This window comes from Arvicola amphibius, chromosome 3, assembly GCF_903992535.2.
Source record: "Arvicola amphibius chromosome 3, mArvAmp1.2, whole genome shotgun sequence".
Lineage (NCBI taxonomy): Eukaryota > Metazoa > Chordata > Mammalia > Rodentia > Cricetidae > Arvicola > Arvicola amphibius.
The window spans coordinates 83,341,159-83,405,171 of record NC_052049.1 but is presented as its reverse complement, the minus strand read 5'-3'; the positions used below and the strand labels follow the sequence as shown (position 1 = coordinate 83,405,171).

Genomic DNA, 64,013 nt, shown 5'->3' with positions numbered 1-64,013 from the left:
TCTGAGTCCACCCTTTAAAAATAACAGTAGTTCTACGTTCTGAACAACTTATGCTCCTGAGGATCAAGAGATAAGAAAGCAAGACTCGAAACTGCCGGGAGGACAGTGATTCCCAGCAACCTCACAGTTCCCAGAGTGCACGCTCCAGTCACCAGGCAGATGCAAAATGAGGTGAGAATATTCTTCACTGTAAGTAATGAAAGAAGACGGGATCAGTTTTGCCAATTTTATTGAACCAATAAAATTCCTACTAATAACAATGAAATAAATTCTGCAGGTATAAACGTGATACAGTTTAACAAAACCCATTGTTCTGTACCTATAAATAGATTTTCAAAATGTCATAAAAAGTGCAGTTATGAATTGTTAACAGGTTAATACACAGTTCCTTTATTTCAGATGTGTTTGTCTTGATTCACTAACTGTTCCTTCTTTATCTGTTCAAATAATATTACCCATCCCTCAAAAAACAAAACCAACAACAGCAGAACGAGAAGAGGAGCGTTAAAGCACAAGGGTATCACACACAAGCTGGCCCGTTTGGGTCAGCTCTAGTCAGAACTGTCAAGTCAGCAACATAAGAACAAAAATCAAGCCTACTTATCCATAGAAGCTCTCCTGGGTTCTGTCATCGCCAGAACTGTCAATGCATGTGGAGGGCATTATCGGTAACCACCATCGTCTGCATCTATGCAGGGTCTGTTCTGCAGGAAGAGGGTGAAGTGGCTGTTGAGAAAGCTTGCTATTTTCAGAGTTGAAACTATGAAGAGGATGCTGCCACTTGACAGTGAATTTGTAGATCCTAAACTGCAAACTGCATCAATAAAAAATTGGAGAGAAGCTTATCCTAACTTAAAACCATATAGAGTAAGAGACTGGTGTGTGTGTGTGTGTGTGTGTGTGTGTGTGTGTGTCTTCAAGATCATGTTCATCCACCTTACATGAGTCCAAAGTCACGTGCTTCATAAGAAAAATTACAGCAACAAAGCACAGGACTACGAAGGTGAAACATCACAGCTTCTGATTACATCGAATATAAAGTACCAAGGGACGCCAGGGTAGCTCTGTATTAATACTGATGAATTATGAACTAGAGCAGGTGCTTCACAGCATGCTACATACATCACTCACACCTTAAGGAGAAGATGTCTACGTGGAAAGTCATGAACTTGGCATCTGACTTGTGCGATTCAGCCACAGTCTTCATGTATACATTCGTTATGCAGCTGGCCTGCACAATCAGGATTCAGAAGAATTTTCAAGTTCAACTCCTATTTCATAGTTAAAAGCTACATCCAGTTCTCCCATGAGAGGAACACTTCTTTCAGGTTTGAAGGAGGTAAGCCAAGTGGCGAGGCCATGTTTCTAGGGTGGCCCGACAGGGTTCTGGTTTTCCTTGCCAAGACTCAACGGGTAAGGAGATGCCAAGCGGCCTGGCACTTGTTTTCCCATCCATTTTGTTTTGGGTTGAAGGAGTAAATGTGACGAGATAGAGGAAGAAAATAAATCCTAATTTCTCTCTCTGCAGAGACAGCCAATATAAAAGCAATGTCTGCACTGGCTGTGGAATAGGGATCACTTTCCTTGGTGGACAGGGTACCATTTAACTCGGCATCTATTTTGGGAAACCAGGGAGATTCAGAAAAGAGATGCCTCTGCTTTGAAAAGGCAAATCTTTGGCCACTCATCTGATACATTTCCTTCATCCTACCTTTTGTTCTATCAGACTCAGGAGAGCCCAGTTAAAGTTTGTAAAGATCAATTAAGAAATCAGGTTTCTTCTGGATATAATGTGTACATTTAACTCAGCAATACCCATGAGCAACATTTTAACACTAAAGACCACAGACTCTCTCAACATTCTTTCCATAAACGATACATTCATTTTAAGAGGTTACTTGGAGTAAGAAATACACAGCTTTAGCAAAATTTTACATACCAAAATTATATTTTTGATATTTCAATTTTTAATGTTTGGGGTCCTGTGAACTATAAAGTGGGGTGCTCGTTCTATGGGCTACTTTGTGGCACAGGCTGGATCACCTCAAGGGTTTCCACATGCATTCAGAAGCAGACGCTCCCTTACCCTTCCAGTTCTGTACTACATGGAAGTGCAGTCCTAATTTAGTTAAAGCTAAACAAACACTTCTTGACATATCATTTTAAGTCACCAGGTCATTGCCTAAGTGCCTCCTTTACTCTTGGGTCCTTAAACACATTAATCGGGCATTGCATGTGGGTGCTCATGCCTGGGATGGGAACATCTGAAGACCATCAGAGATCTGATCTACAGCCCAAACAGGGTAGTTCACCTTTCGGTTAGACAGTCATCTATGTGTGAAACATGTGTCTCCTCTTAGGAGCCTGGCTGTGGGGGAAGCAGCAACACTACCACCTCTGCTCCTTAATGACGCTATCTGGACTCACACAAAGAGCAGCGGCAGGAGCAAGCCTCAAGCCAACACACTTCCTTCTTATCTCACCCAGGGAAGAATGGGGTTAGAAGCTTAGTTAATTGAGTGAAATGCTCATGTACTCAGTTTTGTGGGTTTTTTTTTTTTTTAATCTACATTACACAGCAAATAGGCTATTATGATCCACTTTGTCTGCCAGGGATTTCCTGTCCCATTGAAGACTTACAGGTTACTCTGGACTGTTGGAGAATTTTAACTGCATTTAAGCAACGGGGACTATTACCGGTATTTACCCTCTAATACAGACCAAGTTAGGCTAGTAATCCAATCACTTTGAATTCTTGCTAAATGTTAAATTCTGCATGGTAGAAATAGATTAATTTCTTTATCATGTATAAATATAAAGGTTCCTACTTTGATAGAAGGCAAACGTTTTGTGATTTATTTAAAATATGGAGTAGTATTACTGAACAACAGAGAATGAACCCATGAGAAGGCTGGGTGCTCTGAATTTATAGGCTCTTTGGGGCTGAGGTAGAGGAGAGCAAGGTATCTTGGCAGCTGGGAAGAGGATATGAACAGCAGTGGGTAGACAGAACACACTGGATGCTGTATATATCTGCTAAGGTGTCCAAGGCGGATGGTGGAGAGAGTGGAAGGGGGTTGGGGGAAAGCCATATTCTTCATGATGGGGAAGACATCCTCAGAAAGACGTAGTGGTGACGCTCAGCAGGTGGCTGGTGATGTTCGACTGTGACAGGCTTGGGGATGGTGGATGAGGCACTTTAAGGAAGAGAAAAGCAGGAAAGGGTGGATGGAGGCTGGTGAGAGTTTCTACCTATACAGCTGGTGCCTGTGCCAAGGACAGCCAGAATCTCAGCTCTGTGTTCCAACTGTTCCTGTAAAATGTTTTCTTCCTCACAGGACTCAGCCTTGGTGCACACTTCCACTCCAGACCCACTTCATACCGGCCTTTTCCGGTCTTGGCCTTCCCTAAGCAGGTGCTGTTGGTGGCCAAGTTCTCAGTGCCATAAGATGCAGATGTGTGGGGTTCACACTGTGAACTGACAGGATACACTTACATTATGGCCTGCTTTGGGGGAAGACTGAGTCTGCATCTGAGTCTCCAGAGGCACAGGGACAGTAGGGACCAGTGCAGGGTGATGGCCACCTTGAATTGGTTCTAACCACACCCCCTTCAGACCTTTCTGCTTGCTGGTGAGGCACCTCTAAGAAAGCATATGCACTGCATATGTGGATCATCTTGCATGTCTTTTATCCCATGCAAAACGGTCTGTTTCGCAGAGAATGAGACACAACACAAAGTTAAAAGCCTCATTTGCCCATTGCAGCACATACCACCTGCACAGTCCACTGGATGTGTTCTTTGTCCTGGCTTACAGTTTAAAGGAGCCTTGCCATCATACAGGCACAGACTTGCCACCGGAAGTGTTGACTATTTTAAGAAGTAATCCATAACTGTTTGCTGGTAAATTCACTTTGGTGCGGCATAAAATTCTATGATTTTGGATTAGCAAAGCTTTCTGAGGTGGGAGAGAAAGTAATTCCCTGGATGATATCCGTTAGATCTTAGAATTATGTAAATTTTTAATAGATACAACACAAACAAAATAGGGTTCTTGTTCAAATTTTATATGACCTTTATATAAATCTTGAGTTTTCTCTTTTAAAAATAGCCCTGTACAGCTGTGCTATATTGGGTTTAAAACTGGTTCAAAAGCCCAAGGCTACACCCTGGATTCCATTTTAGCTACCCCTGATTTACAGAGCACCCTAAGGCAGGGGGTGGGGTGGGGACAACAAATAATTCATTGGAATGAGACAAGATACTTATTTTAAAAAGTAGTCCATCTCCAAAAGCCATTTTCCATCAGAGTAGCATGAATCTGCCTGAGGAAGCCACGTCAGAGGCAGCCCCAGGGCACTTGGGCCATTCCCACAGTCCAGTGGGTTAAAGAGCAGGCCCACTTTCATGTGTGAGGGTGTGCACATATTTCTATCTTCTTTTTAATTTTTGAGACAAGGTATCACAATATAGCCCGGGCTGATCCCCAAGCCACCACCCCCTTGTTCATCTTCCACGTACTGGGATTACAGGTATGTGCCACCAAGCCTGATTTCCTTGATGTTTCTGACAGTGATCTGAAAAGCTGAAAATTAGCAGATGCTAGCAAATGTGAGATTCCGAACTGAACGGAATATTCCAGCATGCCCAGCATGGGTATCAGGCTGATTTTAACACCAGAAGCAAGGAGTTGAGGACTTACTTCACAACCAGACGTGTTCTCCACACACACACTCGCACGCTTATGTTTGGCACAATGTGAGCCCTGGGTGCAGCTCAGCTTATCACAGGCTCTGTTATTACACCGATTGAGTCAGATAGCTCCTTTGAAAAATATCACATTTCAGTATAAAAAGCTACACTATAAATTACTACATTGTAAATTCAATACTCTGAAAAAAATGCCACCCTGGAAAACCGCATCAGAATTTCAAGTTTGCAGTAGATAAAGCGGTTGACAGCCCACTCTTACAGCAACATCTGCACCAGGAATGTGGAGTGCATGCTGTAGCGTGGAGGTGGGGCCACCTTCACAAACCAACATTTTGAGGCTGGTTCACTGAGGCTCATAAATACATTGCTGTGTTTTTATTCACGGTTCCAAGTCAACTTATTTTCCTGATTATTGATTGGTCTGTTGAACTAAAAGGAAGTTTTGCTAGAAGAGAAATCTATTAAAGGCACTAATATTTCCATAGTCCAATCTCTACTTACATTTCTGGGGCAATACAAAAACAAAAGCAAAAAGTAAGTGGCCACTTTACTTAACCCTTTTCTTCCCTTTTGGTCTAAAGATTATTCAGAGTTCTGTGAGAATTCCTCCTCTTGGTCAATACAGGAAAACTATTTTCATCCTGTCATTCAGTTCATCTGAACAAAAGAATGAGGCTAGGAAGTGAAACTGTTTTCTAGCATGCGAAAAAACGCAATAATAAACTCTATCCTAAATGTGAAAGCCTTAAAGCTGGGAAAGCTCACGGGCATTTATGCCACTGCCTGTGTTTGCCATTCTTCTAAGTACTGTTCTTGTGGTTCATACACATCTAAAGAAGGAATGAACACAGTCCACACAACAAACACGATACAGAACCCTGGCACAAGCTCTCTGAGCAATCTCTAAAGGAGCCACCCTGTCTTCAAATCTTAGTGACTTTTTCCTCACATGGAGGATGTTAAGCAAGATCCTGGAGTCTAAAAATGAAGAACTACCCATGCTACAGGTCTACAGCCATCATTGCTCTCCTCCCCGGGACACAACGCTAAGTAAAAGGAGCTAACATCCCAGAAAAGGACAGCAGGCAGAAGGACAGCCTAAGGAACGTTGGCCCACAGTTCTGTCATAAGAGAAAAAGTAACCCACACAACAGGGAGAGCCTTAGTGAGCGCTCTGTGGGAGCTTCATGGATGACTCACTAGAGATAGCTATGTTTTAGGTTAGCATGTATGTGTAAAATGCAAGTCACCTTTCACCAAGTGAAGGCGCTTACCCGTGCAGTGTGTCCTCTGGTGCTATAGCAGCTCTCTAGGCACGTCACTGGTCAGTAACATAACACAGATTAAAGCTAGAAACACATAGGGTTGTGCTCTCTGAAGACAGTCTAATCAAACAACACAAACTGATGCAAAAATGTGACTTTTTGGCTGCCCTTTTTCTCCCCATGACAGTGTGTGTGTGTGTGTGTGTGTGTGTGTGTGTGTGTGTGTGTGTGTAGCTAGTTGTCCAAACAGATTTTTCTGGGGGAATGAATGAATGCTTTGGCTCAGTGAAATCACAGTTCACCCTCAGCAAGGTAAAACTGGAAAACACCTAGCACAGTAAAGACATCTGAAGGTCATTTCTTCGTGGCTCTGTTTGAAAGGACACTTCTGTAGTGACATGATAGGGAAGCCGGGTCGATTTTTAAAGACACTGCACTGTTTTGTTGTTGCTCGATCACATTAAAGCACAGAAACACATTTTTTCCTTTGAATAACAGATTACTTAACGTATTATAAGATGAGACTCATGTAAAATAATTTCCAAAGCTGTAACATTGAAAAATAGGGGTGTATTAACTAACCTTCCTTAACTCTCAGCAAAGGAGCATGTGCAAAGAAACATTTGGTCAGTGTTGTGTGCTGGGATTTGTGTGCGAGCTGTAAGCAGCACTGCAGGCACCAGCTACTAGAGGTGACGGAGGACCACGGTGCAGGACTCAAGGAACTGTGCCTAAGTCCACTGCCACACAGACAGCCATGTGGGAAAATGAGGCCTCTGCTTTAGAAGACAAAGAAAGTAGCTAAATTTGGCATTTCAGTAGCATGCTATAGAATTCATCATTATTAATTTCACATTAAATTATGGACAATGTCTGTATCACATTTCACGTTATTGTCAATAGCAGTGTAAGAAAAAAAAATCAGATAAACCAAAACAGAACAGTGCCTGATCATCTCCTGGGGCACAAGTTGTGTTCCAGGAGCAGCTTGGTTCAATAGCACAAGCCTTCCCAGACTCAGGACACACATGGGCAGTTTCCGGTAGAGGACACCATTCTTTGCCGGATGTTGATAGCGGAGAAAGAACTGCTTGAGCAGATTGCAAGCACTTTTCCTTATGCTCTTTAAGTAAAGACAAGTGATACACATACACATGAACTCCAGAGCACTGAGTGAAGCCTTAGCAAACCAGGTCATGATTTATGTCAGATCCCAAATCCAGCTCTAAGCAATGTGAAGTAGTGCTCGTCAGGGTTACTTTTGCAACTGTTAGCAATGTTAAGCATAGAGAAATATAAAACACACCATTGCACATTACAGCCAGAAAAAAATAAAAACAAACAAACAAAACAAACAACTCCCCCCCCCCCAATCAAACCCTAACAACAATAACAAAACAGAAACAGAAACAATAAACCTCGACAGCTACACTTTGACACTAGGAAACTGAGTAACTGCTGAGGCTGCGTCACAAACAAGTTCTGCTAGGAGTCCTGTGTGAGAGGCCCTGACACACGCTGACGCCAGGGGCGGGGCTTCAGGTCAGGTGCCGAGTTATGGCACGCAGAGCATAAAGCAGCTCAGCTTGCATCCGGGCTTCCATCAGCAGCAGATTCACATGGACCTGGAAACCAAATGGCACTGGCTCAGTGACTGTACAACACAGGAGAAGAATGCAGAAAGGTTTCCAGGTACCACATTTGCATAGGTTCTATGTATTCGGACACCACACACAGGCCTGGGTATGCACATATATATGATGAACACTCAAACTTGCTGTTGTGGATAGTAAATGTAAACTTAAAATAAAATTAAAAACACATTCCTAGCATTTAAAATTTTAAATTAAGAATTAAGGTTAAAAATACACTTCCAGGTTTAACTTTAAGCCCTGAGTGAAGCTGAAGCTCACCTCGGTTTGTGTGACTATCTGATCTCACCAGATGCCCACCATCTGCAAACACTGTAAAATCTCAGGGCTCCTCTCTGGGGAAAACCTCGCAGCTGAAAGGCTGATGTAAAACCTCTACACTTTCTAAATTGATTACAAGGAAATGCTCTAATGTTGAGTTACTCCATACCTTCCTATCATCTGAGCATGGCTGCTCTAGCATTGAGTTACTCCCCATCTTTCTATCATTTAAACATGACGTTGGGCATACTCTCCTGATGACAATATATAATTTCTAGAAAGGGAGGAAATCTATTGCAGATATAAAAAGAGCATAAGGATTCATCAAGGCTGAAGATGAAGTGAGTAATATGACTAACCTTAAGACTTCAAAAATTATTAAAAGTGGAGCCATAACACACTTTGCCAAGGCCATACAGATCATTGGGAACCGTTAGGACCCCAGAATGAGTTTTTCACATTCAGCTTGAACACAGTAGTATAAAGGAGACAGATTCAATGCTTTAAAGGCCTAGGACCTAAAGTCAGATCTGATGCTATACTGTTGGTAAAGATTCTTAATTCTTACTAGGTTCTAATCTAAATAATAATTCATATTACTCCCTCCACAGATATTCTTTTTTTTTTGTTTTGTTTTTTTTTGTTTGTTTTTGTTTTTGTTTTTCGAGACAGGGTTTCTCTGCAGCTTTGGAGCCTGTCCTGGAACTAGCTCTTGTAGACCAGGCTGGTCTCGAACTCACAGAGATCCGCCTGCCTCTGCCTCCCGAGTGCTGGGATTAAAGGCGTGCGCCACCACCGCCCGGCCTCCACAGATATTCTTATGTAAAAATATATTTGGCTCACATGTCCTTCACTATAATGGCAAAATACTAAATTACAATGAGGATCTTTGGTTTGAACAGTAACCTGGTAGCTACTAAGAATTTCTAAACAGCAGTGCCTTCCATGCTGCGTACAAGTCTACCCAGTACTGCTTCTTAGTGTTTTTTTTTTAATAGAATGGTAGACTTATTGGTATTTAGGTCCAATCTTTCAAAGGCTGATGCTAAAATGTTGGCTACTTTTTTATGTCAACTTGACAGAAGTTAGGTTCATCTGGGAAAAAGGAATCTTGAGAAAATGCCTTCATAGGATTGGCCTGTGGGTAAGTCTGTAGGGCATCTTGGTTGATAATAGATGTGGGATGGTCCAGCTCACTGTGGGTGGTGCCACCCTTGGGCAGGTCCTGCTCTGACCTGTGTGACCTCAGAGCTGTAAAGCTAAGATAAACCTTCTTCCCAAAGATGTTTTCCATCATGTGTTATCACAGCAATAGAATATCACTGACTCAGATGTACACCTTCTTAGATTAAGAGCACACATCTAAAATTTAGTCAACAGTCAACATATTTTATATTAATACAACATGAAAAAAATAGCTAGCTCAATTTACCACCCTCCTTGTTTCGTGATTGAAACTGTCATGCTGAACCTAATGTCCTTGAGGTCTGCTTGGTGATGACACTGACCTTCTCTGAGTGTGTGAACTGCCGCCAGTAGCTGTCATACATGCGCTTTGTGGTTCTCTCAGGGTAGCAGGTCACCGTCTTGATGTAAACCTTCAGGCTCCGTTCAAGTAACTGGTTAACTTCCCCATAATCATAGTCATCATACCTGTGAGTGACAGTACTGTGATGTGAAACCCAAGCCTCACTGCTCAGGCCTTGCTATTCAATGATATCATAAGCAAAGTCCATTAAGTAAGTCATAGGGAGTATTTACTGAATGTCTGCGTGTCACACACCCTTCTCATTACTGAGATTCTGTAGTGAACAAGAGGGAAAAACATCTACCCCTAATGTCACAGAGCTTAAACTCTATTAATATGTAAAGAGAAAACACTACAAAGCAAACATACAATTTGAAGGTGGTGGTAACTACATAAAGAAAAAATGGACCGGATTGTGGTGGTACACACAATTAATTCCAGCACTCCAGAGGCAGAGCCAGGCAGATCTCTGAGTTCATGGTCAGCCTGGCCTACAGAGTCAGTTCAAGGACATCTAGGACTACAGAGAGAAACCCTGTCTTGAAACACTAAAGAGGCCAAAAAAAAAAAAAAAATGGAAAGAAGAATGGATATACAGCATTGGAGTATTGGACTGTAATTTTCAGCGGGGCAGGCAGGTGAGAAAACAGTAGAAGGTATTGAATGAGTAAGAGTAAGGCCAGCCAGTAAAGGCTGGTCAGGTGTTCTCAGTCAGAGGGTGAAACCCTGAGTCAGGCAACACTTCAGACCGATGGAGCAGAAAAGTCTTAAAACCAAAATCCTAAATAGTCCTAAATCCAAAGTTATGTGAAAAAGAGATCATGTTTAGGGTTGAGCATTTTTTAACTTTCTCTTTTGCAAGGATGGAGATCAAAGCCTGGCCTTGTACAGGCAGAGCAGATTAGGAATACTGACCCGGTAGTGCTCTTTATTAGTCGATTTTTCGGGAATTTTGTGGTGTTTTGGTTAAAACTATAGAGAAGACTGCTTAACAAACTGAAACTGAATCCCAGTTTCAATCGGTAATGCTTTTCTTTTGGGATGTGCTTGCTCATGACTGCCTAACTTCTCTTTGCAAATCTATGTCATAAGGAAGTCTACAGAGCCCAGCTCAAGCAGCTCTCCCGAGTAGACCTCTCCATCTCCTTCCCTCCAGGTCTTATCATCCTCTCCAGCTACTTCTTCAGTTTAAAGGCTGTTAATTAACTTGTGACCCAACCACCTCACCTTGGTGCTTTTGGGAGCAGCCCAGCATTGGGAGTACAGAGTGCCCTAATTATAATTCCTTCATAAGGCAAGCCACAGTAACCATACAGACCTGAATTTGTTATTGCTATCTGAATAGACACTTTTTTCTCCTCACACTGACCTATCAGGAAGGATTCTCAAACCTGCATCTCATTCTTTTTACTCTCCTGCCTTAGTAAATAAAGTCTTACTGCTCTGCTTGCGCCATCATCAAGATTCACAACACACTTTTTATTTATCTGTAATTTACTTACATGTTCATGTACATGTGTAGTACATGTGTGGAAGCCAGAGGCCAAGCCTTAGTACTAGTCTTCAGATGCTGTCCACCTTAGTTTTTGAGACAGGATCTCTTACTAGGACCTGCAGCTTGCCAATCAGGCAAGGCTGGCTAATCAGTGAGGCCTCGGGACCTGTCCCCACCTTCCGAGGGCTGGGATTCAAGTAGGCATTTAAGTAAGTGCTAGGGATTGAATCCAGGTCTTAATGCTCATATTTATGGCAAGTTTTACCAACCAAGTCATCTCCCTAAGTTCCAAACACTTTAAATGAAGAAAATAAACTCTGAGATGAAATTAATTTTTAATTTTTAAATCAGGTAGCATTCCCCCCTAGAAAGATGTACTTCCAAACAGGCTAAAAATAAAACAAATGCTTGAATTTCCACTCAGAAATGTGTAAGACTGTCTGCACAGTGAACACACCTGATTCCAAACATACAGTGAACGTAGTTGAACAACGCCCTGCGCAGTGTGGTTGTGTCCACATCCTCATGGGTGGCCATCGTGTTGTAGGTGAGATTGTAGACCATTCGGAACTTCTCATCCAGGAGGTGTCCGATGTCAGAGTAAAGCCTGTTTACCAGCGAGAAGCCGTGATTTTCCCAGGTGTAGTCCTGGATGCAGAAAAAGTGTCCACTTACAAAATGGGCATTCTCTGTTAAACCATGTAGTTTTTTAAATTTTTAAAATAAATAAAACTGTTGAAGAAAGTTAGTGTGGGGTATTTCTGACTCAGTTCTAGGATGGCAGCTTTACCAAGCATGCTTCTGGTCAGGCTGTGGAGTGCAGAGACAGGGTATTGTCTCATAGGGTCTAGGGCTTGGCATGTTTATGATGAACTCTGGCTTCCTCCTCTGGACAGGCAGTCTGTACCCTATACTTTATCTGAAAGGACCCAGAAGTTCTTGGCTATTGCTATGTCATCAAATTTACTCAGGCATAAAGGAGTCTGAATTTATCTCCTGTCCCCACAGAGTCCCATTGTACTGTGGGAGGACTGGTGTAGTCAAATTTCAAAATGCCTTATTATAAATGTCATAGTTACACAAATATGTAACTATCCTCCATAATGCAGGCAACTAAACTAAGCAAACTGTTTTCTAGTGACTTCCTAAGGTGAATATGTTGAAATAATTACCATCCTATGGTAACATCAGATAGACTGGGTTGAAGATCCTGTCAAAATGCCTATTGGCCACTTTAGAAGACACTTTATTTACATTTCAACAGTTATCCCTTGGAAGGGCAGAACTCTCTAGTTTCTCTACGTTAAAAGCTCTGTGTATGCCGGGCGGTGGTGGCGCACGCCTTTAATCCCAGCACTCGGGAGGCAGAGGCAGGCGGATCTCTGTGAGTTCGAGACCAGCCTGGTCTACAAGAGCTAGCTCCAGGACAGGCTCTAAAGCTGCAGAGAAACCCTGTCTCAAAAAACAAAAAAAACAAAAAACAAACAAACAAAAAAAAAAGCTCTGTGTACCTGGGCTCGGAATGTTGGCAAATGCTCTTCTCCTCGCCTGGCGAAGTCCTCATACCCAAAACCTGGGTCTTCAATGTATCGTGAAACATCAGCTGTTATGATCATGTCATCTTCGAAATCTAAGGGACAATAAAGGAATTCAGGATACAGAGCTAAGATAATGAGCCTGAACCCCAGTTCTCTCCATTTTTTAGGTTTTCAAAAGTGACAGTGTTGACTACTTGACATATAGCACATAAAATATTGGTTAGTGAAGTTCTAAGTACAATTTCCTTACCAAATATTGGGTAATAAGATTTAATTATAGTACTGCACGGTGAACACCGTCCCCCAAGCCTGAGCATGAACATGGGAGCAGAACACTCCCATGGCGCTGAAGCTGTGGTCAGGGCCATGTCCCAGAGCGCAGGGACACCAGGGAGGCAACACTGCCATCCACAATAGGTTCAGCATTCTCGCTGGTGAAAACCCACTACTGAGAAACTGTAAAGGCTTAGTGCATATTATTTTAAGCTGAAAACAATTTTCTTCCAACTCACTGTGTTTTAGATTAGTGTCTTTGTAATTACTCCACCCCCTTCATGATTTCAAGTATTTAACAGTTAATAAACAAACTTTTTTCTTTATTCCATAAATGAACACATCGTTCTCAAAATAAAAAAGTAGTTTCTATGCGATGAATAAGTTTTTTTGTAAGTAATTTATGTTAAGTTAGTTTGGTCTTTAATAAAAAACTAATTCTCATCTGGGTAAATTTTTAGGAGTTTGAGAAAATCATACAAATTCTTCTGAAAGACTATACATGAAAATTCTAATAAGAAAAAGTCTCCTTTTTATCTTTAAGTTGGGGCCATTGACTCATTTCAGGATGCATGAGAACAGCAGAGATCAGATTCCCAGACTACATAACGTTGAACACATGGCATTGAATTCTCACCGTTCACTACTCAGGCCAAGAGGAAGCTGACACCTGCTGAGCACTTCCTGCATGGCAGGTGATGCCACAATCCCAACAGCCACATTTTTCCTTAATTCATTATATTAAAAAGAAAAATCCACTTAAGAAATAACTATTCGTCAGTTCTGATCTGAAGCTTTTCTTATCTTTTCTTCTTTCTCCACTTTCTCCAGTGCTAGGCCTTGTGTATACGGGGTGGGGGTTGGGGCAAATACTCCACCCAGGATCTCTGTCCCCAGTGCCATCTAAAGCTTTTAAGCAGTTTTCCTCTACGATGAAAGCCCTGTATGATGGCTTATGTGTCATACAAACTCATAACTCTGATTCGCCTACAGTCCAGGCTCCATTCAGAGAATCTAAGCACAGCAATGGTTCTCACAGCACCAGCTCTTGACTCAAAGAAGTCACGCTTCTCTTTCCCACCATCACACCATGCACAATGACAAACCCAACCAGGAGTATCTGTGGCACTGAGCTGCCAGCTGCCCTAGCCCCTGGGCCACTGGATTCATTTGCAAATGCTAACACTGGATTGGTCTGTCGCAGGACTCCCTTTGTCTTTGATACTAGTCATTGTTCTGCTCATGTTAAACATTCTAATTTTAAATTACAATTTAAACATTCTAATTTCAAAATAGTTAACTAACCATATCAAAGTGGGCCCCAGGAAAAACCTTATAACTTAGAATTAGCAGCAGACAAGAGCTGTTTTCTAAGCAATCTGTCCTTATAAAAGGATGTATGAAGGTACCTTGACTGTTTACAGTTTATTCCACTTGGGTCTTAAGTGTTCTTCCAATGTCCACATGGGACAGGCTGGACCTGTAGGAGGTGGAGCCTCCTGTGAGGCGTTTAGGTGGTTAGGGTTCCCTCAAAAGTAACTGTAGGTCTTCCTGGATTTGTGTTACCACAGATCCAAGGCAATGGGACCAGCCAATCACAGGCTGATGTCTAATAGTCCAGCCAATCACAGGCTGATGCCTAATCCAGCAGCTCTGCACTAGCTGGACTGACCATTTTAGTATTTGTAAGAGTCACAAAGGACTGACTGTAAGAGTCACTATTCTTTCTAGATTTACCTTAAAGGTTTAAAAATACTACTCAGGTGATCAACAGCCTGAAATTATTTCGAATTTTACCTAAACAAATATTTAAGTGTGTTCTAAAAGGAAACAGCATTTTATACACACACACACACACACACACACACACACACACACACACACACACAATTTTCTTGGTTTTTTTGTTTGTTTTTGTTTTGCTTTTTTGAGACAGGGTCTCTCTATTACATCTGTCTGTATACAGCTTTCAGTCAATAGATAGGTAGTCAGCAGTGTGAGACAGAAGACACTCCACTGTAGTAATGCAGTGATTCTCTCATAAAGGTAATATGAATATAATAAACATGCATCTTCTTCAGAATTAAAGACTCTTATAGTCCTTCCTTACATGGAACCTGGGAATTTTGTCATATTAATACTTTCTTAAATAGGAAAAAATTAATTTCTACTTTCATTCTAAAATTGATAAATATTTATTTGTATGTATGTGTATGTATCTGAAACTCAATTATCCACTGTACAGGATCATTTTGGCAAATTTGGTATTGAAATGGTTAATGATAAAATAACACAATGGAATGACTGATATATGATATGGTCTTATTTATTTAAATCAGAATGCAGGAACTGGAGTGATGGATAAGCTGTTAAGAGTACTTGTTTCCTCTCTGAGGACCTGGGTTCAATTCCCGGCACCCATATGGCAGCTTACAACCACCTGAAACTCCAGTTCCAGATGATCCAATGTCCTCTTCTGACCTCCTCTGGTACCAGACACACATACACACATTGCATATATATAATACAGACAAAACTCTGACATACATAAAATAAATCTAAAAAATATTTTAAATAAGAACATAATTTTTAAAATAGGTTCAAGATTTTCTTTTAGCTTAAAATGCTAATAGGTTCAAAATTTTTTAGTTAAAAGTTATTTTCAAGTAGTCTGTGTAAGGGTTCAAGAAGTCTACTTGGAGCCAGGTGTGGTGGCATACACCTTTAAGCCCAGCACTCCAAATACAGGTTCCTGAGTTCAAGGTTAGCTTGGTCTGTAGAGTGAATTCAGGGCCATACAGAGAAAGCCTGTCTTGAAAAGAAAAAAAAAAGGAGAAGAAATCTACTTGCAACCTAAAAGATATTTCTGTTATTTCAAAACAACATAAAGAAGCAAAGTATTTATATCTTACAAGCTCCGGAAGAAATAGAAATATTAGAGTACATAGATATTAACTCTAATAGCACTGTCTGTCTTTTCAAACAGCGCTCTACCAGCAAGGCTCCCTACTGCAGTATTAGCACACCATCAACGTTCCCCCGCTGCAGTATTAACACACCAGCAACGTTCCCCCACTGCAGTATTAACACACCAGCAACGTTCCCCCACTGCAGTATTAACACACCAGCAACGTTCCCCCACTGCAGTATTAACACACCAGCAACGTTCCCCCACTGCAGTATTAACACACCAGCAACGTTCCCCCACTGCAGTATTAACACACCAGCAACGTTCCCCCACTGCAGTATTAACACACCAGCAACGTTCCCCCACTGCAGTATTAACACACCAGCAACGTTCCCCCACTGCAGTATTAACACACCAGCAACGTTCCCCCACTGCAGTATTAACACACCAGCAACGTTCCCCCACTGCAGTATTAACACACCAGCAACGTTCCCCCACTGCAGTATTAACACACCAGCAACGTTCCCCCACTGCAGTATTAACACACCATCAACGTTCCCCCATTGCAGTATTAACACACCAGCAACGTTCCCCCACTGCAGTATTAACACACCAGCAACGTTCCCCCACTGCAGTATTAACACACCAGCAACGTTCCCCCACTGCAGTATTAACACACCAGCAACGTTCCCCCACTGCAGTATTAACACACCAGCAACGTTCCCCCACTGCAGTATTAAAACACCATCAATGTTCCCCCGCTGCAGTATTAGCACACCATCAATGTTCCCCCGCTGCAGTATTAACACACCAGCAACGTTCCCCCGCTGCAGTATTAACACACCCACTGCATTACTCTCCTTTTCCCCCCCACTTCTTTTCTCTGTATTTTTCATTTCTTTGTTAATGTCTGGAATTTAGTTAACTGCAATGCATGCACCCAATTCATTTCTTAGTTTCTGACTCAAGCTCCCTGTGAGACACTGATAATGTCACACTGTGCTCAAGCTTAAGGCTCCCTCCTGATCTCTTCTCTGCTCTTGTGTGCTGTGCAAAGGTGTTTGGTCTGCAGGCATGGCTGAGGGTGGACTGGATCAGGGGACTGAAAGGTGGCTCTCATTTAAGAACACTGGCTACTCTTGATGAGGAGCTTGGTTTGAACCCCAGCACTGACATGTGGGTCACAACCATCAAAACTCCAGTTCCAGGGGATCGGCAACCTCCATGGGCACCAGGCACGCATGTGACATACATATATACATGTGGGGAAAACACACACATGTAAAGTAAATCTAAAATTTTAAATGATCAAGAAAAAGACAAAAGGCACACTGTTCCTCCTGCAGTACTTCTGAGTTGACACACACATCACAGCAGCACAATTCTCCGAGCTCAGACGACACCTTTGAGGGCTCACCTTTGTGTTTATCGTCCGTGCTGCTGAGGTAATAGTTACTATATATTGCTCTATACCTTTGAAGACGGAATTGGAAAGTTCCTTACTATTCCAAAATTCCTTAAGAGTATAAGAAAACTCAGTTTTACATTTCTTTATATAACTGTGTATGTGTGTAGGTGTATGCAGGCCATGAAGGATGTTTGGAGGTTAGAAGATAGCCTAGCCTACAGGAGTCTTTCACCATGAGGACTGTCGGGTTTGGTGGCAAGTACTGCTGAGCCATCTTGCTGGTCTCAGCAACTAACTTGCTTTGAATATGTATCTAGGACAGAATCAGGACAACAGCCCTACATATCTGCCTTAGGATTAGTGATAGCCATGTGCTGTGTAGCAACACTTTATTTAGTCAAAGACTAAATGCATATATGAAGGTGGTTCCTCAAGATGACGCTGGATCTAGAAAATTCCTACGGCCTATGACACTACAGCTAACACACTGCAGCCTCAGGCATTTCACACTTGAGGTGACAATGCTATGAACAGACTGGTGCCCTGCTAGTCACACAGCAGATGCCATCATATAACACAAAATAGAGCCATAGATTTATGTATTTGCTATCTGTGCTTCTGACATTATTGTTGAACACAGCACTTTCACTTATCAAACATGTACTGTTGAATATCATGCCACGTTCTGCTGGCAATAGCTGTACACTCTTCATGTTTAGAAGGAGTACCATCTAAGTGTGTGAAAGTGCACTCCATAGTGTCTGCATAACTGCAGGTTTCTCAGAATGCACCCCACTGTTGCTGAAGCAGGCATGCATGGAGTGACTCATCTTTATGCGGCTGTATGGAAAATACTACAACTAGCCAAGAACAAGAACACACCTGAGTTAGGAAATGAATGGAAAGTCTCTCCAGGGACCACAAAGAGACTTTCTTTCGTTTCTTTCTCAAAACGCGTGGTCATTTCTTCCTGAGTCGTCTCTCCATCTTCCCTGTCTTCCTGAAGCCTTTTCATCCTTTCCATTAAGGCTTCTAGCTCACCCAGTGAGTCCACAATCTGGAAGAACAAGACAATGTTGGTGCTATGGCACTACAAACTGCTCCAGGAAGCTCCTCCTTCTCCAACTCTACTACAGCATGCACACAGGACAGTTATTTAGGCTGCAGCAGAGATGCTAGCCAAATGATATGAACTTTTAATTGACAGGAATATTTTAAATATGGCTAGGGTAGGCAAGTATATAGAGATAGAAGGCAGATGAGTGACTGCCATGAGCTATGCATGGGAGAAGAGGATGTGTATGTGTGATGCTACTGGCTATGGAGCTGCTTTTTACACTGCAGTAACATCCTAAAATTTATTGTTGCCAAACTCTGCGATCATCCTTACAACTATTTGGTTGTACCCTTTTAATGGGAAAATTGAGTGATATGTAATTGACATTTCATTGAAACTATTTAAAAAATAACTTGAGTTTTTCACTAACTCCACAGCAATTATATGACATACTCAAATATTTTCAGATGTTTGAGTCTGCTTCAGTTATAAATAACAAAAAAATTATAGGTGTGTGTGTGTGTGTGTGTGTCGAAATACAGAATTCTAGTGTTTGCAGTCTCAAAATTTCTCCTTTCTGCCTTCTAAGATCTATTTTCCTTTGTTTTCCAGCATCTTACAGACAGATGTTGTGCATAGGTCTGACTTTAAAGGCCTGTGATACTGACTGTATCAATGCTCAGTTTTTGTTATTCTAACATCACTTTCCTTAAGGTGCCAAGAAAGGTGTAGGAAATCCAAAGAAGGGTACATACATCTTGTATACCAAGAAATTGAGGCCAAGAAGTCACCTGGGCAGTGAAGACATTCAGAAGGACATTTAAGAAGAGAAAAATAGTTTAATGATAAATTTCAGTATGGTTTTCCACTGAAATGTGAACTCTGTAAACAAGGGTATATGTTTAAAGAAGAAAGCTTAGAGTCTTCTTGGTTACAGTGTCTTCAGAGTAATAACAGCTTAAAAGTTCAGGTGTGGGTGGGCAAAGGTATTATATAATAAAGACCTAAAGTTAAAAATAATAGTCAAAACTTTAGGTACTGATGAAACTTTTACAATGCTAACAGCATCTTTCAAGTAGGTAATATCCTCTCTGGTCACAGTGAGCTCTCTCTGGATGATATCAGCAAGAAGTTTCCAAAAAAAGTGATGTGGGACTCCCCTGCCACTGGTTGATGGGGAGGCTGCTTTGGCCTATGGCAGGGTGGAGTGGAGCTAGGTGGGAGGACCAGAGATGTGGAGGGAAGTGGGCAGAGTCACGGAGAAGCCATGTAGCTGCTGAAGGAGAAAGATGTTGCTGCCAGACTTTCCAATAAGCCACAGCCTCATTGAGACACAAAGATTAATAGAAATGGGCTCATTTAACATGTAGGAGTTAGTTAAGGAGAAGCCTGAGCTGATATGCCAGTGTTGTAGCAAATACAGTTTCTGTGTGACTACTCAGGTCCGGGTGTCTGGGAAATGAACAAGCAGGTTCCAGCTACAGAGAAGCAGTTGAGTACAAACCCCAAAGTTGTTGCCCGCCAGGGATGCATTCTCGATGCTGTTGTCATTAGCCAGGTCACACACACAGAAGCTGTTCACTGAGATTAGTCTGAAACTGTTGGAGATTCCCGGCTCTCTCTCTGGGTTGATGCCACTACCAAAAACAAAGCTGGCCAGAGCATGATAGTGAGCCAGGAGGACCACGGCGTGCACTAGCTCAGGCAGGGACCAATTGTTTTCTCCAGTTTTGACAAGTTTCTGAAATGAGAATGTGAGCCAAGGTCAACATGAAAACCAGAGGAAGCGACAGTCTCACACGCTCACTTGTAGTCATGTTAACTAAAACTCCTTTTAGAATGTTTCACACATTAGATAGGCCTTTGATCACATGATGTCATGTGTGAACTACCAAAGCCTCGCAACATGTGGTGGCATCGCCTATAATAAATACTGTACTGCAGCACTTTAAAAACATTAATATGATGTTAAGATAATCAAGAAACATTAAAGCTGGAAGGGACTTTGACATTTTCTACCAAAGCCATTCATTTTCAGGCATTTTAGATACTCTGTCCCAAAGTCATGTGAAGATCCGGTTTAACAGGATAGCTGTTGATTTCCCTCCAGACAGCATTTGGTAGAGATGTCCACCTCCCCATTCCACAGCACAGGACAGAAAGTGACTGTACACTGAAGTAAGAACTTATGACATGTCAGTACACTTTTTCATATGCTATTTCATTTGGCCTCTATTTACAGCCACAATTAAACCCATTAAAAACAACAATACCAAGTAATGTCCAATATTGGCTACCAACCTGACTGTGTCTGCAGACAACTATAAGCCAGTCACTAACACTTCAGTGAATAATTTTCCTGGTTAGATTTCTTGAAGGCCCACTCTAAAAGAGGACCAGGTCCCGAACTGGATAAAAGTAGAGGAAAGCTAGCTGAGCAGTTCAAATACATGCATGCATTCTCTCTCTGCTCCTGACATGTGGATGTGCATGCTGCTTCAAGCTCCTATCTTCGCTTCCCTGCAATGATTAACGGACTGCAACTTGGAATTGTAATTTATAATAAATCCTTTCTCTCATAGGTGGCTTTTTGCAGGATTAACTCCTAAGGGTGAATTTCACCAATACACTCCAGAGACTACTTTCCATCAGTTCAATATTCATTCACACAGGCAATGCTGTTCTTTTCTCTATTAAAAAAAAATCATCTTTATATGACTACAGCCTTAGACATATATTTTTCTGCTTTTCAAATCTGACATTTTGACATGTTCATTTTTCACGAGTCTACACTGTTACACTATTTTTAAAACACAGGTAAAATTGTAATGCACCTAACGATTTCATTTCTGAATTGATGTCAGATTATTCTTTTGTTTTTTTCTTCAGTTACCTGCTACAATGAATAGCTTCTTTATGCTCCAGCTCCTATCAAGCCTTGAAGTGGTCCTCACCGTCCACTTGTCTTTGAAATGTTGGCTTGTCCTGCCTGTGCCCAGTCTTCTTTCCTTAGTCCGTTCACCTCGACTGTCACTTACGTCCTCCCTAGCTAATGTCCATACTATCAATTCTCTGATGTACTAACACACTATGAATCAGAACAGACCTAGAACCGTGCTATGCTCCACAGAGTTCAAAAGTTACCAAAATCTAATATTAAAAAATAGAAACAGAGTACTTGCTTTAAAAACCAGACAGTGGTTTAAAAGGCATTTCAATGTATTAGCACATTACATGTGTATTTGTAAGCAAGTGTCTGAGAGGAAGATAAGGCTTCTCCTGCACTGAACTCTGCTGGGCAGCACGGTGTCTGAGGAAGTAACTAAGTGTCTGAGACAGAGATGTCTATTTCTTATCTGGCCAGTAATTCCCACACCAGCTAGAAGTCACTTTTGATTTACAAAAACCATTTCTTTATGAGTCTTAAATTATAAAATGTTAAAACTACTGAAAGATTTAGAACTCAGAGATCTTTCAACTTCATGGAATTTACTAACTAAAGGGCACATATCACTGATAATACAGTCAGAAGCAGGACATCCTTGATGCTAGTGGATGTGGATCTATTATTATCTCCTGGACAATGGGAGCCAACTTTTCTCAGTCAGACACGGAAGCACAAGTTCAGGCCAATGAGCAACGCTTATGGAGGATCAATTTTCATTTGCATTTAAGTGAAACCCACTGAATTTCTGACTCTTTTCTATAAGTAATACAGCATCTCTTGTTTCTCAAGTTATTAATATTTAGGTGTTTAGAATTAAGTCCTTATACATACACACATGTATAATGAAAAAAAGGCTATGAATAAACTCTCAAACTTCAAGCGTAACTCAGAACCTGTATAGAAACACACAATACCTGAATGTGCTCTTTTGTGATCAGCCAGGGCCGGTGTGCCAGCAACTTGTTAATTTCATTAAGATTTCTCAGTCGTTGTGGTACATATTCTAAGCCATTGAGCCACTCAGCAATCCCTCCAGTCTTTAAAAATTCATCCACATGCATGTTTATCAGGTAGGAACACTGGTGTCTGGCTGCAGCCTAAAGCACAGAAACAAGCTTCCTGAGAACAGTTGTGAGCAGGTCTTTCCACAGTGAGTAATTCAGATGGAGCCAATACAGTTTTTACTCAGTAGCTCTTTTCTCACAAAATCTTCCCTCATAACTGTTTACCACACTGTTGTTGCAGATTCTTGAATTGATACATGAGGCAGATATGCAGTTTTCAAAGCAAATACTTGTCACATGAAGTCAACGACTTCCTCCTGAGTTTTGTGGACACAGAGCAGCAGCTACACTAGCTATTTTCAGGAAACACACAGGCACGGGGCAAGTCTGCTATGGGGAAGATACAGTACGTTCCATGTAAAGTTCAGGAGCTTCTAGGAATGTGTATCCTAATCAGGAATCTGGCTTATATGAGGACTTCCCTCGTCCTCCCGTAGGATGAATGAAGCAGTCACATCTGACCTCAGGGACGGGCCTAGACACTGCCATCATGGATCCTCTCTTTATGTAGTCAGTGTCAGCTGAGTGCTGTCAATGGGACACTCATGTGAAGGACGGATGCTGCTCGTAAAAACTCTATTTTATTCTTTTCAGTCTCTGTATCTCAGCTCTGTCTTAGGGAGTGAGCATTCTCGGTCTGCTTTCAGCCTTGCTGTCATTGAAAACTTGTGTTAAAGTTACAGTTCATCAAGTTCATGTCAGAGAGCACAGAATGCTGCTTTTTTGTCACCTCAGTGACGCTCACCTGGACAGGGCATCTCTGCTGGCTGCTGCCGTTGTCTTTTCACAACAGCAGCATGGGCTCATGCCCAACTCTTCCCCACTGGCTGGCTAAGTAGAGCACAGCTCTCCTCCTACTGCTCTAGGACCCTGCCCCGGCTCTCGACTTGCAGATAACATTGACTCATTAGCCACTAATTAGCACACTTAGAAGTGCTGCAATCCACTCAGTAAGTCTTCTCTTATACAGATCTGTCACTAGTGGCAACTAGAACTTTTCTCCTACCCCACACCAACGATCATCTTCATGTATAAGGTAACTAAGGAAAATGCCTGCAATCAGCTTATGCAGAAAAAGACCCCAAGAATAACAGCAAAACTGGACCCAGAATCCATCTTTAATCATAAGAAACTAAACATGAAAATAATTCCACTGAAGGTTAAACAAGAAACATATTAAGTGACTTAAAGCAACTCTGAATGTATTCAAGGGATATGGTATTCAAAAAGCCAGAGGCTTCTTCAGTTATGCCCCATGTAACTATACTCAGCTTCACATGCATGCACATACAAACATACATATATGCACACTCACATACAAACATATACATACAGACCCCTCAATGGATACACACACAACCATATATGTAAGCACTCACACACACATCCTATACATACAATCTCTCACACACACTCATATACACATTAACCCACACCCCCACAAACATTCACACGCACGCGCACACACACATTCCACACATTCACATACAGTCTCTTAACAGGCATACTCACTCACACCTCTCCCCCAAACACATACCTTAGAAGGGACACAGAATATGTGGAACCTAGTTAATGACAATAGGGAGTAGCGGGAAGTAAGCACCTACCATGATGGCAATGTAGTGCCTGTCTGGGAGGGGAAGGGGGCCATCCATGCGCAGCATGTAGAACTGGCTCCGCAGGAAAGATTCCAGGTACTGAGTGTGCAAGCTCATCACCTGTGTGATGTTGTCTAGGCGACCAGACGTAGAGTACTCTTCCACGAGAAAGTTTGTCCGTTCGTCCACTGTGTTTGCTTGGACAACCTATTAACCAAGCAGAGACTGCTGTGACTACTGTGATGTAAAGAGAGCTTTGCTTTCTGCGGACTCTGCCTCTACTGGAGAAATACATATTCATTTGATGCTAACAGACCCTGAAATTATGCAGCTGCTCATACTAGAAACAGAAATTTAAAAAGAGAAAGCACCATTCAGTTTTGGCTTTGGTGCCACAATTTATTGAACAACAAATGGTAAGTTATCAAACATTAAACACGCAGCTATAAAGCTGAGGGAAGAAGCCTCCATCTGTCTTTGCAGGCAAGCAGACAGACTCCAGAGCCCATTGCCTGGCCACTGTCACACAAATGTAGCAAGGCAAATCCAGCAGCGTTTGGTTACATGTATTTGCAGCCTACTCTCATCAACTGACAAAGAAAATTACTTGCATTATTTTGAACAAATATCTGATCCTTTGTTGTTTTTGCTAGTCCACATTTTTAACATCTTTATGAAATCTTTTTTAGAGATACAGGAACATATAATGACTTGAGGAAAAATATTAGTTGAAAATTAATACGGACACTAGATTCCATCATTGCTAGTTTAAGCCTAACGTAGTAATTACTAAAAACGAGGCATGAAAATAGAACTTACATCCTCCATCTAGGGACCAGAGAACTTTCTCAAAATAGATGATAATATACAGCCATATATGCCATGCCAGGTTGGTGTCACACACCCAATTGGCTGTGGCAGTGTGAAGAGCTTGTTAATCTTGTGAAAAGATGCAGCTCTCTGAGAATGGATGGACACCAAGGTGACCCCACCACTGGCTAAGTTCCCATTTGTATTTTTGAACTATACTTTTAGATGTAAGATGAACATGCTTCTCAGTTTTAGAGATAAGGAAGCAGATTCTGAATGTAACTCAATGTTGTGCATCTAGTTCATAGAAAAGGGTTTGACTAGGTCTGTGAAGTCCAAAGTGATGGCCCTTAAAGACTCACTGCTCTCTTCAGAGCTGGCTTCACAGTTCCTTTTACCCCTGGGGGAGTGCACATTATACAAAGGAAGTGTTTGTGGATAAATACTTAAATGGAGTATACCTAAAAGTGAAGCTGTGAAGAAATGCTAGTTACACTGGCATAAATACAAAAGGCAACTTCACCTCAGCTCGTTATGGAACCCCGGGTACTCTCATTTGCTGTTTCCCTGTTGGGTAAACTAGAGGGACTGAGCTAATAGTTAAGAAATAATAGCCTCCAAACCTAAATATAAATAGGGCTAGAATATTCTATTTTTGATTAGCTTTCTCTGTAAGTTTCTGAGTTCTCACAGGGTGTTTACAATATATCACTAGATTCATATGCTGCTCCACATCCTAAGAATGCTCCGGGAGGTAGTGCACATGCATCAGGCCACCATCTCACAGTGCAGCCCTGGGCTGTGCATGCAGCCACATGCACAGCAGCGCTTCTTGTACAGAAGCTGCCCCCTCTGAGAGCTAGAGATGCAGGACGGTCACTTTACTTTTTGATTCATTGAGAAGGTCATTGAAGCAGGAACAGGAAGTGAAGTAAAGGCACCACCCTAGACATCCACAGACAAGGACAGCAGTACACACCAGGGAACAGCAGCTAGGAGACAATTGCACCCATGTCCTTACAGTGGTTCTCAGCCTGATGACAGCCAAAAGGCATCACCAAGACCCGACCTCACTGTCACCACCCACAAAACAGGTGCGGACCTTCCTCTGCGCACTGCTAGCCTCTCTGCCGTGCACTTTACCAATCTTGTCACCAAAGATCACAGTTGTTAGAGAGTTTGTGGCATCCTGTCAATCAATCTTATAAATGAGAAAAAAGAGTAACTACCAGTAATGAAGTCATTGTCTGTCTTTTAAAGGTACATTTCATTTCAAAATATCTTTCTATCCCAATTACATGATATAAGTACTGTGAAATGCTGGTTTTTTTAAACATGAAAACTTTGATTTTTCTTAGTGAATCTGAAAAAAAACAACAACACATTTTCCTGACATGAATAACACATTAAAGAGCAAAACACATCTACTTTTGCATGAAAATATGGATGCAGTTTTAGTGAGTTTCAGACTAGATAATGTATTAAACACAAAAGAACTTACTTCCTTCTCTGGAATAAAGGCACTTGGTCCTCTTGTTAGGGGTTGAGACACTCTGATTCTTTTATCCTGTTTGTAAAAGAAAAGTTCAATGTGTTATGATAACTTTCCCAGAAAATTTGATTGGTAGGCAATGACAGCCAATGCACTACAATAAATGAGTAAGTCAATAGAATTACATAACCCGGAAGAAGTTTGGGGTCAGGTCAAAGAAAATCCAGAGCAGCACTGGTTGTGTAGATGTGAGATAAAAGGACAGACTTCTACCACAGTGCTGGGGAGACTCAGTCATCAGAGATCATTTTACAACTAAAAGCTATTAACCCCTAGAATAAATTCATACCTCTCCTTACACCGCTACAGTACGACATTGTTGAGGAATATTATTATTTTTGTTCTCACTTAAGTCTCTTTATGATTTATCATGAAGATTCTAATGAGTTTGCTCCCTTCTCCACGAGCAAGCCTGGGTGCAGAGAACAAAGAGGTCTCTTGAATTCCTTATCTACAACACTTGGGGAAATGGCCATGTGATTGTCTACGATAAAGGTAACACTCTGAGTTAAGAACCAGCCCTCTGAAGTCACCACATAAAACTATGGGTAACAGCATAAAGGTTACAAAGTCTGAGCAGGAATAATAAAGAATACAGGCCTTGTGCCTATTAGAAAAGTTTATTGAGCTTTCAATGCCATGAACCCTCCTGAGGAAACTCAATGCTAAGAAAGTAATGTAGGTGGCTCCTTACCAGAAAGTAACAGAACCTCTTCTAAATGAGCCTACAGTAAGAGCCAGACAAATGGGTAGATACCTGGGTATAAATGCCCTGTCCAAACCCAATTAAGGCTAATTAGCATACATTAACAACTTCTCGGGACTATACAGTAGAGTTACATGAACATGATGCAATCAGAGAGCCAGGAGAAACAAAATGTCACTCAAATGCAGATGCAAGAGGAAAGAAAAGGAAAGCCCTGGGTGGGTATCAACAGAGAAACCAGTGGTGTTGCTATGGATTTCTGGAAAAAAGTAAAGCTTAAACAAGGTCATTTATATTCATTCTCTCCCTTCCTCCCTCCCCTTGTTAGGGGGTAACTTTAGTCTTTTTGTTCCTTACAAATAAAAGAGCTTACCAAACACAAATAGTTATTTAAATCCTTTAAGTCCCTTACTTCATTAAGAAGCAGTTTTAAAACAAATTGGCAAAAGTAGGCAGTTGGGTATTCAACAGTGATTTCTTTGAGAGCCTAATTGGATATTGTGATGGGCTGGGGAGAGGAGCAAGAAAACAGACTTAGCCCCAACCCTTCTGAGCGTTGCACACACTCTCCATCAACCGTCAGTGTTCTAGCAAAATGTATACGTCACATGACAACTGTAAGCTGCTTAAGTTTCCAAACAAGCGACACATCTAGAGCACAAAGCAATGCCATAATTCCCAGGCGATTGCTCAAGGACATGGAGGATGGCACATGAACTGGATTAACTCAGAATTTCTCATACTGGTATTTCTGTCTACACTGACTATAATCTAATTTGTCTAAAAAAGAATCCAAAATAGAAGATATATATTCCCCTAGCTCCCTCTGCAAATGACGACAGATAAAATGTCAAGACATTGTGGTAGTGACACCTGTTTGAGACTAGCCTAGGTTATATAGCCATCTTGTCTCTAGAAACACAAAACCCAATGCAGCCCACTGTCTGTAGACCTTCATGAACTATAATGGGGAAAGCAACGTCCTGGATAACTAGCCATTTCTAATAAATAAAGCACCCAAGAAGCTGATATAAGGGAGAAAACCAAGGTTAAAGAGAAAAAATTGTAAGTATGGTGATAAATGAACACTGTAAAATAAGAAAATACACAGAATTCAGAGAAATATAGGGTACAAAAAATACACATACCCTTACATGTAAGTATCTAAGGGGTTTCTGGAGACAGCATGAGGTTATACTGTATTTATAAAAATCATGAGTTAATACATTAATCAACCTAATTCACCTTTAAATTTCTAAACTTTTACTTTGCTTACAAAAATACTTTCTGCAACATACAACATTTAAATATAACCTGTGTTTTTATTGTAAGGTAACTACAGGATCCTGCATGCAACTCAATACAGTATCATTTTTAACCTACTACTAAGAAGGCAGACATACATGCAGCTAAATACACCATTTGTCTCACACTGACAGGCGCACACCGCGGCTGAGACGGGAGAGAGTGTTAGCAGCCATCATCTACCTCACTGTTCCAGCTACATGCAGGGTGTGCACTTCACTCCTGAGTAATGCTGGCACAAACATCCTTATAGAAGAGTCCTGTGACATAGGACATAAGATCTGGCATAGTTTCTGCTGCAAGATGAAATTCCTGGGGTTTCGACTATAATTAACCTTAAAAGAGTTACATACTGCTACAGAAAACAAAGATGCCCATTTTTATCCCCTGAGAAAATGTCCACGTAACACACTCATTTCAAAAGTAGAAATGTTCTTGGGTCCTTTCATTGTATGCTTATTTGAGTACCAACTTCATAAACAAAGATGAGGATCAGATCTGTGTTTGCAATGTCACTCTGGGGGTGCCACCGCATCTGGGCCATAGAGAGGAAATTAGTAGAGGTCTGGAGAGAGCCCATGAGAGAGGTGGTGTAGCCTTACCTGAAGGCACTGTCTTTTCAATAAATTGAATGGAGAGCTTCATGGTAGCAGTATTTTCTTAGGTGGGCTCTGTTTGCTAGAAGCAAGCAGAGGCACGATTCCTTTAAGAGAAGGCTTCCTGACTCAGTGGTAACAGCAAAAACTGCATGGTTCCTTTAAGAAGGCTTCCCGGTTTATGCTAGCTACACAAACAGCTCTGGTTCATTCAGGAAGCTGAGTACTTGAATGGGATTTGTGGGCAATGTACCCCTAAAAAACTGACTGCCAAGGAGAAAACTGATTGCTACATTTTAAGATGCTAATATATTTAAATGATTAAATGTAATGTTTTTATTTATCTTTTCTTCAGTTTGTGTCATTAGAAAATGCAAAACTCGGGCTGGAGAGATGGCTCAGTGGTTAAGAGCATTGCTTGCTCTTCCAAAGGTCCTGAGTTCAATTCCCAGCAACCACGTGGTGGCTCACAGACATCTGTAATGAGGTCTGGCGCCCTCTTCTGGCCTGCAGGCATACACGCAGACAAGAATAATGTATACATAATAAATAAATAAATATTTTTTAAAAAAGAAAATGCAAAGCTATGCACATACACCTACTCATGTACAGCTGCTCCTGCAATTACTGAAGACGCAAGCAGTGCGTTTCAGTTGTTTTCTGTCCTCGCACTAATCACAGGTGCTCTGTTTTAGCAGGGTCACTGAAGAAAGGTTAGGGCTGGACCACAGCCACAATGTAGATGCTTCTGTTTGGAAACCTTGGTAGAAGATTTCAGCTATATGACGTCTGCACGGATACTAATGACATTGTATATTTCAAAAGGAATGGTCATGGATAAAGAAACACAGAGAAACTGCTTTAGATGACTTAGTGGTTAAAGTACTTGGCACAAAAGTGTCATTCCCTACTTTGAGTGTGTAACTGCTCTTACTATTTTGGGAAGAAAAATATTTAGACTTTTAAAAAGTCACACCCCTCCCAGGCTTGATTAAAATATGTATTTGCATTTATAATACTATAATGTCTAAGATCTATAGCCACTTAGTGAGAAAGATCTGGAACAAGGACAGCAACAGCACAAGGATCTTTTATACATGCTCCCACTCCTCTTATTCTGAGCTAGTATTTCAGGGACGTGCAGAGCATCAGGAGCTGGCCTGTGCACTGTGCTGTGTGGAAGTTCACAAACACCATAAAGAACACCGAAGCTCCCCTCACTGTGGGAATCCATCTTGTTCTAGAAAACCTTGTAAGTGTACCACTTGCAATTGAGCTACTGAAGTGTGGTGGTTTGAATAAGAATGGCCCTCAAAGACTCATACATTTATTTTTGAATTAGCAATAGAATATTAACTAAGCCAGAAATTGGTACCAGGGAGCAGGGTATTGCTGTGGCAAGCCTGACCACATTCTTGTTGGCAGAATGTAGTCTTTGGGACTCTGGATTATGAAAGCAGTTGAATGCTTTAAGCAATGATTAAAGGGCATACTAATAGGAGCATGGAAGACAGCACTGAGGACAATTTGGACTGTGGGGGCCTAGCTTAAGAAGTTACAGAATAGGGACTGGAGAGATAGTTCAGAGGTTAAAGGCACTGGCTGCTCTCCCAGAGGTCATAAGTTCAAGTCCCAGAAACCACATGGTAGCTTACAACTATCTATAATAAGATCTTAGTCACCAGGAAATAGCACTACTTACAGAGTCTGGCATACAGGCATACATGCAGGCAGAACACTATATACATAATATAAATAATTTTTAAAAAAGAAGTTACAGAGTAAAAGAATATTAATAAGTGGCCTAGAGACAATGTGAAATTTTGAAGAATGTGGCTACTTTCTGATCTTATCCAAAACGTCTGCCTGAAGTTAAATTGAAGAGTGTTGGATTAATAATGGCACTGACAAAGATTTTAAGACAGCCTAGTTCTGACTCTGTCATGCAGATCTACAATGAAAAAGGAGCAGGATGAGCAAGGAAAAATAGAAAATGTAAAGTTTGAGAAGAAAAGGAGCACCAGAAACTAGAATGGAGCTAAATGTTATGCTCAAGGAGATAAAAAAAAAAAAAGTTTAAAGAAAAGTCTAATGTTAATGGAATAAAGGGACTGATGGCCTTAGGGCAAGTCCCCATCCAGCTAAGCTTTCAACTTGTGAAAAGGAATTAAAGAAAGGTTTAAGCAGTAAAGGAAACCATTAAAAACAGATGATGAAAAATGTATTTAAATGAGGGGTCCAATTTCAGGCCTAGCAAGCTGCATGGTTCTGGCTTAAAGTCAAGGATACAAGAAAGGGGTTGTGGAATGTCCCCCCCACAGCTAAGGAAAGCCACTGAGGGCAGGCGTGTCTCAGGAGAGTCCCTGCATGGACGCACAGGGAGGTCACTGAGGGAACCAGGATTTTGTTGGAAACTCCAAGATGTTGGAGATGCCAGAGTCATGGGATAACCCACCAATGAGAGCTGCTAACTGAGTGTTGAACCAGCTCAAGAGAAAGAAGACTGTTACATCTAACAGAGCTGAAAGCTGTTGGAGATCTGAAGAGTGCTTTGACATCAGACATGAGAGGTGGAGTCTGGAGTTTGCAGAGCTGGTTTCCAGTTTTGTTTTGGTTCAATATTTCCTCACTATGTTCCTGTGTGGAATGGTAATGTACATTCTGTGCCACTGTATGTTTGAAGTTTGTGATATATTTTTGAGGGGGATTACAATTAAGAGATTGTCAGAGTCTCAGGACAGACTTTGAATGTTTAAACACTGTTAAGACTGTTATAGACGATGGGGACTTTTATAGTTGGACTGAATTATGATATGGCTACAAGCCTATGGGGCCAGGGAGTAGAATGGAGTGGTTTGAAAAAGAATGGCCCCCATAGGCTTATATTTGAATGCTTAGTCATCAGGGAGTGGCACTACTTAGAATTAGGAGAGCTAGCCTTGTTAGATAAAATGTGTGACTGGGTTAGGCTTTGAGGCTTTAGAAACCCAAGCCAGACCCAGTAGCTCTCTCTCTTCCTGCTTTCTGGAGATTTGGGCGTAGAGTTCTTGGTTCCTGCTCCAGCAACATGTCTGCCTGGGGGCTACCATGCCTCACCATGCTAATGGACTAATCCTCTGAAGCTGTAAGCCAGCCCCAATTAAATGCTTTCCTTTCCTTTATAAGAGTTGCTTTGGTTATGCTGTCTCTTCACACAATAGAACACTGACTAAGATAGAAGCAAGACTTTCAAGTCTTCTCTGGCCATGTTTCAAATTCCAGGTCTATGAAAGCAATATCACAAAGATCCTGTTACAGGACAAAATTGAGCCTGTTTTAACAGTGCATACAGATTTCCATTCTTAAGTGGAAATCTTAAAACATCTGTACTCAAAAACCCTGCATTCACCAACCATACCACAATTTCTTTACCTTCCCCTCCCTAAGCCACCAGTTCCCTTGCAGACTGCAACAGTACTCTGCTTATTTCTAAGCACTGGCACATGACAGAAATTAGTGGAACTCTTTGTAGTGAATTAGCTCAAAGATCCCTAGCAGGCTTCATGTCAGGACTGAACAAGCAAAACAGACACAGAGCAAAGTGAGGCTAATAATAAACTGCACACTGAGGTGGGCTGCAGCTAATGAGTTCTCCCCAATCTAACAACAGCAGCCCTCACATTTCACTCACTAGATACCGCAGAACCTGGAGTGTGGTTACACACCTGTACTCTCACCTCAGAGACTGAGCAGAAGGACTCCAAGTTCAAGGCCAACTTGGCCTTCACAGTGATTCCCAAAGTCAGTAATAGGATGACCCTTAACTGACCAATGTTTCTGCTTAAAAATAAAATTCAGTTAGTAGATACTCTACTTGAATTTAACTAACAATATTCATTAATTTTATTAAGAACAATTCTGGTTTCTACCTTTAGCCTTTCATATAGTATGTACTAGAATGACACAAGATATTTAGCACTATATGACAGAAGACTGCCCAACTGGAGGCTAACATTAAGTATCTGAGCAGTGGGGGAGGGGGCAGTGCTGAGAGGAGAAGAGGGGGGAACCACAGGTGGGCTGTAAAATAAATAAATAAATATATTTTTATAAAAATGCATCTACATATTTGAGGTAAGTAAGGTGAGGCTAAGTAAGGTGTGTATTCAACATACTTCTGATGTAAAGAATTTGCAACTTAGAAATGCAACTTATTAAAAGTCAAGAAATGCCTAGATATGGACTGTCTTAGGTTTCTACTGCTGCGAAATGACACCCTGACCATGACAAACATTTAAAGGAAAACATTTAATTGGGGCTGGCTTACAGTTTCAGAGGTTAAGTCCATTATTATGATGGTAGGAAGCATGGCTGCATGCAGGCAGATGGTGCTGGAGAAGGAGCTGAGAGTTCTGTATCTGAATTTGCAGACAGCAGAAAGAGAGCCACATTGGGCCTGGCTTGAGCATCTGAGACCTCAACGCCTGCCCCCTGTGACACACTTCCTCCAACAAGGTCACTCACACCTACTTCAGCAAGGCCACACCTCCTAATAGTGCCCTTCCCTATAGGTCTATGGGGGCCATTTTCTTTCAAACAACCATGTTGACTATGGATCACAAGCTTCTGAACAGATTGCCTGAAGTATCTAAATCCTGTACCTCCAGAGTGATTAAAAAAAATTCAGTGGTAAAAATATGAGCATTGCACTATTTAGTTACTGAGAGCAGAGGTAACCCAGAAACCCACTCAAGGCAAGTAGTGGGACTTCCTTTACTTCACTGGAGAGGTGACTTTCTTCATACCTTCTGTGAGAGGTCACAGGGCAGCACCATGTAAACCACATGTTCTGTACACTAGAGAGATATTGAGCGGATTTCAGTCAGAGGGGTGCTGCTGACAGTCTCTCTGTCCCCTTACTCCACTCTTTACTGTCTACCCTTCTTAAACACCAGCTCCGTGGGTCTTGCTCCCTACTCTTGCTAACTTTCAAGCTTTTCTATAAATTCGAATATATTCTGAATATTCGGTTGTACAGTTTTCCTTCCTCAGAGATACGAAGGCAAACCACAATCTTGTCACTTCTTTACAACTCTATAGGACCCACATCAGCAAATCCAGTATCACAGCACAATGAAGGAAGTAAAAGTTCCTCACAGATTTACTGGGCTTGAATTAAGGAGTGGGTGGTGACCAGCCCGAGGCTCTTGCAGCCTCCTTCTCTTCCTTGCACCTTGTAAGAGCATGTCTTTATCTGAGGAAGCCGACATCCTAGACACATCAGTTGCTTAAACTAATAAATTGAGTGCAGGCCATGCACCAATCCACTAGTCTCCATGTATCATTTGGATCCTCATTCACTTGTTTTCTTACATTAAAACAAACAGGATCTACAATTTGCCATAAATTGCCCTAAGTTCTCAGAGACCAGTAATAAATAGTTTGCATGCTGTGACACCAATTTGGGCAGAAAAACCTCCTTTTAAGCCTTTAAGTATTCAGAGATGAAAGGTACAAAGATACTTGCTGAATATACTATTAAAATTTTTGGCTACAGTCCAAGGAAATAAGGAGCGAACTATAGGTCTTTGTACCTGAGATAATATAAGCCCATAACAGCCACCTAACTCAATGTTTCCCTACTTACAGACAATGCACATTCCTACCTCTAATTATAAGGTCCAGTTCCACAGAAGTATTAGGAAGGCCTGCATTTCTATATAAAAAAAAAAAAAAAAAATTTAGGCTTCTAGACTATATAACAAGAACCTTACCTTAAATCCTAGAAAGATTTCCCTATTAAAATCACATCCTAATTAGAGTAAGAGGATTTAAAATTGGGAGTTCTAGAAAGTAAAATTCTCATAATCGAAGATTATAGCAATGGAGCATTCCAGTATGTAGGAGCTAACTAGTCCTTCTGGAGAAACATAGAAACAAAGGCAGTAGTAGTCTTGGTATGAGGGAGATGGAACTACGTATCGTCTATACAGCAGTTTGTCAAGACAAAGTCAAAGAGCTTTTATTACTCTAGTGGGAACAGGACAATTTCCAGGTCTTTATTTATTTTTAATGACACAGACCACTTGCTTGGCTTAAAAAAATCAAGGTACTAAACTAAGCACATTTGATCCCCCACAGATTCACAAAATGTATAAGCATTTAGCTAACAAAAACCTGTCGTTCTTTATAGACAGAGTGCTCAGAGAAGCAGCAGGAACTCATCTTCACTTAAACTGAAAAAAAAAAATCACTTTCACACGTTATCCCAGGAACACAACTACAACAAGCTAAAATTTTGACTTTACATCAAATTCTGTTAAGCTTTGGTTTTAAGAAAAAAAATTGAAAGAACAGAAAACTCTTCTCCTAGTTTGAAGGAAACATCTCTTAATTTTTACCTGGAATAGAAATAGAACTGGTCTATATAGTAAAACCCCATGGGCTTCACCTCTGTTCAAGTTTGTCAGTTCCACTGATTGTGAACTACAAGATTATGCCTTAGTATATGTGAGTAAATTTACAATGCACTGTAACCTGAATTAAACCCATACCTGACCCAGGGAGATGACTTAGCAGAAGGTGCTTGCTGCCAAACCTGATGGTCTGAGTTCAAGTTTGAACCCAGATAGCACGATCACAGGAGAACTGACTTCTGCAAGTTGTCCTCTGACCTCCACACATGCACTGTGCCAAGCATGTGAGCATGTGCGCGCGCGCGTGCACTCTCTCTCTCTCTCTCTCTCTCTCTCTCTCTCTCTCTCTAAAATAAGCACCTTTTTAAAAAATTGCTCAGAACCTTTTAGATATCAGTACCTCTTTATTCTTTTAAAAATATGAAACTCAGGCCTTTTTTCTTACAATTATCATATCAATAACTATATTAGAACCAAATCAAAGAAAACTTGAAAAGCATCTAATTTATTAATTCACTGAAAAATAAGAATAGAGGCTAATGGCACAGCTCTGTGGGAGAGGATGTAGTTAGAATCTGCCAGGCTCTGGATTTAAGCTCCAGCAACCCTCACTCAACTAAAAAGAAACAGTAAAAATAAGAAAAACAGACCCATTACATAGCAACAAAAGGAATTGTTTGAAAACTATAATATAGAAAAAAATTGAAGCGTTTGTCTTATATTTGTGCAAATATTTGACTTAATTAAGCGCAGCTGGATTCCCATGTATACACCAGCATTTCATCTGTTGCTATAGGTCGTGGTGACTGAAAAACACAAAGAGAATCTGGGCTCAGAGATATGTGCCTAGGAGGCAGAACAATCTTACATTTATATTTGTTTACATGCGTGGGGGTGTGCATGAGCGTGTGTGTGTGTGCATGTGTGTATGCAAGTGTGTGTGGAGGCCAAAGGTTAACCTTGGATGCCATTCCCAGGTGTGGTTCACCTTGTTTTTGGAGGCAGGGTCTGTCACTGTCCTGGAACTCGCCAAGTGTGATAGACTAGCCAGTGAGCCCCAGGCTTCCCCTGCCTCCCCCGTGCTGAGACTACTAGTGTACACGCATCATGCCCAGGCTTTGAGGTGGGTTCTGGGGACTAAACTCAGCACCATACTTAGTTATCTCTCCAGCCCAGAATATCTTAGTGGCCCTCTAAACATAGCATTAGTCGTTCTTTTATCATACTCTCAGGTTTCACCACAGAGCTTTTAGACAAGCATATTACTATGTAAAATCTGAAGTTGTATCAAACTTCTTATGCAGTTACATTAAAATCCACTGGTTCACCAGGTAGTTTGATTCGTTTTACCCGTGCTTGATTTCATAATACTAATCTCTCATCATGTATAAAATATTGGTTCAGAGCATTGCAAGTTGCGGATGTTGATATATTTAATACAGTATTAAAAATAAAATTTGTTACCATAATATCATATCTGGTGAGTCTTTAAGTGTCAAGGTAGTCAAGCTCATGGCAAGATATGCATTTTCCAAAATGCTTTTCTTCCCAAGGCTTTGTCATCAGCAGGAAATTCTGCTAGATGTTTTCCTTTAAGTGAGAGTTTAACTTTGTTCAGTTTTTGTGAAGCTGTATGCCAAAATACCCAAGTTCAAATAACCACAATGATGGTGCCCAGCAGTTTACAGAAGTGGCTCACACTCCATCATAGGACTGCTTTTGCTGAACAAGCAGGAGAGTGCTATGCATTTCCTCCATTTTGAAACACAAATTATTAAATCATTCACCAGTGTTGACTTGACTGAAAACAGCATGTTTTCTGTTGCACCAAGGACTTTCTTGAGTAAACCGCATCTTGTGAGCACGAAGCAGTGAGGAACACAGTAGTTATGGCAGGGATGATGCATTCCAGTCTATCATCTATTGGAGACTTGGCCCATGCCCTTTCCTGGGCTCTCCTCCCACATGTATTCTGTAGTTGGTCTTTTCATGGTGTCCCACATTTCCCACATGCCTATTTCCCGCAGTCTTATAATTTTTCATATTCTTTGCTTATTTTCTCTAGAGCCTCTATTATATTTTTGAGACCTGACGGTCTTCCTTTTGTTTGATTCATTCTTCTTGTATGGCTTTCTCTTGAGTTTTCTTGTGGTTATTGGGTTTTTCAATTCCATTTCAATTTCAGCTTGAGTCATCTTTTATGCTTCTTATCTCTTTACTGAATTTGTTTCCAAATCCTGTATTGTTTTTCTTCTTCCCAGCAGCCTTATGCTGTATTTTCTGGATTGTTTTGTTTTTCCCAGGAGCCTTATGTCTGTATTTTCTGGATTGTTTTGTTTTCCCCAGGAGCCTTATGTCTGTATTTTCTGGATTGTTTTGTTTTTCCCAGGAGCCTTACGTCTGTATTTTCTGGATTGTTTTGTTGTTCCCAGCAGCCTTATGTCTGTATTTTCCAGTATTTTCCTCAGACATTTATTCTCTTTATGTTCCTTTTCTTTAAATTCACTGTCTTGTTTCTTTGTGTCTCTTTTAAACTTTTATCTGAATCCTTTGATGAAATTCATGATTGTTCTTTTAAATTCTGTGTTCTGGGGTTCATCTAAGTCATTCTCACTGGCGAACAAGTCTATAATCTGGAGGATTTTGGAGGGGAGGTACTGTCTTGATCTTTCATCTTATTTGCATCTTTGTGATGAGATCTGGACACGTGGACCTCTTTTGTTAGTTCTGTGTCTGATATGGACAGAGTAGGTTGACACAGCAAAAGACAGGATGTTGCCAGCTGGGTTCCAGCTGAAGGTTAGATATGGAATTAACTCAAGTGAACATAGGGGATGGGGCTGTCATGGAGGATGTACATCCTAGCCTTAGCCTGGTTTCGGAGATCTTGGAGTGTGGGGGGGTGCAGTTTTAGAAGGGAAGATGAGGTAGACTACTTACCCATGCAGACTTTGGTGCAAGATATACAGAACCTGGCTGGACAGATGTTTAAATACGGCGCCTGAGGGAACTGCAGATTGGAGATGGGTGGGGCAAGTCCTGGAAAGTTGTGAGCTGCACAGGCAGGAGTGGCCAGACTAGACCAGGTTATTGGATGTGGAACCCAGGCCAGATCTTTGGGATTGGTAAAGGTGCATAGAAGGGAGTATCAGGTAAACTCACTGGGTTAGAGCCTGGGAAAGGATTTCACATGATGCATTCTGATTTGTGCATAAAGTGCCAGACAAGGTCCACAGAACACATTTTGACATCCACTGACTGAAATGAACACTACCAATACAGCTCATTTTCTTTCCTGCAATATACATTTGTCAAAACTCCTTAAGCCTTGTGGAAAAAAAAAAACAAACAAATTAACAAATGAAAAACTACCTACAACAAACCACCCAAAACTACTTTTAACATTCATATTAAAACCAAGTACTAAGAAACTTAAGAGCAATGAATATTTATTGCTTTTATATCAAAGTCTTAGATTTCCTAATGAAGTATTAATTTCCTTTTGTAAAATTAAACTTTAAAACAATTTAAAAACATGAGTGACAAGAAAACCCTGTAAAAAGATCAACAAGGAAGGGATATCCGGCCCTGCCATACAGTCTCTCTCCATTCAATATACTGTTGGTATGCAGCCTTTATTATTTGGAAGTATGTTTCATCAATTCCTAAAGTCTCCAGGCCTTTTCTCATGAAGGCATACTTGAATTTTGTTGAATGCCTTTCCAGCATCAATCTAGATGATTATGCTGGCAATTTTCTTTTGTCAACTTGACACAGGCTAGAGTCATCTAACAGTAGAAAGCCTCAATAGAAAAAAACGCCTCCATAAGACTAAGCAGTAGACTTTTGTCAGGCATTTTCTTAAGTAGTGATTGATGGGAGTGGGTTATGGGGGGGTGTGCAGGTCACTATGGGTGGAGTCATCCCTGGGTAGGCGGCCCTGGGTTCTATAAGAAAGCAGGCTGAGCAAGACATGGAGAGCAAGCCAGTAAGCAGCTCCTCTCCATGGCCTCTGCATCTGCTTTACCCTCCACGTTCCTGTCCTGACTTTCATCAATGACCAACGACGATGCTGAGGTGTAAGTCAAATAAACCCTTTTCTCCACATCTTGCTTTTTGGTCATAGTGCTTCATCTCAGCAAACCCTATGGTTATGTTGTTTCTGTCTTTAAGCTTTTTCCATAATGGTCTGTTATGTTTATTGATTTATATATGTGAACCAACTTTGCATTTCTGGGTTCCTATCTTGGCTTCCTCACAATGATGAACTGTAGCCCAGAACCGTCAGCTTAGATCAACCCTTTCTACCCTAGCTGTTTCTGTCAGGTGTTTTATCTCAGCAACAGGAACATGAATCAAGACGACAGCTTAAAGGAGAACAGATTTGTTTTGGTCCATGGTTCTGATGGTTCAGTCCTTCATGGTGGAGAATGTGTATTAGAGCATTTGTATAGTGGTGGCAGAAGGCAGATCAAAGGGAATACAGGAAGGGGCCAGGACAAGATATTGCCCAGAGAAATACTCCCAGTGATCTGCTTCCTCCAACTAGGCCCAACCTCATACCTTTTTACAAACTACAAATAATGCTATCTTATTAATCCACTGGGGGTTAATCCACTCATTAGCCCATAGCCTTCAAGACCTGTCTATGGACATGCCTATGAAGATACACCCTACTCTAATCTAGGCCACCCAAGCTGACAGTTAAGACTAACCATCACAATATGAGGAACCTCTACAGGACAGTAGCCATTTGAAGCATTGTTCTGATATCCTGGACTCACCTCAGTCTACACACACACACACACACACACACACACACAGTATTCTTTCATATCACCTAAATATTGTGAATCTTCATTCTGAAAACTCCGCAGTGTAACCTTTGACAGCAAGGGTGAAGAGCAATCATGGTATGATTATGATCTGTGAAAGTAATTATGTTCTAATAATCACGACTTACATTATGAGTTTGCTGTTCTCTTCTCCCATTATTCACAGGTGGCCACTTCAGCTTTTCATCCTGTGCCATTCTGTGCTGATTAATGCAAACAGGCTGTATTCTCCCTAGCCTGCACTTACTGCTGTAATGTTAGTGTACTAAATCCATAGTTATTTTTACTTAACTCAAAATAAATAAGATCATTTATATGATCTATGCATTAATAAACTTTAAGCACTAAAAGACCATGTACTAGGAACTGGAAAACTGCATTAGGTATTCTAATCTAAAAAGAATACCACACACTTTCCAATAAATCGACCAGCCAATCAGTATATGCTAACCAAATTCTCCCCTGTTGGTTTATATAATTGTGTTTTAACAACACACAAATATAAAGTACAGACATATACAAAGTCTTAATGCTCCTGAAAGGGGCTGCCACTACTTGATGACTGACACAGTGCAAACAAGGAGAACAGAGTACTATGTGACTGAATGTTGGTGAAAGCTACTGTAGCAAGAACTGTAAGGCCTGAGCTCTTGACCCCTTTAATCACCAAAAGACCTGGTTGCTGGAGGAGACATGGGTCTTCCCTTGTAGAAATGAGAAACAATCATAAAAGCCCATTTGCATTTATGTGGCATGGTTATGCTGTGATATGGTTTGAATGATGACAGAACATTTTCAGAAACAAAATAAGCAGAACACTATAAATGTTATTCTTGTTAATTTTAAGTAAGTTTTGGTGCTTGTAATAAATATTTGGGGTAGCTAGATGGCTCAGTAGGTAAAGGTGCTTGCCACTAGGCTTGATCACCTGTAGAAGGCAAGAACCAACTCTCCAAAGCTGTCCTCCAATTCCCACGTGATATCCACCATAAACAAATGTAACAGCAGTAAATTGACAAATAATGATTTTGCTTAATTAATATGCTGATAAGCTATTAGGCTTTGGATTCTTTTGATAAAATGTTATAAAGCCAAGGCTATAAACAAAATTATGTGCTATATAACTTGCATTTTTAGTATAGAATGACTTTAAATACGCTGAAAGTTCTTTTCAGTGTTCTACATTCATTGTTCTCTATGAGTGACCCAGCCAGAAAAACATTTCGTACTCATGCCAGACAGATAGCTTAGTGGATCAAGTGAACCATAGCACATCCACCTGCTCTCATCTACACACCCACAGAAACACACGCACGCACGCACACGCACGCACACACGCACATCATACCATACATTAAGAAAATTAAGTCTGTGTGTTATAGTACTTAATGATTTTCTTCTCTATATTTTTCTTTTCTTTACAAATCAAGAGATAATAAACAAAGTTATATAAATGAGTTTTTAAAAATAATTTTTTAAAAAAGACTTTATTCATTATGTATACAGTGTTCTTCGTACATGCCAGAAGAAGGCATCAGATCTCATTATAGATGGTTGTGAGCCACCATGTGAGGGCTGGGAATTGAACTCAGGATCTCTAGAAGAACAGTGGTCTTAACCACTGAACCACCTTTCCAGCCCCTTTTTAATAATCTTTATGATCTATTACTATGAATGATTTTAAAAGTTCTCACAAAACAATATATAGATTTTCTGTCCTCAGATATTTCCATTAAAAACATAGTATAGAAATTTTAGCTTCAGCATTAAGGATTACTTGATCTGGATATACTGTAGGTTTGTGTGGGATATGTGTGTGCATATGGGTAAACTTTGGGTGTCATTCCTCAGGAGCTATCTTCTTGAAGATTTATTTATTTTTATGTGTATGAATGTTTGCCTGCAAGTATGCACGTGCACATGTGTATGCCTGGTGCTCATGGAGGTCAAAGAAAACATTAGATTCCCCGGACCTAGAGATACAGGTGGCTGTGCTATGCTGGATGGGAGCTAGGAACCAAACCTAGTTCTTCTGCAAGAGCAACAAGTGTTTGTACCCACTGGGCCATCTCTCCATCATGTCCACTTTGTTGTTAAGACAGAGTGTCTCTGGACTGGAACTCAACAAATAGCAAGCTGGCTGGGTATTGAGCTTGAGAGGTGCTCCTGTCTATGTCCTCAGCACTGACATGCGTGCCACCATCTTGGCTTTTTACCTGGTTGTGGAGCTCAAACTCAGGGCCTCATGCTCACAGAGAGTACTTTTCCAACTGAACCAGCTCAGTGCTGTATTTTAACTTTTCATAACTTTTGTTAGCGAGTGGATCCTGACAGACTTTCAAGTACAGCTGTTCCTGCCCAAGAAACACATCTCCCCAGACCACGACATTGTCTGATAAAAGATGAACTATGTGATCCCCAATGTGCCAAGCCCATTTGTCACTGTCACAGCACATGGGTGGGCTGACAGGTCAGGATGTCGTAAGCTAATGGACTACCGCTGGCTCAATATCCTGGTTTTCCCTCTTAGGGACTGCTCCCACATTCTCTAGCCATGGTTTGGTCCCCAGAGAAGCATCCAAATAGGCAAAGGCCGAAGCTGCACGGCATCCTGGCAGTTCCTGTTGGCTTCTCAGACTAATTTTACTTTCTAAGGCAAAGCACAGTGATATACACATCACTGTGGGAGTAGCTTTGAGACTTTTCAGCAGTTACCTACATGGAAACAAGACCTTGGAGGTCAGTTCCACATGACAGTGCACTTCCAGATCAATCAACATAGAATTTACTGATCACTCCAATGGTGACTTTACCTTGTAAAGGAGAACAGAAGTCAAATTACCATGGCATACCTACCCATAACATGAGGAAAATCATTTTAAGTTGTAGTTTGAATAGACACATATATTTAATAAATAGAGTTAGTTAGCAAATATTTTCAAAGAATTAACACACCAAGACACTTAGATTTCAAAGTGCACATGTAAATATGGACCTCTTATATTTGAACACTATTTGATTTCCTAGGAAATACATGCAGAAGTTACATGAGAATGCTGTAGGTACAAGGGATCACTCAGTTCCATCAGCTCTGAATTAATTCTCTACTGGACAAATCATGAAATATCGATTCTCAAGGCTATATGGCAATGAAGCCCTTCTGTACAAAAGCTGGCAAGTATTTTTCCTAGAAAAGATATGCTTCTTCTAATTTAGAAGACAAGATAGCTGTATTTTTTATTATAAATAATAACTTTAAAATAAAACTGTTCCCTCATCTACATATTCCTCGGAAGGGAACTTGTATGTTACCATAGTACCGGTGCAGTGTTGGGCCAGTAGGAAAACATTCTCTCATGAAGTGGGCATGGCATCTCAGCTTCATAAAGTACTTACACAGAACAAATGAGATAGGATGTGAAGATAGCTCTAATGCTGTCTCAAGAAACTGGGACCTCAGAATGGTACATTCAAATTTCAGTCAGACCATTTCTAACAAGAAATAGTAATTTCCCTCATTCTAGAAGACTATGCTTTTCCTGAGAAATACATGTAGGAAGTCCACAAGAATTCCATATTTAACCACTCTTCTGTTCCATACAGTAATATATTTGAGCATTTGGAGTTTTATCTGTTCTGTGACCACTGCTAATAGTAATAAGTAAATAACCTGATCATCTATAAACCCAAGTGGGGGGTGTTGGGAATAGATTCAGTTGTAGAGTGTTTGCCTCACATGTGCTCTAACAGCTTTAACATTTTTATCAATTCATGCTTAGTAATAAAAACAAACTATAAAACAAGAATAATAAGCATTGTTAAAATAATCTTTAATCTCAGCATCTCAAATTAATCTTGTCAATTTAGACACTCCTTCTGTGTCTGGTGTGGAACAATTCTATATTCTGTAGATTATGTTTTAAATAAATGCTGATTGGTCAGTAGCAGGCAGAAAGTATAGTTGAGACAATCAGACAGGAAGTAGAGGTGGGGCAATGAGAACAGGAGAATTCTGGGAAGGAAGCTTTCTCTGCAGTCCTATCCAGACTCTGAAGAAGCAGGATGTGACCTACCCCGCTAACATAGATAAGAATAATGGGTTAATATAAGTTATAAAAGCTAATACAAAGCCTGAGCTAATGGGCCAATCAGTTTATAATCTTATGGAGACCTCTGTGTGATTTTCTTTGGGACTTGCCGGCTGTTGGAATTGGGTAAGAAAGAAACCCCAACAAGCCTGCTTTCTTTCGTTACATGTGTCTGTCTTCTTAAAAACTAAAACTTCACATACTTAGAAGAAGCTAGCTTTTTCCATCCTAGACTCTACTGTGGGTACATCTTTACTGGCCTTCAGTTACAGTGAGGGGGCCCAGCAGCTAGTCAAATGGTGCTGTCTCTTTTATGGGTGTGGGAAGAAGCAGTAACTGGAGGGCCAGGTTGCCAGCTGTCTTTTAAACAAGAAAACTGATCTGAGATCACAAATTGTAGTGACCAGAAATGCATTTTTATTAAACTTTAAATATTGTCATAGCTTCCACTATTTTAGAGATAATTCTGTTTAAGCATAATCAATAATAACCCATCATTGGGTCAGTATTTCTTTCTTTGCAAGAATACAATCACAGATAAATAATACCTTTTTCTCAGGCCCTCGTCCCAGTTCTAAGCTTGTAAGAGATTCTAGAGTTTACTGTCAATTTGAAGATCAGTACTGTTACCCCTTAATTAAGAGGAGTTTTACAGACTAAAAATGCTCAGATCAAGTGCTACTCAAAGAAAGGCACCTTCTTCTGGTGGAGTCAATGGTGCAGTGGCTGACGGGAAGCACTCCCATGCTTTACTGATGCCATCCATATTGCTATTTCAGACCATGAAAAATATGTTTTTAAATTTCCTTTTTTATGAGACTCCAAGTCAAAAGCTGAGAGCCCATTGCCATGGAGACAGTTCTATTTAAGGCACTCTATTAGTCCTTTCCTCACAGAATACAGAAAATGGCCAATAGAAAAGCAACTCTCCCCACAGTTTCGAATTAAGTAACTGCAATTGCTTCTTCAGCAGCCAACACCTGGGCATCTGGAGGTGTGGCAGGGAACCATGTAATGAGCCTCCTCTTGCCTAAGATCAACATCAGGCTCAAGTTTAGCACTAGAGACAACACAAGGAAAACACCCATTACCACAAAATTAGAATCAACCAAACAGAATAAAATTAGTTGTGATTGCTGCTGTAGATAAGACTGTAACTGACTGAAGCAATCTGTGCTTTGCAAAGAGCTAGCTTCCACTGAGTGGCATGTGCATGCATGTGTATATGAGCATTTGTATGTATGTATATATGTGTGTGCACATGCATGTAGCATATAGGTTTGTATCCTGGATCTGTTCTTCATTTACAGCCTTCCTAATGTCATCATCTGATACTTACACAAGGGAGGTAAGCAACCATAAATGAAAATATACCTATAATTTATATAAATGCTTAAATCTTCTCTTAAGGACTCAAAGCAATAAAACAAATACACCAAACCTTGGTCTTTTTAAAGGATATGTATCCTAGTTCTCTTTTTTTTTAAAAAAATATTTATTTATTTATTATGTATATAATATTCTGTCTGTGTATATGCCTGAAGGCCAGAAGAGGGCACCAGACCCCATTACAGATGGTTGTAAGCCACCATGTGGTTGCTGGGAATTGAACTCAGGACCTTTGGAAGAGCAGGCAATGTTCTTAACCTCTGAGCCATCTCTCCAGCCCCCCTAGTTCTCTTTAAGGGAAAAATTATTTTCACTGTGAAAATTTAAATATCAGTCTTCGGACTTAGCATTTTTTTTCACTTTTTTAAAATTTATTTATTTTTTTTCCTCACTTTTTTATTAAAGATTTCCATCTCCTTCCCTCCTCCTCCCCCTTCCCTCCCCTCCCTTCCACCCATACCCCCACTCCACCCCTCTCCAAGACAAAGAGCCATCAGGGTTCCCTTCACTATGTTAAGTCCAAGGTCCTCCCAGCTCCCCCTAAGTCCAGGAAGGTGAGCAACCAAACTGACAAGGTTCACAGTGAGCCCGTCCATGCTGTAGAGTTCACGTTCATTGCCGTTGTCCTTGGTTTCTCAGCATTTAAGAACATTTGCTGCTCTTTCAGAGGAACCAGGATCAATTCTAAGCACCCACACGGTGGCTCACAACTCTAGTTCTAGGAGATCTGACTCCCCTCTGAACTTCTCCAGCAGGGCACTGCCCACACATGGTGAACATATATACATGCAGGCAAAACACTCATACACTGGTCTAGATTAATGACCATGTGTTTCTATAACTAGGATCAGTTTAGAACCACCTCATGTTAATTTCTTTTTTCTTTTTTTTTTTTTTTTTTGGTTTTTCGAGACAGGGTTTCCCTGTAGTTTATAGAGCCTGTCCTGGAACTAGCTCTTGTAGACCAGGCTGGCCTCGAACTCACAGAGATCCACCTGCCTCTGCCTCCCGAGTGCTGGGATTAAAGGCGTGCGCCACCACCGCCCGGCTACATGTTAATTTCTTTAATCTTTCCAAAATGAACTTTTAAAAAGAAAAGCAAATTTCAGTGTGTGGGGGTGGGAGGAGTCACACAGTAATTAAGAAAGGGCATTTGTTTCTGTCAAGACCTAGTCACTTCCTAACTTGTTATTAGTTCTACAGACATGGAGAACCCAGACCTTGAGTGGTGCTAGAGAACTTGCATCCTATGTGTTCGCCGATTTCAAGAAACAAGTCCTACTGCTAGGGACTGAAGAGGAACTTACTACTTGTATGTAAATTTCTCTTAGAAATAACTGAAAGCCAATTATGCATTATTTATATTCCAGGAAAAGGCAAGCATCTGCCTCCTGTGAGCCTTATCCAGCTTTCCCATGGACTTACATCTTTATCTTAGAACTCCACCTTGGACTGACTGATCTCCAATGGACCACACAGTATACCTTTGTTTATAGTCAATCATCCATGAATGCTAAGTGCATCAAATGACTATGAGGAAGAAGAGGGTCATGGGCTCCAGGCCTCTGAGAAGGATGAGTAACGCACACCTATCAAAGGGAGGAATTCTGCAATACCTCTTGTGAAGACAACAGTTAGTAAAGAAAGGAAAATAGAACCACCTAGGTATTAGTGAATAATCAGTAAAGGAAGCAAGGTACAAAACACAAATGCCATGTGTGTGCTTGCCTTTAAAAGTTCAAAGCCAGTCAGAAGTAAAGTATTTTCCATCACATGTGGCTGCTTATGTATCAACAAGATGTTTTTTTAAAAAAAAAAAAAAAAAAAAACTTACACATTAGTTAGTGAATATTTCACAAGATAAATATCAGTAAAATTTCTTAGTCTATTTACTGACTATGGGTTGTGTGTACTGAAGTTCTACATGGGCATCATGGCAAGTGCTTGTCAAAGTACTTCCTCTAGACCTAAGTGCAGGGTTGTCAACTCCACATTCAGTGAGAATTCTGATGAAATAGGCTGTGTCACTGCTCTGAGTGTCAGTAGATTTCTACCATCACATCCGGATGCGCTCACACATCGGTGACCCAGATAAACAGCACCATATAATAGTCACTGATTAAATGCTTAGTACCTCATTTTAAAAGCTCATCCTCATCAGGAATACTTGGAACACTCCTTTGAAGGATTAGCTTCTAGTGAATATCCTCCTTCACTACATCCCCCAGGCCAACACTCATGCAGCCTGCATCAGGTGCTACCCTTGCCAGCTCTGATGGATGCAGGCATTTCACTTACAAGACTCATTACATGGGTGCTTTTGTAAGTGTTGGTTAAGGAAGGCAGGCAGTGAGCCAAGTCAAGGACAGAAAAAGACAAACATTTCACATTATTTATTGTGGCTAAAGACACTATGTTTCTGAGTATGAAATGAATCTTAAAGTATTGCCCAAGCCATTATAAAAAGCATGAAACCTTCTTTGTACTATACATGAGGAGCATAACTGATGTAGGAGTGTCTTATATCTATCTGTTGTTTCATTGGTTAATTAATAAAGAAACTGCTTGGCCTGGTAGGTCAGAACATAGGTGGGTGGAGTAGACAGAACAGAATGCTGGGAAGAAGGCAGTGAGGCAGACACTCCAGACAGTCGCCATGAAGCCAGCCACCAGGTCAGATATGCTGAATCTTTCCTGGTAAGCCACCACCTTGTGGTGCTACACAGATTACTAAATATGGGTTAGTCAAGATGTGAGAGTTAGCCAGTAAGAGGCTAGAGGTAATGGGCCAAGCAGTGTTTAAAAGAATACAGTTTGCGTATTTGGGCAGGATGAAAAGCAGGCCTGCTCGCCTCATTACTACACTTAACCACACCCATGAAGACCTTCCCAAGACCCAAAGGCACACTGTCAATCACCCACCCCTTAGGTAAAAGTGATGGTCTTCTCATTTCCTGATCTTTTGGCACCTACCAGGTAGAAGGATTTAATGTGTGAAGAAATAAATTAATTAATGGAAGATACATAGTACTGAATGGTTTATAGATATTAACAGACAATATTTCTTTTCTGAGAATGTGAAGACCATTTAAAAGAAAAAGTGTTTGACACAGAACATATTGTTACTAAAAAAAATCTACAGTTTTTATTTAACTAAACATACATCTCCCTCATTTTAGAGAGCCAACTACTAAATAGGTTTCCAGCATAATTAAATGAAATTCATAGTTTACAGTGATTTCTTTTAAGTATTATTGGTGAATTAATCCAGAGCCTTAAACATGTTTGACAAGTAATCTACTACTGACTCATAACCTGGCCAAGCTAAAATAATTTCCAAGTATCAACAACTTAGCCTAAATAATATTAAAACCTATATCTTATAGCGAAATTTAATATCTATATTATTATATAATACTAACATAATGTATTTAAAAATATATACCAAAATAATGTATTTAAATAACAATACCACAATTTAAATAGGTAGGCTACAGTACAACTGAGATTTCACCAGTTTCGACTAAAATATAGAAAAGTTTGGATGAGAAATGATTTTCCTTGCGTGTATGCTCAAATCAGTACCCTTCTAAAATGTCAGTTAGGAAAGACATTTGTAAAGAAGTTGTTACTTTGATCTCAGGACTTCCTTTCTCCTGGAAATAATACCTAATGGCCAGATTTGCAGGCTCGTCAGTTAGCACCTCTACAGACCTACAATGTCCACAGCAATCTACCACACAGAGGCATCTAAGGTGTTTCTGTGGGAACTCTTCGTTGTGTGATATTTGTACACTGTGTGAAGATGTATTGCTGTGATTGGTGTAATAAAAAGTTAAATAGCCAATAGCTAGGCAGGAGGTATAGGTAGAACTTCAGGGCAGAGAGAGAACTCTGAGAAGAAGTCACCATCAAGATGCTGAGGAAGCAGCATGACCAGCATGAAGAGATAAGGTAATGAGCCATGTGACAGAATGTAGATAAAAAGAAACTGGTTAATTTAAGTTATAAGAGCTAGTGGAACAAGCCTAAGTTAAGGGCAATCTTTCATAATTAATAATAAGTCTCTGTGTTATTATTTGGGAGTTCTGATCTACTACAGCAGACCTACCCTTTCCAGGAATCCCTCTCTCCAAACAAACTCAGGTAAAGGATGAAACCATGCTGACAGCACAGCAGCAGATGCAGGGAACTGGGGTGGGGGGCAGCAAGCAGGGGACACCAGCAGTGCAGGCTTCTTACCACCTTTAACTAATGCTCAGTGTGAACGCTGACCTGAACGGTGGAAACGAGCACTCACATCACTGCTTAGCTTCAGAAAGAATGGCAAAGAATTTACCAAAAAGTGAGGATATTTCTTGGGAGTCCAATTCAAGAAACACAATAACTGAAATAGTCCTAGGCAATCCTTTTTCAAAAAATACTGTACTAGTCCTGGATGATACCGTGAGATTAAGTCATGATTGGCTCGTTGGCAGGAAGAGGGGTCAAGTGTGCTGGGCAGTTTGAAAAAGACATTTTGAGATCAGAAAAGACTAGCCAGATAATTGGAGGTTTGAAATGATAAAAGCAAAAATTAATAGATGAAAACTGTAATGAGCACTTCAACTCTGTCTCTCTCCCATGTGCACAATCCTAATTCTAGGTTCAACTGTAGTAGCTACAAGAGAGAAAAAAACAACAACCTACATCTGTCTGAATCAATTTTGTGATTAATCACGTTAATAGGAATGACCCAGATTATTAACAACCTCATTTAAAATCACTAAGAAGGAAGAGTAGAAAACATCTAACTTTGAGATCACACCTGTTAATCTCTGGAGGCTCTAGGTTCCTATTCAATACAGTCAATTTTACTTCAGAAGACTTGAGGAGTTCTTCATGTTAAGAAAACATTGGAATATACAGTCACGCAATGTTTATAGCTGTATACTGTGCCATACTTTGGATCTCAAACTAGTTTCAAACCCTGTTTGTAGTAGGAGCGGTGGGCTGCGTTCCCGCTTTACACCCGAAATAACAACACACAAATTGTATTCTTTTAAACACTGCCTGGCCCATTAGTTTCAGCCTCTTATTGGCTAATTCTCATATCTTGCTTTAACCCATATTTAGTAATCTGTGTAGCACCACGAGGTAGTGTCTTACCGGGAAGGATCTTAGCCTGCGTCCATCTCGGAGAGGAAAGCTATGGCATCTGCCTGAGGCTTCTGCCTGACTCTGTTTTCTTTCTCCCACAATTCTGTTCTGTCTACTCCACCTACCTAATTTTCTGTTCTATTTAAGAGCCAAGGCAGTTTCTTTATTAACCAATGAAAGTAACACATAGACAGATGACCCTCCTCCATCATTTCCCCTTTTTCTGTTTACCGCTCCCATCACAACACTGTTAGTTTGTTAGTACTATGACCCACAGCTAGTTCCCAAAGCCCTCTGAGTCCCAGCTTCTTCACTGTTAAAAACTGAGAGCTGGGGTTAGTGGAGAAAGTGCTTGCTGTATGAGTATTAGGATCTGAGTCTGTGTCCCTAGCACCTATGTAGAAAGCTGGTCAAGAAGACCTGTAACCCAGTGCTAAAAGGGGGAGGGGAGCCAGGAGGATCCAGGAGCCATGCTGGCAAGCTACTCTATTTGCATTGGTGAGCTTCTAGGTCAGTGAGAGACCTGATTTCAAAATATAAGGTGGAGAGCAACTGAGAAGATATTCTATGTCCTCCACACACATGCACAGATGAGTAGAACCACACATATATGTACATATAAACACATGCAAGCATATGAGAGAAAGAGAGAGAGAAAGAGAGAGATTCTTCATGGGTTTACTGTGCCAAATGTGAACATACATAACTCAATACCTAGTGGGGACTGGCAACACAGAGAGCATATAACGAAAGATGCCTTGTTACTGATATTATAAAATATACTTGAAACTGTGTCACAGTCTCAGATAATTATAATGATCTAAAAATCCATTTTTACTTACCCTGTTGGGAGCTTTGTAAATATTGTACACACATCTGTAATTACAATAATGAAATTCATTTCTTCAACTGCCCTGCTTTAGCTGTTGTACAGGGAAACGCAAAGATGAAATAAGATATTCAAATTCATCCCTCTATTATAACTTGTTGATTTGTAGAAAATAAGGTGAAAATATGTATCTACTTCTGGTTAGGAAGTACCTGGTATAAGAAATAATCCAGTCCTAAGCAAGGCATTTTTAAATGCTGGTCATGTTTATTCATATATGAGCTTTATTCTTTAAGATGAATAAGGTAAAGTACCTGTCACGGCTTATCAGAAATTTCAGGGGTAGAATGTGAGTGTTTTCAACCCATGACTGAGTTCCAAATAAGGACAAAATATCCTGCAATTTTCCTATCTGTAATATCTATGTCTTCTCCTTGGTGGCAACCAATATTCTGGCTTACAGAGCAATGAATGAGTCATTCTTGGGTGGATCTTAAAGGTAAAGGCTAGTTATGGGGTAGTGAGAGGCTACAAAACATTCTGTTCCATGGTTACTATAAGAGTGCTTGATGACCAACGTGCCTGCAGCTGGCGTGGGAGCCTTGTAAAGGAAAGGGCTTGGAGCAGAAAAAGGAAAGGTCAAGCAAACCCTTTACCGAATGGGAACCTTCAGAGATACCTACAAAACATTTGGAAATTGAAGATATGCCCTTAACTACTCGCCTAAAACAGTCATTCCTTGCAGAACACTGGCAAATTCTAAGAAGTCTAAGAGCAAATTCTAAGAGTTCACACCAAAGCCACAGCTATTTTATATTTCTAAGCATGACTAGCAGCTGAGGCTGGTGTCGGCACACTCAGTAAACATTCTTACTCTATGACAACACTGTCCAAAGACTAGTAGGATAGTTAGTTGAAACAGTCTTGTGGCCACAAAAACAATAAAATAGCAAAACAGTAAAACAACCAGTACACTTTATTTTTCAAATAATCTTTATTACTGTATTTCTGACAACATTCCTTATAATGACAGTAGAATCAAGTTGGAAAGGACTCAATACATTTCAGAAATGGTATGATTGTATTGTGCCGGCTCTACTGTACTGCATCCAATATGAATACACTGTCAATACCTATGTGTTTAAATAGAAGTCTCATCATTTGAGAAAAAAACAAAACAAAAACAAAAAACCTTCATGAACCAGATTCCAAATAAGAGACCATCTGGTAAGACAAAAATCCATGTAACTTTGTGCTAATGAAGAATAGGAAGGGCAACTGACGCAATAGCTGCACAGCCTGGAGTCCAGGCAACAGAAAAGGAAAAGTGCATCACAGCAACAGAGCCCAACTTAAGGGTACTTCTTATTAGCTGTGACTCTGCCACCTAAGCCTTCTCAGTGTTGGGAGAGACACAAGAAGATGCAAAGGCACTCTGTAAACTATCAAGGTCACTGTCTTCAAAGGAAAAAGTGGAAAACGCGGGGGCTGAGATTAGGAGACTACTGCTTTAAACTCTTCTCCTAAACTGAGTAACTGATGCCCTTGCTTTATCCTAGGTCTTCTCTGTTAACCCATAGTCTCTTCAAGCAAATACCCATTTCCCTTGTCAAAGGGATTTAATTAATTACTAGAAAATCCAAAAGCAATATATCACATTATTCTTTAAAGGGGGTATGTACAAAGAGAGGAGGATACAAATAAAAATGTGAAACCAAAATATGCATAAGAGTTATTCTCAATAAAAATATTATCATGCCTCTCTTATACTAGCGATCATTAAAATCCCTATGGAAAATGACTACAAACCAAATTACTTAGAATGTATTAGTAGCTATAATCCTAACACACAAAGGAAAACACACAGACTGGGCTTTGCATTCTTGTATAGTGACATTTGAGGGATTGCATAGTGCTTACACACACTCTCTTTAAGCCACAAAGCCACCATGAGACAGGTAGAAACCATGTATGGTCTACAGGAAAAAAAAACTGGGTTTCAAGGAAGTTAGTTAACTTACCCAAAGATCAAACTGTAACCATCTTATAAATTATGGGAAGCAGCAGAAGTCATTTCACCAATTAAATCTTACATTGATCTTGAACTATGAAGCATTAAATATACAAAGCAATAATTTAAATTAGTATTTTGTTACAAATTAATAATTATTTATATTACTAAGTTTGTGGTCCCAGAAACAAATCTGTGATATACAGGAAAAAAAGTTTTTATAAAGTCTACTACCTTCACAAACAATGACAATCTTCCTAATCAATAATGTAATAAAAAGTTTTAATGTATAATATAACCACCACTATCATCACCACCATTATAGCCATGATGATCATTAGCAACATCTTGTAGCAAGATAATTATGATAGATTCAAATGTGTTAAAATTATGGGTACATTTTATAAGTATTTATATTGTTAATTACACTAAAAATAAGTGAATACATAGTTAAATATTTAATCCAACTCAAGCATTTTAACACCCTAAAGCATCTTAGCACTCCACAGAGAGCAGATTGAAGAGAACTGCATCTAGGTTTGCTATCGCAAACTTACTACTTGATCTAAGATAGCATTAATTAAAAAACCACCTCACAATCAAAAATATAAAACCCAAGAAAGCTCACTTAGGCAAAGGTAGAAGGTAGCTACCTGTTCATTATGTAAGCAAATCTATTCCACTGGGTGAACTAGATAAAATTTCTAATACTGACCATTTTGATTATATTAACTGAGGATCATATGGGTCAAATTAACATTTTTTTCACTTTATTTGATTTTCTCTTTGCTTATAAAAACATCAAGAAGTTGTAAGAATACCAAACTGCATAAGTGAAAAAATACTATAGCCACAATAAGATGTATCACTAGAACTACTTAGAATCATATTAAGGAATTGAAACTTCTCAGCATAGTGTTGCACATGTGTAATCTCAGCACTTGGAGTACTAAAGCAGAAGAATCAAGAGTTCAAGGCTAGCCTGAACTACATTGAGGATAGCCCAGGCTACACAGTGAGAGCCTGTTTTGTTAAAAAGGAAAGAAATAAAAATGTAAATCCTTTAATTTATATCAAGAAATTCTATTTATCTAATAGTAGTAATAGTTCAACACACAAAGTATGTGTAGTACGTCATCTTAATTCTGAGGTGGCAGGTGAATGGGCTGACAGTCACCTACCTTCCTTAACGGGCTTCACCACTTCATGTTTGAAATTAAAGATCAGATCCTGCGGTTGTCACTCCAATTTCTTAAAGTAGAATGCTTTACAATTCAGATCTTGCTATGTTCCCAAAAGTAAATAGTTCTCCTCTCATTACAAAGTGCACTCAGTTGTGTATGGTGACAGAGCAGGTGCGCCCACTGTGTATGGTGACAGAGCAGGTGCGTTCACTGTGTATGGTGACAGAGCAGGCACACTCACTGTGTATGGTGACAGAGCAGGTGCGTTCACTGTGTATGGTGACAGAGCAGGCACGCTTAGCTGTGTATGGTGAGAGAGCAGGCACACTTAGCTGTGTATGGTGACAGAGCAGGCACACTTAGCTGTGTATGGTGACAGAGCAGGCACACTTAGCTGTGTATGGTGACAGAGCAGGCCGACCTAGACCTATGGATCTGATGCTCTTGCTCTCCCCTCTGGTCTTCTCTGACTCAAGTTACCAAATCAGATACATCAACAACTCTCTTTATTTTGCAAAACAGTGAACCTAAACTGTGAGGATTCTTCTAAGAATAATGAGATTCTCATACAATACACAATTCACTGTTCAGACACTGAATTAAAACAAATTCTATCCTTTGACAGATAATTCAGTTCCTTTTGAAGTTTCCTCAGAATCCATCATACATATTGCATAAATTAGGCTGCTTGCAGACAGAAAAAAAAGTCTTCTGCCATATATACAGGTAAAGTCTTGTCCCATCCTTAATGTCGGTCCTAATAGCAAAGGGTCCCTCAGTTACAACCCATAGGGCTGTCACTCACTTGTTTATTATTGTACACTATTAAATGGACACAAGAAAATGTAAAGCATCAGGCTGTGTGTGAGAGCTGTAGATTAACTTTGCAAAATCATATACTCTATCAAAAATAAAATCAACTCATTATCAGAAGTAAATATTTATGTGGCATTTTTAGAATGATGAAGCATTTAGTGCTAGATACTGATTTCTTTCTAGAATCCGTAAGAATAGCAATCTTAAAAAGCTTCAAACATTGCCAGGTCATGTCTTAACTGGCAAAAACAATTCTTTTCCCATCTAAACTCATTTCGTGCTACTACATGAGTCAAAATTAAACACCTTGTAGTTACTGAAAACTGAGTACTGGCTGGGGTGGACACCACAATTATAAAATGTGAAAATGTGTGTACCCAGTTTGCACGTGCTTCTCTTTTTTTCTAGTTATGGCTAGAAATGGGGATGACCTTTCTAGGTAAATAGAAATAGTAGTGCCTTAATAGCTAGAAGATAATCATAAAAATGTCCTTAGTGCTAGTGTTACGGATCCATAATCAAAGCTTTTTCAAAAGAAAAATAAAAATGTATGAAGCCAAATATCTATCCCAAGTATCCTATTAGTCAAACAATTTGCTATTAACTATTTAAAAATTTATTAAAATGTTAATGTGCTTTGATTGAAACAGAATTATATCATTTAAGCAAGTCAATTATAGCACCTTTCCCCACATTCAGTCAAAAATATATAATTTTCTCTCATTTTAACTTAGAGTAAACTGAATTAAACGGGTCTCACTGGCATGGTTTTTTACTGACAAGGGGAGTTTCGGTTTAAAAATTAAGAAACAATATTTTTTAAAAGCTCAATTCAGATGCCATCTGGTCCAGCAATGAAGGAGTTAACATCCAACTGCACGGAACCGAGCTTCTGATCCATTACATTTCTCACAAGCTGCCCCACAATGAGCTGAGCAAGTATCAACTGTAATTTGATCCAGGAGTTTATGGGGAAAAAAAATAACTGCACATACTCAACATGCACATTTAATAAAAATCTGTTTTAAGAGAAACATATCCAATAAACACAATTTAAGGCGTATTTAATTGTTTGATTAACTTCAAACCTGCAATTCCTTTGCTTTCCTGACGCTCTCAAATAAAATAGGAGAAAGGAGGGAAAAAAAAAAAAAAAACCCGCTCCACTGCAGGGAAAAGAGGCTTGAAAAACAACTTTGATTGGCACTTGGCCTGACCCACAGAGGAAGAAAAACAGTTTTTGGACAAAGAGCGCAAATATTTGAGCTTGCTTATTTATGTGCTTGCTCGCTTGTTTTTCTTAATACATAAAGAACAATCCTAAAGTGACTTTGGACAGGGAAATTGACGAAAACGGCACTGTATTCATTTTAGTTCTCAGATATGCACAGCTCAGCAATTTTAATTCATTGGTGCTGGACAAACAGAGCCACCTCACCTAATGATCTCACTTCATGCAATGTAAAAATAGAGTGTGGAGTAGAAACGGGTTATATTATTCAAGGAGGCTGCTCAGATCTGTTAAAAACTCTTCTGCGCCTACAGGGACATTTTGTCATCCTTTCTCTCCCTGCATCCCCATCCCCCACGGAGCGATTAAGCCAAGTAAGCTAAACAATACTGGAGTAAACTTTCTATCAGTCAGCCTGGAAAGCAATAAGCCGATTCTGGGTCGGATTTTCTGGATCCACACCGCGGTGGGGGATGTTACGGAGGGCGACACCACGACTACTTCAGCCTCCACCTCCACCAACCCCAGCAGAAGGCACTGGAAGATCCAACAGCGTTTCCCATGGGCATAAAGTTCAAGATGCCGACACGGGGCCTTTCGGGACCCACCAAGAAAATACCAAGAGTGGGTGCCGGGGCACGGTTGGCCTGGCAGCAGCGAGCCAGTCAAAGAAAATACCCCCAGAGACAGCCTCGGCGGAGAGAGAGCCAGGCTCCTGCAGACCAGACAGGCTGCAGTGATTTCAGGCCAGCCTTCATCCCCTCCATCCCCAGCCCAGCCGGTCCCTCCCAGCATCCCAGCATCCCTTCAGCCTCGGGGCAGGCCGGGCTCGGGGACCCCGCAAGGGGACCCTTCGCGTCTCGCCCCCCTGGAGCTCCGGCCGGACCCCGGCCCCGGGGAGCGCCCCACCGCCGCCGGACGCGGCCGCGCCGTACCTTCCGCAGCACTTTCCGGCAGTTGGTGCAGAGCAGGTAGTTGGCCGAGGCCGACGCGCTGCCGCCACCGCGGTTCATCGCGCCGACGCCGGGCTGTCACCGCGGCTGCTAGCCGAGGGCCGCCTCAACGTCCTCTCCTCAGGGGGTCGGGCGGCGGCTACGGCGCAGCGGCTGCCCGCGCGAGCTCGGCGGGGACTGCGGCCGCGGCTCTCACCGGCCCGTTGTTCCTCCCGCCCCCATCGCCAGACCCCCGCCCCGCCGGCCAGGACGAGCAGCCGCGGCAGTCTCAGCGCCTCAGTGCAACCCCGCCCCCGCGGCCCGCCGCCTTCAGGGCTGCCGCGCCGGGAGCCGCCCCCTCCCGCCAATCAGACCGCGCCGGCCACGCCCCCTTCCGCACCCGCCGCCAATGAGTGGCGTCGGCCAATCGTGGAAGGCGAGAGCATCTCGAATCTCCGGGCAAGTTAAGTTTATCTCCGAGGCTCGGCGCTGAAGGGTGACCGCGGGTTAGTGAGGCAGCGGGGTGGGAGGGGCTCCAGCCCGCCAATGAGAAGCGGGGGGTGTGGTATATGCAAATGAACCCGGGACTCTAGCGCCGCCCTCAGGACAAGCCACTCCTCCCCCCTCCCTCCCCGCCCCCAGCGAGGTCGGGGCAGAATGGAGTGAGATTAAATAGCTGGAAGCTAGAGCTCGCTAGAGGATCTGAGACCGAGCTAAACGTTTCCTGCTCTCTCGGTGGTGGTCTGGAACGCTAGAACGTCCCTTCCTCCGGGGCAGTGGTTTGGCTTTCTCTCGGTCGAAATCTAAGAATAGCTGTGAGGAAGACTGAGGTCTTGCACCACTTCGCACCCAGAGATCTCAAAGAACTTCATGCTTCACTCTGAGTCTTGTGCGAAAGACCATTCAGCTACCTGAGGCTGCAGGGATAGAGGTCTGAGTTCTCTACAGCTAATGGTTTAGACACATCTTTGCTTTAGAGGATTTTCCCTCTCTCCTGATGATTATTCTCACAGCAAAGAAAGTTCTTTTATCTATCATGAACAGGTCAGACACACACACACACACACACACACACACACACACACAAATTCTGTCCGAGGCAGCTAGTTAAAGACGTGCAGACGACAATCCCTGCTTGGGAAGGTAGGTTCTAAGTACCAATTGCCATTTCAAACGACTGGACCTTCGTCTCTCAACGCTGACAACAGTGGCCAGGGTTTAGCTTTTATGTTCTAGAGACAGAAGACAGCAGTCACTGCAGAAAGCTCTGCTGGCCGGATGCCCAACCCAGGCGAGTCAGGGAGCCAGGTACCCCGAGGAACCAACCATGCTAGGAGGATTGCCGACCAGACTCGGCAGCCTGCTCCCCAGTGAGAACAAAGACCGTGCAGAGCGAGCACCTGATTGGTGCTGGTGCTCACCGAGGTTGCCGGCCCGTGACAGGGTGCCTTTGCCGCTGGCGCAGAGCGCTAGGCGCCCAGGAACTGCAGTTCCCCAACCGGCCTTGGCGGTGACCACACCGCACTGCGTGCTATGACATCACCTGTTTTCGCTCTTGAGAACCTAATCTGTATTCTCGGCTTCTCCTTTTCTGAAGGTCTCGAGTGTGGCAGGATTTGTGAAGGCCTGCAGTTCGCAGACTGTGTCTGTTGAGATGACTGAAAAGAACTGACCCACTGGTTTATGTTTCTTATATTCTTTAACACACTACCCTGCGTTAGGGATTTAACGTAGTATGATGCAAAATCCGGAAGGCGCACTTGGAGGAGCTCGCACGTTTAGCATAACAAAGCCATTAGACCAAACTGCTGTTCAAACTGCCAATCTCTTCCATTCTCAACATCTGTCTCCCTTCCATCCCCTTTAAAGACCTACACCTTAAACAAGCCTACGCAAAGAATAAAGGAAATGGAAATCTGCCCGCGTAGGGTTTAAATAGACTGGAAAACCCCAAGGGTCTAGGTGATATGGTTAGGTAAGTGTGAAGGTCTGTTTATTAGCTACTGGTAACTAGCAAAGGGTGGCTTGATGCTGGGTAGACCTACATAGCCTAGAAAATAGCAGTGGTTTGGGTAAAATGCTAAACATTCAGCTAAAAGAAACCGTGAAAGAAAACTCAATGAAAGACAAGATTACTGTGTGCCCTTCATTGCAGAGAAACAAGAATTCTAGGCAGAAAGTCAGCAAGGCACGGTTTTTCTGAAAAATGAAACACACATGTGTTCCCATTTTGCTGAGTTTCTTGGGCTATATTCCTACCTGGATCTCTCTCCCTCTCTCCATTCCTCCCCCATCTCTGACAGCCCCCCCCCCCATATAACGCTCCCATACACAGCTCACTATGTAGGTCAGGCTGGCCTCGAACTAACTCAGAGATCTGCCTTCCTCTGCTTCTTAAGTGTTGGGATTGAAGGTGTGCGCCACCATGCCTGCCTGGCTTTTGTTTGTTTGGTGTGTGTGTGTGTGTGTGTGTGTGTGTGTGTGTGTGTGTGTGTGTGGTTGAGAGAGAGAGAGAGAGAGAGAGAGAGAGAGAGAGAGAGAGAGAGAGAGAGAGGTTTCCTATATTGAGCCATGATGTATATATGTGTGTCCACTCCTGAAGTGCTCAGTGCCATCAAGTCATTCCCAGCACTCAGCTTCCATCACACTTGTTCTCTCTCCTGTGGAATCAGCTTCTTCTAGAAGCCCTTCCTTTCTGTTCATGAAGGCTTCCTTCATGTATCAGCTGGCTTGACTAAAGAGAGTGAGACTTGGAGTGATCAGCCAATCAAGACCCTACTCATCACTTAGAGGGGAAGAAAGGAAAGCCAGTTGTTTTCATTTTACTCAAGATGGGAAGAAATGCCAAGCCTTTGTTGTCTGATGTCTAAAATAGGTAAGAACTATAAAAAAAATCAGACATAGGTGAAACTTGCTACCAATGTGGAGAATTATTTACTTTTTACTTTATTTTTTATTGTGTGTCATGTGTGTGCAGTCAAGTGCACAGGCGTGGGGGGTCAGAGGACGACTGTAGGAGCCAGTGCTCTTTTTCTGCTGTGTGCATCCAGGGCTGAAACCCAGTCATGAGGCGTGGGGCAGGTGCTTTCACCTACTGAGCCATCACACTATTTAATTTTTCCATTAAAAACTTAGGGTGATACTTTCTTAAAGATGTTTTAAGACATGATTTGAAATTCATGTCATAATCATTTTGCTGATTTTGGAATATTCTTCCAAATGTGATTTTTTTTACAAGGTATACATAAAGTTATAGGGCTTGGATGCACTTAACTACTTTGCCATAACCCTAGGACAGAGCTTTTTTACCTTGTTTCTGGCTATTGTAATGTTGTACTAAACTTCCTCAGATTTAAGTTTTTGCTAGCATCTCTCATTGCTCGGTAGAGAATTTCAGAGTACAGGGGGTACAGATGTATTTTAAGGCTCGTGAACACTTGCTGAACTTATTTTGTAGGAAGGTTTGGAGAAGAGTACAGTGAGAGCAGCCATTTGAATATGCAGGTCTGCCCTGTCCTCCCTGGTGTCAGTAGCTTAGTATCCCACTTACTGTTGTTAGTTTATCTCTACCTGGATAAATAAATAAATAACTCCGTTGAAAGATTTCCTGATGAACTCAGATGCTCGTCCAAGTATCTATGGTCCCCCTCTAGGCCTCTTCCTTATCATCAAACTCCCTGCTGGAATGATGCAAAATGCTTTCTCACCAGACTTTGAACCCCTGGAGGATACAGACGGAGTTCATGACATCCCTAACTCTTACCCATGCTCACACCTAAATGCTTAGAAAAATCCTTGAGAGGAAAGAGTTTGCATTCTTACTTTCAAACATTCTTTCGGGGCAGGTCTTTCTCATCTTTCCTAACAGTGGTGAGATCTTATAAACAGTTCCAGTAAGTATTTGTGAATAGAATGTTCTAGAAAAGCAAGTACTGTGGAGCAGAAAGGTTGGGCCCACAGGTCTATCTGCCATGATCCCTTATTTAGATCCCATGATCCCTGGTTATTGCGTGGGACTACTTTTATAGAATTAATGCTCTTGACACAAATTAGGTATGTAGGAAGCACTGAGAGAAATGTTTTATGTTCAGCTCTCTCGAAAGGAAGAACCCAGTTAGTGACATGAGGTGAATTTTGGACTTATCTAGAGACTCTCGTTCCATTGACCTAACTATCATGCCCTATGCGACTACTAAGCAAATTTATATAGGTGGCAATTCTAAACCTACAAAGGTTGGGAAAATAATACAAATAAAACAGCAAAACAAGTAATCAATAATGCATGGCAGAGACTGCATCAGACAGTGGTACAGCTCAGCAGAATGTTAGGGTGTAAGGAAGGAAGCCCAGCATGACCAGACCTTTAAGTAGCGAAAATCATTACTAAAGACATCTTTAAAATTCTGTTCCTGGTTTGTGATCTCTGTGTGTGTGTGTCTGTCTCTTTCTTACACACACACACACGCGCGCGCGCGCACACACACACACTCATCCAAGGCATTTGGTCTGCAAAGAAAGCCTGTAGTATTTACACATTTGCAGATTCTGTGATTTGTTTCTTGCAGGGGAATCTGCACTGCAAACAGCTGCGAGTTGCTTGCTCTCTCAGAGCTGTTCCATTCCTGTGATGTTCCCATCCCCACCCCGTGCCCAAGACCTGTACAACTGTGAGAAGTAGAAATAGAGTCACCTATAGAAAAGCCAGGACTTAGTCATATTGTATCCCCTCAATCATTCACCAACACAACCACTGTTGTGAATATGTGCTAAGGTATGGATCCTCCTGTCCTTCCCCTAACATGCCACACTGGGTTTCCTACCCCATTGTAAGGCTGATTACAAGTGAAAACCACACAAATATGGTGTCTGTTTGTTTTGCTGCCCAATGCCATTTGATTTCATGTTTTTTTAAAAAGCAATTTTTTTTAACTTTTCTTATTCAGGAATTTCTTGTACCAGAAATATCAGATTTTTTTAGACTTTGTGAGGTCTGGTCATGCTGGGCTTCCTTCCTTACTCCCTAACATTCTGCTGAGCTGTACCACTGTCTGATGCAGTCTCTGCCATGCATTATTGATTACTTGTTTTGCTGTTTTATTTGTATTATTTTCCCAACCTTTGTAGGTTTAGAATTGCCACCTATATAAATTTTCTCCAGCACCTAAGTGATTCATCTGTTTATTTTTACACTTAACTTTATTATATAGTGTGGATTAAAAGTAAATGTTATCTCCCAGCTCCAGAAAAGTTGAGAAAAGGGTCGAATGTATGATAGTGTATCATATCCCGATGAGTATGTGTGTGGTCTGCCTGTCTGTGTCCTCTGCCCTGAGGGAAGGACAATTGTGTAATAACAGGCACTATTGTTCAGCCATCAACCCCACTCCTTGCCCTAACGCAGCTTTCATTCCCTTTTTAATTGTTGCTTTAGAATAAGGAGACCACAGGAAATGGACATGGAAGTAATGACAGGGGCAAAAAACCACAGAGGGCAGAGCTGGTCCATCCATTGAGAGTTTTCTTTGGTGGGCTAAAAACACTGGGTACCATTGGGTTGAATTTGACTGTTCAGCCTTTCCTCGATGCATGGCATCTCTTTATTTCTCAGTTTCTTCAAGTATAACAGGGGATAATAATGTTACCTGTCCTCAAGGGTGGCCTTAGAGATGGCATGAGCCTGTGGTGAGCCAAGCAGTACAGCAGCAGCCGCCACTGGGGCAATATGAAGGTGTTATGCTCTCCATATACTGTGATAATGGTCTGAGTCTATGTAAGCACTTGAAAATTATCCCTAGCCTATAAGAAATACTGTAATATAAAAGTGACTTCTGTCATTGAAGATCTTTGTTTTTGACATTTTGTCTTGAATGTAAGATAAAATGGGGGCAGTGTAGATAGCAGTGTACAGAAAATGAAGAAACACAGGACTTAGTACAGTACCACCATGAACTAGATGATATGAGGCCTCAGCTTTCCAATCCCACAAAGTATATGTGGTGATTAAGTTAAATAAAGACCAGATTCCAGCACTGTAAAGACTTGAAGCATGTACTATAAAGGACTGTTTTTAAGAAAAAAATAACTCTACAAATATAAAATTAATAATAGTGAATCATTGTAGACATTATCACTATATACAGAAACAACTGAACTTCATGAAGACTGCTAATGTTGTCCAGACTAGAGAATTATTCTCATCTCAACCTTCTTAGCAGAAAAAACAACAATGAACTGCTATCCAGAGTCTCCAGCACGTAGGAAAGTGGGAAGGAGTGAATTGGAACAACAAAAGACTATATATAGTATTTGCCAGTAGTGGATTAAAATACTTATTTTTGAAATTTAATTAAAATAGAACTATGTTAATATATGGCCTGAAGCTCTCCTGGGGCCAGAGATGGCCCAGTATTAGTGATAAATCCTAAAGTGTGGGTTTTATTAGCCTCTCAAGCATACTTGGAGGTTGTGTTAGTTTTTCTTTGTGTCCT

General features: G+C 41.1%; 1 protein-coding gene across 1 annotated transcript; it reads right to left on the bottom strand.

The window, feature by feature from the left end:
- Positions 1-7,152: 7,152 nt before the first annotated feature.
- Positions 7,153-57,736, bottom strand: Sesn3 (sestrin 3). The gene is made up of 10 exons (XM_038323601.1): positions 57,529-57,736; positions 26,019-26,084; positions 23,717-23,914; positions 21,960-22,142; positions 19,603-19,839; positions 17,924-18,098; positions 12,426-12,544; positions 11,372-11,562; positions 9,400-9,544; positions 7,153-7,603 (listed from the first exon to the last, which is right to left on the bottom strand). The coding sequence occupies exons 1-10, from the start codon at positions 57,604-57,606 to the stop codon at positions 7,517-7,519; spliced, it is 1,479 nt and encodes a 492-aa protein (XP_038179529.1). The 5' UTR covers positions 57,607-57,736; the 3' UTR covers positions 7,153-7,516.
- Positions 57,737-64,013: the final 6,277 nt, after the last annotated feature.

Coding starts and splice junctions, on each gene's coding strand:
- Sesn3 (XM_038323601.1), bottom strand. CDS start 57,606: ATGAACCGCGGTGGCGGCAGCGCGTCGGCCTCGGCCAACTACCTGCTC. Junction 18,099..19,602: donor TGGCGGGCAACAACTTTGGG/GTTTGTACTCAA, acceptor TTGTTCTTCCAG/ATTGTGGACTCACTGGGTGA. Junction 11,563..12,425: donor TGCCAACATTCCGAGCCCAG/GTACACAGAGCT, acceptor TTCTGCATCCAG/GACTACACCTGGGAAAATCA.